The sequence below is a fragment of a genome, unplaced genomic scaffold, assembly GCF_019419815.1.
Source record: "Pyrus x bretschneideri cultivar Hongxiangsu unplaced genomic scaffold, Pyrus_bretschneideri_v1 Contig17, whole genome shotgun sequence".
In the NCBI taxonomy this organism is placed as follows: domain Eukaryota; kingdom Viridiplantae; phylum Streptophyta; class Magnoliopsida; order Rosales; family Rosaceae; genus Pyrus; species Pyrus x bretschneideri.
This window is the reverse complement of record NW_025999468.1, coordinates 3,834,587-3,904,199: the sequence shown is the minus strand read 5'-3', so window position 1 is coordinate 3,904,199 and position 69,613 is coordinate 3,834,587. Positions and strand designations below refer to the sequence as shown.

General features: G+C 36.7%; 8 protein-coding genes across 18 annotated transcripts in view; 3 read left to right on the top strand and 5 right to left on the bottom strand.

Annotated features, from left to right (window-relative positions):
• The first annotated feature begins 4,571 nt into the window (after positions 1-4,571).
• LOC103964936 (NADPH--cytochrome P450 reductase) lies at positions 4,572-10,795 on the top strand. 2 transcript variants are annotated; one of them, XR_007257317.1, is made up of 19 exons: positions 4,572-4,868; positions 5,687-5,746; positions 5,846-5,922; positions 6,015-6,072; positions 6,154-6,237; positions 6,314-6,350; positions 6,884-6,953; positions 7,083-7,280; positions 7,421-7,513; positions 8,133-8,358; positions 8,471-8,554; positions 8,652-8,803; positions 8,897-8,993; positions 9,140-9,289; positions 9,376-9,453; positions 9,554-9,676; positions 9,809-9,922; positions 10,282-10,436; positions 10,471-10,795. XR_007257317.1 is itself a non-coding variant. In XM_009377933.3 (18 exons), the coding sequence occupies exons 1-18, from the start codon at positions 4,572-4,574 to the stop codon at positions 10,360-10,362; spliced, it is 2,079 nt and encodes a 692-aa protein (XP_009376208.1). In that variant the 3' UTR covers positions 10,363-10,795. The 2 variants fall into 2 exon arrangements, 1 of the variants encoding a protein (XP_009376208.1); XM_009377933.3 differs by having other exon boundaries at positions 10,282-10,795.
• Positions 10,796-21,239: 10,444 nt separating this feature from the next.
• LOC103964937 lies at positions 21,240-28,170 on the top strand. Its single transcript, XM_009377936.3, has 6 exons — positions 21,240-21,380; positions 21,629-21,821; positions 22,625-22,711; positions 24,212-24,595; positions 26,287-26,431; positions 26,998-28,170. Exons 1-6 carry the CDS (start codon positions 21,310-21,312, stop codon positions 27,972-27,974), a joined length of 1,857 nt encoding a protein of 618 aa, XP_009376211.2. The 5' UTR covers positions 21,240-21,309; the 3' UTR covers positions 27,975-28,170.
• A 484-nt stretch (positions 28,171-28,654) lies between these two features.
• LOC103964938 (pentatricopeptide repeat-containing protein At2g37230) lies at positions 28,655-32,378 on the bottom strand. The gene is made up of 2 exons (XM_009377937.3): positions 29,482-32,378; positions 28,655-29,168 (listed from the first exon to the last, which is right to left on the bottom strand). The coding sequence occupies exon 1, from the start codon at positions 32,012-32,014 to the stop codon at positions 29,732-29,734; it is 2,283 nt and encodes a 760-aa protein (XP_009376212.2). The 5' UTR covers positions 32,015-32,378; the 3' UTR covers positions 28,655-29,168; positions 29,482-29,731.
• Positions 32,379-33,659: 1,281 nt separating this feature from the next.
• LOC125476035 (protein NETWORKED 2A-like) lies at positions 33,660-39,816 on the bottom strand. Its single transcript, XM_048581748.1, has 3 exons — positions 39,434-39,816; positions 37,085-39,341; positions 33,660-36,625 (listed from the first exon to the last, which is right to left on the bottom strand). The coding sequence occupies exons 2-3, from the start codon at positions 37,176-37,178 to the stop codon at positions 33,816-33,818; spliced, it is 2,904 nt and encodes a 967-aa protein (XP_048437705.1). The 5' UTR covers positions 37,179-39,341; positions 39,434-39,816; the 3' UTR covers positions 33,660-33,815.
• Positions 39,817-41,079: 1,263 nt separating this feature from the next.
• LOC103964940 lies at positions 41,080-44,734 on the bottom strand. 3 transcript variants are annotated; one of them, XM_048581472.1, is made up of 3 exons: positions 44,619-44,734; positions 43,169-43,707; positions 41,080-41,705 (listed from the first exon to the last, which is right to left on the bottom strand). In XM_048581472.1, the coding sequence occupies exons 2-3, from the start codon at positions 43,632-43,634 to the stop codon at positions 41,656-41,658; spliced, it is 516 nt and encodes a 171-aa protein (XP_048437429.1). In that variant the 5' UTR covers positions 43,635-43,707; positions 44,619-44,734; the 3' UTR covers positions 41,080-41,655. The 3 variants fall into 3 exon arrangements, with proteins under 3 accessions (XP_048437429.1, XP_048437428.1, XP_009376216.2); XM_048581471.1 differs by having other exon boundaries at positions 44,432-44,704; XM_009377941.3 differs by lacking the exon at positions 44,619-44,734 and adding an exon at positions 43,792-44,424.
• Positions 44,735-50,243: 5,509 nt separating this feature from the next.
• LOC103964942 (kinesin-like protein KIN-4C) lies at positions 50,244-55,357 on the bottom strand. The gene is given in 14 exon segments (XM_048581468.1): positions 50,244-50,593; positions 50,721-50,735; positions 50,849-51,298; positions 51,509-51,534; positions 51,537-51,643; positions 51,746-51,808; positions 52,901-52,974; positions 53,281-53,312; positions 53,409-53,499; positions 53,620-53,691; positions 53,872-53,952; positions 54,040-54,156; positions 54,237-54,353; positions 54,701-55,357. Coding segments are annotated over 14 exon segments (1,473 nt in total). The 5' UTR covers positions 54,806-55,357; the 3' UTR covers positions 50,244-50,470.
• Positions 55,358-55,573: 216 nt separating this feature from the next.
• LOC125475959 (kinesin-like protein KIN-4C) lies at positions 55,574-65,130 on the bottom strand. 4 transcript variants are annotated; one of them, XM_048581465.1, is made up of 28 exons: positions 64,974-65,130; positions 64,640-64,833; positions 64,296-64,442; positions 64,047-64,199; positions 63,711-63,961; positions 63,256-63,434; positions 62,938-63,062; positions 62,493-62,529; positions 62,295-62,386; positions 62,089-62,205; positions 61,879-61,992; positions 61,721-61,804; positions 61,372-61,579; positions 60,542-60,654; positions 60,072-60,170; positions 59,882-59,995; positions 59,692-59,808; positions 59,532-59,612; positions 58,955-59,026; positions 58,790-58,883; positions 58,682-58,713; positions 58,256-58,341; positions 57,931-58,002; positions 57,602-57,829; positions 57,304-57,436; positions 57,090-57,176; positions 56,372-56,938; positions 55,574-56,214 (listed from the first exon to the last, which is right to left on the bottom strand). In XM_048581465.1, the coding sequence occupies exons 2-28, from the start codon at positions 64,748-64,750 to the stop codon at positions 55,888-55,890; spliced, it is 3,840 nt and encodes a 1,279-aa protein (XP_048437422.1). In that variant the 5' UTR covers positions 64,751-64,833; positions 64,974-65,130; the 3' UTR covers positions 55,574-55,887. The 4 variants fall into 4 exon arrangements, with proteins under 4 accessions (XP_048437422.1, XP_048437421.1, XP_048437424.1 ...); XM_048581464.1 differs by having other exon boundaries at positions 64,640-65,104; XM_048581467.1 differs by having other exon boundaries at positions 58,802-58,883; positions 64,640-65,104.
• Positions 65,131-69,133: 4,003 nt separating this feature from the next.
• LOC103964945 (mechanosensitive ion channel protein 3, chloroplastic) overlaps positions 69,134-69,613 on the top strand; it is a 6,039-nt gene continuing 5,559 nt past the window's right edge. For 2 of the 5 annotated variants that reach the window (XM_009377947.3, XM_048581461.1), the window contains exon 1: positions 69,134-69,364. The gene's annotated coding sequence lies outside the window, so the exon portion shown is untranslated. The remainder of the gene's footprint in view (positions 69,365-69,613) is intronic. The other 3 variants (XM_009377949.3, XM_048581463.1, XM_009377950.3) reach the window with 3 other exon arrangements.

Sequence of the window (69,613 nt, the reverse complement as noted above, 5' to 3'; positions counted from 1 at the left end):
GTTACTTTTGTTTGTATTACTTGCAAAGCAAGGAAGCCTACTAAGTTACTATAAATAAAGGTAAAAGTGATGAAAGCATCACAGAAATTACCCAACTCTCTCATTTTTTTCTCTGCCACCGCACCCTTGATCTCCCCTTTCAGTAAAATAGTCCACAACAAATACTACAATTTTAAAAGTGTTGTAAGCCTATTTGATTGAAAGATCTAAGAGTTTAGAGAGAGAGGGGCTGACGGTATTAAGGGAGAAGAGAGAGTGATTTAATTGTGAGGTGTGTTTGTATCACCCCATTATGCATTTATTTATAGTAGTAGATAGGTAAAAACCTTTCCCTTTAGGATTACAACATTTAATAGGTAATCAACTCCTAATAGGAATATAAGATACATTCTTATATCTATTAGGATTTACACAATCACATTCCTATTCTAAATATGACTGTAACAAAAAGTTGTTTTTAACCTACTTTTCCAAATGAAATTAAAACGCCTTAATCACAATTATGCCATGGCAATACTGTCTGCCATGGGCGAAGCTACATAAGTGCGAGGAGGGGCAGCTGCCCCTCCCCTCGCCGGAAACCAAGCTCAGGAATGGTGGTTCTGCCCCTCTGATCCCGTCGAAAGTGATGAAATTTCGTCTGGTGCTCTGGCTTTCTGGGTTTCCCTTCTGCTACGTAACACAGGCTGCACGCGAGCTGTCTATTTTTTTTCAAAGACCTAGGCCAAAGAAAGGAGGAAGGGAGATCTGTAATTTGTAGTTTATAAAATGGAGTTCAAGTTCCAATGAAGAAAACGAGGGAGGAAGAAGAGACTTTCTCTCACTCCCATCCCACCCCACGTGTCCTTGTAAAATTCACCCAATTTTAACTATAGTCCAACCAATTTGCACCGCCTAACTTGCTATTTACATGTACTTTTTTATATTTGTTTTTTAGTTATTGTTTCGTTTGCCCACATAGTTTTCAAACTATGTATTTGCCAATCTTATTTACGTTAAAATTAACTATAAATTCTTACTAGCTTCAAAAATATTTTGTTGTATTATGAACTCGTAATGCTTTGAATTTTTATCTCTTATATCAAATTCAACAAATAACAAATAAAATTGTCAGTATTTTTATATATTATGTGTTTTTTAATCAATATTTTTAGATATTATCACTATATAATAAATAAACACTTATTTATACGTACAACCTAGTTCATCTAGATCCTCGCCTAAGCGTTGGGTCATGCTTGCCGCTCATCCAGCACTTACGTCTTTTAGAACTTTACTCGTTATATAGTTATGTAATGACATGATACAACAAGAAAGGATGCTTAAATTCTCCTCCACATAATCATGTAGTTCAATTACTCTTTAGAATATTTCGAGTAGTCTAAATGCTATTTCGAATATTTTGGTTAGTGGAAATTCTCCTACGAATATTCTGGGTAGTTCACATAATCTTCTTGCCAACCCAATACTTGGACCTCGAACGGATGTCCACATTTTTTAGGACCTTAAACCTGTTAAATGTCACCCCTCCCCCCTCCCCCCAACAATTCCTGGTTTCGCCACTGCTGTCTGCTGTAGTCTGCACCTACAAGGTTCCTACCCTTCATAGAAGGTAACGACCACAAGTAGAGTTCAGGGGATCCACTACTAGGCGAACCTCCACCTCCAACTGTAATCCTGTAGATTTCGTGCCCAAATTTAGCATCCCAGCACTAGTCCCTGAGTATATAACATATTAGCATCAGGATTCCATGTCACACTCAAAAGACGGCCACTGACCCTAGCTGGGCAACAATTTAGTGAAAACAAAATCATCATCTGTGTCGTTAAGCCATTTGCCAGATTGAGACCCCAATAGAATCCAACACAATCCGCAAAATAGCAAACAAAATTAACACCATTGTCTAATAATTCAATGCGCAACAGAAAGGTTGGTCCCTTGTGATCAAAAGGTTACAGGTTCGAGTCGTGAAAACAATCTCTTTACAAAGTAAGAGTAAAGCTATGTACAATAGACGTTCCCCTCGACCCTTGCAAAGCAAGGAACGTTGTTGACTTGAGATTGCCAATTTTTGCCTAATAATTCACTGCAGATAAAGAGTTTGCCTTTCCATTAAGGAATCTCTCAAATGAGTTTATTAAGGAACGTTGTTGACTTAAGATTGCCAATTTTTGCCTAATAATTCATTGCAGATAAAGACTTTGCCTTTCCATTAAGGAATCTCTCAAATGAGTTTATTTAAGAGATCATTTGAAGGACTCACTTACCATTGCCTTTCAACGATTCAACTGTCCGTTAAAAAAAAGTAAAGAGACCCCTCAATTACAAACCTCAATGAAGTCAAAACAAATAGCATAAAGTAAAATAAATTCAATACCAGCAAACGGTCAAATTCATTGAAGTTCTACGCCAAGTAAATAATTTGGGATATTGGGCTTCACTTACTGTTTGGATTTTGGGCCTAAAGCCAAAACCTTGGGCTTATGCTGGACTTTGAAACTGAATCGATCCGAACCAACAAATTTTGAACCAAATTTGATTGGAACAATGTCAAACTTTTCCAAACCGGTCTGAACTGGTCCGACCTATTCCGGTTCACGATTTTACACGTCTCACATCCCAATACCGGTTGTAAGGGCATGCAAATAGAGGTTGGATCTCAAACACGTGGCATCCCCTTAGCTTCTAGTTTATTTTCATTAATTTCACAATTATTTCAAAAAAAAAAATTTAATTTCACAAAGATGCATGCAAAATCTAAGTTTAGAAACAACTTATATATTGGTAGAGCGGTAACTTTACAAGTTAAATAATTAGTTGTTAGAAAGTGGAGAGTAACCAAGAATCATGCTTATACTAGTTCGGGTTTTTTAAAATAAAATGAATAGTATTATTCACACACTTATTTTTCCTTCTCACACATTTTTGTCAATTTGGCTATTGATTTTTTTTTACTTCAGTCTATTCGACCTTAGAAAATTAAAAAAAATGTATGAAGACTAAAAAGAATGCATAGATAGCATTGTCTTATTTTTAATTGTGCTTACGTTGTTTTCGTTATTAATTTTATCTTCTTTTTCCTTTCAATATATAAAAAATGTGACCACATCAGAAAAATTGTCCTAAAGCAAATGAGGGGTACAATAAAAGCCGAAAAACTAGAGGCACCTGAGTCATAAGATGTTTTCGACACTTCCAAAGCAGTAGTGTCAAAAGCAGCAAAATCACATTTATAATTTAATCCCACTCTAACTTTTGTTGTAGAGTACTTAATTATTACGTTTAAAACAAACGCGTAGTATTCCGTTTATATTACATGGGTTAATTGACGAGTATTTATCTTAAACGTTTGTAGTATTCCGTTTATATTACACGGGTTAATTGACGAGTATTTATCTTTACGTTAATAATAGGTATTTATCTTTACATTAATAATAAAAATTTAACTCCCGTTACTTTTAAGTTACACTCCATTTTATTCACCAGACACATTACAAATTATGCTCGTAAAAGTTACCAAGTATATTAAAATGCTTTGTATTTAAAATGGTTCATGAGATTGGTATAACTTCTCAATTTGGTCACTGAAATTTAAAATCGATAAAAGTGATCTCTGAGTTTGTTTAACATCAATCATTTTGGTCACTATGTAAAAAAAATCTCTGTCAAATAAAAAGAGAAAATGACAAAAGTACTCTCAATTTTTGACAAATTATTTTAGCTCATTTTCGTTCTTTATAACAAATATTTTTATGGAATAATCAAAATGATTAACTGTAGGCAAATTTAAGATCACTTTTATCGATTTCAAATCTTATGATTTAAAGTGAGAATTTATGTTAATGTCAAGAACCATTTTAACTAAAAAAAATTTATATTAAAATGAAGCATATATTATTGTCAAATCATGAATCAAAACTCTGGTTTTAAGCCGTATAAAATCAAAAGGTATTAAACAATAAATAAAAAAAAGGAAAAAACTAGAAACTAGTAGAAGGTAACCAACAGAAGCAAGTGACATTTTATTATAGTAGTAGAAAAGAGTTGAGCTATTGCATAATGATATAGATTCAAATTTCGTCGATAATTAATTTAACATCTAATTTAAAAAAATTTATCATTTAACAAAAAAAATTAGTAGAAACTAGAAAGTATATAAAGGATCCAAAAGTAGAAAATATAAAGTTTTAAAGAGGTTTCCGATTTTGTCAACTCCAAAAAGTCCGATCGCTCAAAAAAAAAAAAAAAAAAAAAAAAGTACAAAAGAGGCGTAAAAATCAACGCCCATGAAAGTTTCCTGCTATAATTGAAGTTTCAAAAAGCCCTCTTTTTCCTCGTTTTTATATTTTCTTTTATATTTAATATTTAAAATAAATATAAAACCGGCTGAATAATTTGTGGTCAAATCTCTCTCTCAATCTCGTTTACCAACCTCGCTGCGCTGCCATAGAAGTGATCGAACCCGAGAGGACTCCGTAGCTCCTTCACCATTACCAGCGATTCAGTTCACGGATAACTGAGTGAGAGCAAGGGATTCGGGTTCCGAGCTTTGACTGACAGAGATTTCAGGATGAGTTCGAATTCGGATTTGGTACGCGCGTTGGAGTCGGTGCTAGGGGTTTCGTTCGGTGGTTCGGTGACGGACACGGTGGTGGTGATTGCGACGACTTCAATTGCGCTGATAATTGGGGTTTTGGTGCTGGTGTGGAGGAGATCGTCTGATCGGAGCCGGGAGGTGAAGCAGCTGGTGGTGCCCAAGCCGCTTGAGGTGAAGGAGGAGGAAGACGAGTTTGATGTTGCAGCGGGGAAGTCTAGGGTCACGATCTTCTATGGAACTCAGACTGGTACAGCTGAGGGTTTCGCTAAGGTAAACTATTTTGGTTGAATTTATGTGCTTTGTGTTAAACACCAAGATTTTCGTGTCAAATGATTTGCAAATAGTTTGTGGTTGTGATCAAAGGGGGTGAGCTTTGTTGGGATTTTAGATTTTGGGTTGGTTTGTTTTTCATAGGAGTTTGATTGTAAGATTGGATTTCAGGGAAATGTTGTTGAATTGGGACAGCTGAGTAGTGGACATAATAGTGGTTTGTCATAAAGTAACGATTCGGATTAAGATTTTTATTTAGGATCTGGTTAGAACTCTATATGTTTGCGTGCTTCTGCGAGCCTACGACGAAGAGTCAGCTTTGGATTTTTGCTCTAGAGGCAAGATCGCCAGTTTCTGTAGATGATTTCAAAAGTACCATGGTAATTCGAACTTTTGGCTTTTCATGGCAAGAAATGGAAATGAAATGGTGCACTTGTTAATGTGTTGACCTTTAGGTCCCTAGAGATTGAACCATAGGAGAAAAAGGCAGGTTGAAATGTTCATGGCTATAGTGCACGTCAGTTTTACACTTCAGGTGTTCTTGATTTAAGCAACTTAGTGAATTGTACAGTTGATGAATTCATGACAGCTTCATTGTACTAAGAAAGTGAGTGGTTTCTGACGCCATTTGGGAGTCAAACCATGGATCATGAATGTGGTAATATGTTAATATAGATTTCTCAATTGTACAGAAGTGCACATAACCAAAAGTTATCTGTACGGATTCTGAATTTACAACATAGATAACAGAATAGTTTATAGTGTTCTTGTAGGAATTTTTTTAGTTTCTAACTGTTATGTTTTTTATGTGAACATAGGCTTTGGCTGAGGAGATCAAGGCTAGATATGAGAAAGCTGCTGTGAAGGTTGTCGACCTGGTATGTAAGATGGGAACTGATTTTTTGTATTGCATCGTTGCTAGACGAACTGCATAATATGGAGTATACGATAAGTTATATTTGCTTATGGTTGAATAGGATGACTATGCTGAGGATGATGATACATATGAAGAAAAACTGAAGAAAGAGACTTTGGCATTTTTTATGTTGGCCACGTAAGAAACACATTTACCCATACTTATGTTATTTCTAGATTCTTAATGGTCTTGCTAATAGTGCGTTCAATATACTTGACCTTACTTTGTAGTTATGGAGATGGGGAGCCAACTGATAATGCAGCAAGATTTTACAAATGGTTTACGGAGGTTGGTGGCTTTATTGTTTATACACAACCATGACATTTTCATTGTCATTTAATAAATTGAGATCTCATGGTTTTATTTCAGGGAAAAGATAGGGGTAGCTGGCTTCAACATCTAAAATATGGTGTTTTTGGTCTGGGTAACCGACAATATGAACATTTCAATAAGGTAAAATCAATACTATGTCTTTTTCCATTAATTCTTTGTAGTATTGCGTCTTCTGATGACATCCTTATTGAAGCAGATAGGAAAAGTGGTTGATGATCAACTTAGTGAAGAAGGTATAACTAAATTTGCTTTCTCTCTTTCATTGCTATTGAATGAAAACTTGTGTACCTTGTCGCTTGCGTTTCAGTATGATTAATCACATACATGGTGTAAGATCGCAGTGGGAATTTTCAATTTAGCATTCTGTGTAAAGACTGGCACTTTTCGTTTTGTATTATTCAGTTATGTGTTTGTGTATGGTATTTGGTTGTGATTAAGGGCCTGTTTGGGATTGCATGTGGAAAAGCATAGGTAGCACTTCCAAGTGATTTTCTAGGAAGCACTTGGATGTTTGTTAAAACTTTCTACATGTTCATATCTTCCCATTGGCAGTCCCAAACAAGTCCGAAGTATTATATTACTAGCTGTGAACCAAGTTGGTATGTTTGCACTTCTCCTTATTTTGTTAAAGAACAGGTTAGGAATTAAGATTGAGGTTTTCTGATTTACATTTTAGTTTTTGTTTATCATTGTTTTCTGTGTAGCTTATTTCAATCGCCAAATCTGATAACTTTTTATTGAATTTGCAACTTTGTGGTTAATGCAGGTGCAAAGCGTCTTGTTCCCGTTGGCTTAGGTGATGATGATCAATGCATTGAGGACGATTTTTCTGCTTGGTATGCTGTAGTCCTGTTGTCATTCTTTTCTCGATTGCTCCTTTTAAGATAGCATCTAATTTTTGGGAAGTATTAGTATGACTACATTTTTTTGCTTGCGTTAACTGTAATGTTTGGGTTCTTCTTTAGGAGGGAATCATTGTGGCCTGAGTTGGATCTATTCCTCCGAGATGAAGATGATACAAATTCTGCGGCTACTCCATATACAGCTGTAATTCCAGAATATAGAGTTGTTATTCATGACCCTAGTGTTGTTACCTCTTATGAGGACAGTCAGTCGAATATGGCTAATGGGAATGCGTCTCTCGATATTCACCATCCTTGCAGGTACTTGTAGATTGTGCATTCCTTGTTTCTGTAGCAATTATTACATTTTAGTAAAATTGGCTTATTCTTTTATTTTCCCCTTTTTTCTATCCAGTTTTATTTTCTTTCACTAATTTTTTTGCTGTATTTCTTTCCGAAAGAGTTAATGTTGCTGTTCAAAGAGAGCTTCACAAACCTGAGTCTGACCGCTCTTGCATCCATCTGGAGTTTGATATCTCTGGAACTGGTATTACGTAAGTTCATATATGTACCCACTTCTTTTTAATTTTATTTTAAATCTTTTATAGACTGGTGATAGGTGGATATTGATGCTTTCATCTCTGTCAAATGTAAAATAGAAATGGTTTGTGTAGATAGGCTGATATTTTTTTCACATATAAATGGAATTTTTGTGCATCTTTCGTATAGTTTGTGAGTTTGCGTTTAGTAAAGTATTCTTTTCAAATATTCATAAGAATAATAACATTCGTCAATTGTAGGTGTATCATTACATTAACTAATTATATTCATGAGTATTATCCACCATGCCAAACGAAAAGCAGAGACTTAGTGCGGGTAACTCTTTGTAAAATGATTTTCCAATGCATACTGTGTACCTTATTTAGCTGTTGTTCATGTTAGTATGTCGTTGATAACGGATTTTACATTTGTTTTTTCCTGCATTACAGTAAAGAAAGAAATCTGCCATTTGTGTAGTTAATTTGTGGTGACCGAAATGATTTGGTGTCTGAGCCCAAAAGCAAGGGGTTCCTGCTTGAGTTCCCTTTTATTATAGATCGAAATGATGTTTTTTTCTCTTTTAATGCTGGCATTATCAACCTCATGGTTAAAACTGTTTACTTTGTTTTTCAGATATGAAACTGGAGACCATGTAGGTGTTTATGCAGATAATTGTGATGAAACAGTTGAAGAAGCTGCAAGGTTGTTGGGCCAACCTTTAGATTTGCTATTCTCCATACATACTGATAATGATGATGGCACGTCTCTTGGAAGCTCATTACCGCCTCCGTTTCCTGGTCCGTGCACAGTCCGCACTGCATTGGCACGTTATGCTGATCTATTGAACCCACCTCGGAAGGTGATCTTCATGTTTTTTGTTGTGATCGCCTTTCTCTTAACTTTTTTTCTTATGTTGGTTTTATTCTTGTTTATATTACTATTGATTTCTTTTAAATGATTTATACTTTCAGGCTGCTCTACTTGCTTTGGCTGCACATGCCGTTGAACCGAGTGAAGCAGAAAGACTTAAATTTTTATCATCACCTCAGGGGAAGGTTGACAATAATGCAAACCGTCTTAGAATGTTTGGTTCTGTTTTCATATTGTTTTTATATTTCATCTATACTCATATCACATGCTTCCACCATTCAGGATGAGTACTCAAAATGGATTGTTGGAAGTCAGAGAAGTCTTGTTGAGGTAATGGCTGAGTTCCCATCAGCGAAGCCTCCACTTGGTGTGTTTTTTGCTGCAGTAGCCCCTCGCTTACAGCCTCGTTACTATTCCATATCATCTTCACCAAGGTGATTTCCCGTCACCATCTTTGCTAAGGTCATATTATTTCTATAAATTAATTAGATATTTAGAAACTTGACTAGTATTGTTGCTTCCAACAGATTTGCACTCCATCGTGTTCATGTAACCTGTGCTTTAGTTTATGGTCCCACGCCAACTGGCAGAATTCACAAAGGAGTGTGTTCGTTCTGGATGAAGGTAGTTCCGATTGTGACTATGCAGCCCCTTGTCTGCTTCTTATCACTAATTGTTTTGGTTTTTGAAATCCCAAAACCTTCCATACTCTTACAGCACAACTTAGGCTTTGCTTGTATCTAACAACGAACTGTTTTGAATAAAATCAGAATGCAGTTCCTCTAGAGAAAAGCCATAACAGTAGCTGGGCTCCTATTTTTATTAGGCAATCCAATTTCAAGCTACCTGCTGATCCTTCAGTCCCTATTATCATGGTGGGGCCTGGTACAGGCTTCGCACCTTTCCGAGGATTTCTACAGGTTTAAAATTGCATTACAAGTCTGAGTTTTCATAATTTATTTGTTGAAAAAAACAGGGAGATAAAGTATAATTTCTCTTTTTTTAGGAAAGGATGGCCCTGAAAAGGGAGGGTGCTCAATTAGGGCCTGCACTTCTCTTCTTTGGTTGCAGAAACCGCAGAATGGTAAATATTATTACGTTGCCTTTTTGGACTTGTTGATATTTTGGAATACTTTGTGCTTGTGGTGGATGGATAAATATATACTGGATCTTTGTTTTTGTAGGATTTCATTTATCAAGATGAGTTAAATAACTTTGTGGAAGAAGGTGTGTTGTCTGAACTAATTGTTGCATTCTCACGTGAGGGACCAACAAAGGAGTATGTTCAACATAAACTGATGGAGAAGGTAAGTATTTGTGGGAAGCACAAAGTGGTCTCTCTTAATTTTTTATTATCATTTTCTAAATAAAGCGATAGATAGCGGTCTCTCTTAATTAGAGAGAAAACCTAACGGTTGCACCGATTTATCCATATTCAGGCAGCATACACGTGGGACTTGGTATCTCAAGGGGGATACTTTTATGTATGTGGTGACGCCAAAGGAATGGCTAGAGACGTTCATCGGACTTTGCATACCATTGTCCAGGAGCAGGTGTCAATCTCTCTCTCTCTCTCTCTCTCTCTCTCTCTCTCTCTCTCTCAGGCGCACGCACGCACACTCACACATAAATCCCGTTAACGGATAAAATAGCTACAGAATGTACACGCATGAATCCCGTAAACAGATAAATTAGCTACAGAATGTGCACACGGCTATAGAATTCTAGGAGGGAGCAAAGCTTTCACCAACTGTTAGTCATCCAATTTCTTCCAAGTTTGTATTTTCCAAAACAAAAGAAAGAATAAAAACAATATTTAAGATGGTGCTAGAGCTCGTTGATCGCTTGTCTTATTTGCTGTCGAGTTAGATCGTGTTTGTTTACTAGTTATCGCTGGCAAAAAAAATTTCAGGAAAGGGTGGACTCAACGAAGGCAGAAGCTAGAGTGAAACAACTTCAGATGGATGGAAGATACCTTAGAGATGTTTGGTGATATTGCCTTCCTTCTTTGCCTTTTTTGTATCATCTTTCAGAACATTCGTATTATATATATATATATATATATATATATATATATATATGTATATGTATATGTATGTATATATATATATATCTTCAACGTTGGGCATCGGAAGGTCTCTGCCCTTCAAAGTTTATAGCAGCAGATTTGGACAACAGTGTTGGGAACTGAAACCTGGTTTACCCAAAAGGTTTTAGTTAATTAGATCGACGCTGGTCTACCCTTATTGTTACTATGATTAGTTCTCTCTTTCGATGGAAGGGGCCATTTAATTTTTAGGGAACTACATGTTAGCTAGTTGCAAAGATGTCAAAACACATACACGAATGCTGTAGTTTGTTTTGGTGGTTGTATGAAATTTTTTAGTGAATTATGGTAATTAAAATAAAACTGAAGTTTGCTGCTAGTATTTGATGAAAAGTGAAACTATAGTTTGGTTTATTGTGGCAGGCGCTCATACAACCATTCACTTTAATGCAATTTTATTTAGTTACAAGTTCACGTTATTAGGCTTGTCAGAGTTTAATTTCCGAGTCCCCTCATATTTTTTTCAAACGTTTCAAGAATCTTTTTAAGAATCCCAAGTTATGTGAGAAGCCAAAGTCATGGTTGTTTGGCATGCCTCTTGTGCAAGTTCCTTTTTTTGGTCCTGGGGTTAGTTACAATCTTTTAATATACGCAAATAAAATATATTTGTACATCGAATTTAGTTTTTGTGTTATGAACTAATAATTTTATGTATTTGTTTAACAAAATAAAATTTGTAAATTTACTTAATTTTTTCAAAAGTAGATCACATTTCAATATGTTATATTATTCCATTTTATGAACATTTAATCAAGCAAAACTTATTTAAATAGACAAAAGTTGTTGTAACACAACACATCATACGAACAACAATGGTTTCTCATCTTAAAGGAGTAAATAAATTATGAAATTATTAATTTATATATCACGTGGGATGTATATGATTAATTTTTATAATGTATTATCTTATAAATTTACCAAAGTATCAATTTAGCTTGTTATTCCTAAGTTGGGATCGGCCAAAAGTATTAACTATCGAAGTTATTAATTTATCGGGTATTTAATTATATTGGACCCAAGACTAGGTGTGGGGACTCTATATTCTAACATATTTTATTTCAAACATTTTGGTAAGAAAATTAGTGATGGGAATTGTTATTGGCACGTCAAATTTCTCATTCTACACTTCAAACTTTCTATATTTAGAAAGAAAAATACATTTGTGAGGAGTGTAGAATGAGATTTTTAGAGTGCCAATAACACTTCCCATTAGTGATTTCTAAAACATATAAATGAAATATACCTCCACTTGTAAGTACATGTATATGAAGAGGCCTTAGGTTTAAATTTAGTATTTTGCAAGTTTGATACTAATCTATTATAACGAATGTGACATCCCACATCGCCCAGGGGACTGATCCTTAAATGTATATTCCCATCCTACCTAGCACGAGGCCTTTTGGGAGCTCACTGGCTTCGGGTTCCGTAGGAACTCCGAAGTTAAGCGAGAAGAGGGCTAGAGCACTCCCAGGATGGGTGACCCTCTGGGAAGTTGCTCGTGAGTTCCCAAAAACAAAACCGTGAGGGAATGGTAAGCCCAAAGCGGACAATATCGTGCTACGGTGGTGGAAGCGGGCCCGGGAAGTAATCCGCCCCGGGCCGGGATGTGACATTGGTATCAGAGCCCATCCCTGGCCGGAAATGTGCCGACGAGGACGTCGGGCCCCTAAGGGGGGTGGATTGTGACATCCCACATCGCCCAGGGGACTGATCCTTAAATGTATATTCCCATCCTACCTAGCACGAGGCCTTTTGGGAGCTCACTGGCTTCGGGTTCTGTAGGAACTCCGAAGTTAAGCGAGAAGAGGGCTAGAGCACTCCCAGGATGGGTGACCCTCTGGGAAGTTGCTCGTGAGTTCCCAAAAACAAAACCGTGAGGGAATGGTAAGCCCAAAGCGGACAATATCGTGCTACGGTAGTGGAAGCGGGCCCGGGAAGTGGTCTCGCCCGGGTCGGGATGTGACAATGAACTTTTGTGTCGCTTAGCCAAAAATCTCACTTCTTGGTGAAAATATATATTGTACTAAAGAAAAACATATATATATATTTACAAGTTAAGATTTGGTGGCGAACGCATTTAATACGCGATTTTATAGGGTCTAGTCTTTATATATTTCACTGATTCGCCCGATTATCTTTTATATCTTACCTCAAGTATCTTGTCTACCAAAAATCACTCAACTTCGAAACCATATGACCGTTGAATTAAATTAGTGTGTCTTTGTAGTACATTCCTCTATATTCTTCACTACAAATGAATGTCTTAATAATTTAAAATTTATATAAAGTTTTGCAAAACTATCTTTGGGTGAGTCAAACCTAAAATATCCTACAAAACTGTAATTCTAGTAAAAATGTGGCGTGGAATTAAGAAAAGATGGGATATAAATCTGGTCCCAGAACATTCTTCTAAGGTCTTTTAGCCAAAATGGTCCCTGAGATTTGAAATCAATAGAAGTAGTCCTTGAGTTTGTCCACCATCAACCATTTTGGTCCTTCCATGAAAAATTTCCATTAAATAAGGCTAAAATAACAAAAATACCCTTCATTTTTGTCAAATCATTTGGCCCATTGTTTATTAAAGTGAGGGCATTTTTGTCATTTTGGTCCTTATTTAATATAATTTGTCATGGAATGACCAAAATTATTGATGGTGGACAAATTTAGAGATCACTTCTATTGATTTTAAATCTCAAGGACCAAAGTGAGAAATTATGAAAATCTCATGGACCATTTTGGCTATAAAGCCTTCTTTTAAATATTTGGAAAAGGAAGTGAATGCACGGCAGCAGGGAAAATGTGTTTCAAGTGTTTGGATTTAGCGATAATTGCTAGTTTCTATCAAATCACACCCACGACTTATTGTACTTTACAGCAATAATACCATGATACCAAAACACCTAATTTGTTTGGATCTTTCGATAACTTTCTTTTTTCATTGAATTTTCTTTTCTTCCTATGTTACTTTATGTAGATTCAAATACCTTTAGATTTAGATTTATATCTTCGTTTTCAATGCGCCAGCCCGCGTGTGCCTCGTTTTTCATGCCTTGAGCAACCTCAGTTTGCACAAGAATCATGCCTCGTTTTGCATGTGTAGAACCAAACTCCATTCGCATGCCAGAAGCTTGCCTCGCTTTCTGTGCCCCCAAGTTTGCCTTGTTCCACGTGCGTAGAGTCCGTCTCGTTTTGTGTGCGTCAAGCCTGCCTAACACACACGTTTTTTTGTTAAAATTTCAAATATTTTATTTTGGAGAAATATTTCTATGAATATTGAAGAAAACTTTATAAGGCATTTGGAAGCAATTTTACGGTTTACTGAGCAATAAATGTATATTTAGTAGAATATTTAATATGAAAACTAAGCAATTAAGTGAAAAATATAGTAGTGAAGCTCAAAACATTGCTAACTGGGGTTCTACCCTCAAGAATCTCACGGAATGTTTTACCTTAATTTTCAAAACTTCATGGATAGATTGAACGATGATTAAAGCACAACTGGGTTTGCCTCGTTCTACGTGCGCGGAGTCCACTTCGTTTTGCGTTCGTCAAGCCCGCCTAACACCCACGTCTTTTTTGTGAAAAATGCAATTTTTTTATTTTCACGAATTATTTTCCGTGAGTATTAAGGAAAACTTTATAAGACATTTGGAAGCAAATTTACGTTTTATTGAGCAATGAATATATATTTAGTAGAGTATTTAAGCCGAAAAGTAAAAAAAATAAGTGAAAAATATAGTTGTGAGGCCCTAAACATGGTTAAAATAGGGTTCCACCCCCAAGAATATTCACAGAATGTCTTACCTTAATTTTCAAAACTTCACGGTGAAGCGAAGGTGCAAATAAATAGATTGAATGATGATTTATGTCCAAATTTGCAAAATTGGCTAAAAACCATGAGTGTTTATTTTTATTTTTTTTTATTTTTAACAAACGATAGTATCTACACTAAATGGGGGAGTGGGCTAAGCCTTACAATGGGCTTGCCATAACAATGTGGTTCAACTTTACCTTTGGCGAGGATCGAACTTAAGACCTCTTACTTGAAAAGGAATATCACTAGACCGTAGCACTACATGGCAAAAACGTGAGTGTTAACCCAAGTTTTTTTGTCAAAAATGATTTTTTTTTTTTCAGGAAATATTTTTCATGAGCATTAAGGAGAACTTTTACAAGGTATTTGAAAGTAGATTTACTGACACACTCCGACCCGGAATGCCCACTTGGACTCTGAATCGAGCTATGTTGGCTGACACCTGGAAGGTGATGAAGCCATAAAGTGTAGGGTAGTGTAGTGGAAAATGTGAATAAATTTAAACCTAGAAGTGCCTAAATATAAGAGTGCGATGTGAGTGGGAATGCACCCATTTCACACATGATGTTAGAGCATAAGTACAATACAGTAAGATAAGGTGAGAATTATACCATCGAAGGTAATCGTCTACACCAAGATTTGCCAAAAATCATCGTCGATACGAAAGCTTAGCTACTAAAACCTGGAGCGGCGAAAAACAAGGGTGAGTGGGCCTTAAAATAAAGCTTTATAAAAACCTTTTTGAAAACGTTATAACCCCTCGTTGTAAAACTAGTATAGTTTTCAAAATATACATACTATGTATAGTAAGAAAATACTTATTGTAGCCTGCAAAATCTCAAGAATTCATTACGGCACAATATCTCGTAAATAAGGGCATGACATCCATACTCACAAAATCTCACATAAGCAACATATCATATCGGGTGCTCATCAACATATGCTGACACACGAGTTCATGCAGAGGTATTCTGACATGAATAGGACTATGTGTAATAATAATATACGCTCTAGTACTACAATCACGTGAAAACTGGAGCTATACGCAGCACATACGAGTCGAAGTTACCAATGGCAACTTGTACGACAAGACTGGCACCTACAATGGATCCAAAGTGAGCATACAGTGCGATGTGCATATACACGTGAAAGACTGGCCCTGACCCGGGCGAGTACCAACACCAGTGCAGCAAACGATGAGCAGATAACATCAATATAGTCATGCCATAGCCATTCAACAATTCTTCATGACCATAAATATAATCAAGGCATCTCCTTATAGTAAGCTTACTTGTGCATCCCATAGGATTATTTCATCATTTCCCAACTATAAGGTATTTCTTATAAACATTAATTTAATCATGGCAATCGCATAAAGAATTTATTAATGCTTCTATATATGGAAACTAACCAATATATATATATATAAAGAAAAGACCCACTCACAGATCATGTCGCCGAGTCGAACCCGCCTCGTAGCATCGAGAGTCCTTGCGATCCATTTTGCATAAAAACGAAACCATTTAGATAAATATAACGTGCTAATGAAATTATGCGTTTTCATACAAAGTACGGCTAATAAAGGAACTATCCTAAAATGGCCGAATTTTGAAAAACAAATGGCGGATTCGGAATCAGCGCATCGAATTACGCTAAGGAGGGTCCGTGTCAAATTTTACAAAAGTCAAGTCTCTATCAAAGGTGAGGTCCACAGCCCTACGCAAGTCAATCTGGAACATCTGCCCATGGATTTCCAATATGCAACTTCCCAAAGTCCACACTATGCTTCTAGAACAACATACTAAAACTTCTTTACGATCCAACGGTTGGATCTCCGCCAATGGCAAATTCAAGTGGCGGTCAACATTGGATTTTACAAACTTTAGAAATTCAATTTGGAAAGATCCGTACATCGGATTCCCAATCCGTAAGTTCCTAATGTCCAAAATATTACATACTATCACGTATTAAAGTTTGGTGCCAATCCAACGGTCGGATCGTCCATTTATATAATAACCAAGTAGCAGCCAACTAGGTGGTCCACTACGAAACTATATTAAAACATCAGGATTTCACTAAATGGATGTCAATTATGGAATCGGAGCATCAAATTAGCCTAGAATAGTCATGTGGGGTCTTGGCCCACGCACCGTCGGAAAAATCAACTATTTCCAAAAATTACCAAATAATGAGTAGAGCAAATTTTATACCTGTGGCCAAGTCCAATTTGGCCAGGAAAAGCTCCAATTTCCCTTGAACTCGCCGAAAACCCTAGAATGGGTGAGCTTCGATTCTTCTTCCTTGGTGTTTCGATACCCCTACAACTGGTTAGGTTTTGTTCTTGGTTCCAAATGGAGTTGATTAAGGGTCGTGATGGATGGTGCAACTCACTGGATCGATGGATCGCCGCCAAGAAACCGTCGATGTCACCGTCACTAAACGCCACGAAATTGGCCTAATTTCCGTCGAATCTTAGGTGAAAAATGAAGGAGAAGAAGTATGGTGGTGATTGCAAGTGATGGTTGGGTGAATTTCGCCTGAAAAATGGTGGAAATTGGCTGAAATCAAACCGGGTCACAGTTGGAAATGGGTTGGGTCCGGTTTGGGTGTTCCTCACCTCTCTCCTTTATCTCCTTTCTTTTCCTTCTGATTGTCTTACCACTCCCTCCTTTATTTCTGATTGGGCAGCCCCCAATCCCTCATTTCTCTTTTTTTTTCTTTTTTCTTTTTTCCTTTCAATTCCAGCCATCTATCCTTTTCTTTTCTCCATCACAGCCATGCATGTGTCACTTCCAAATTTTATGAAGCATTACAGATTATGGTCAAATGACCATTTCGCCCATAACTTCGTTCATTAATAGCTCCTTCATTATAGCTCCAAATTACGTTATGTTTATGCATACGTGTTCGTATCGTCGAGTACTTCAAGAATACGATACAATAGTAGCTTGTACACATCACGGAGAGACGGTCAATAAAAGTCAACAATCTCACCTCGAGGCATTTTCGTCAATTCACTCATTTAAAATTAATAAAATCGTAAAGTTAGGGACGGATTGTCACATTTATGGTTTACCGAGCAACAAATGTATATTTACTATAATATTTAAGCCGAAAACTAAAAAAATTAATGAAAAATATAGTAATGAGGCCCAAAACATTGTTAAAATGGGTTCCACCCTCAAGAATATCCATGGAAAGTCTTATATTAATTTTCAAAACTTTCGTGAAGCGAAGATGAAAATAAATAGTTTGAATGACGATTTATGTACGAATTTGCAATATCAACTAAAAATCGTGAGTAACACCCACGTTTTTTTATCATAAATGCAAATTTTTTATTTTTACAAAATATTTTCCGTGAGCATTAAAGAAAACTTTATAACACATTTGGAAGCAGTTTTATGATTTATTGAACAATAAAAGTCTATTTAGTAGAATATTTAAGCCGAAAACTAAAAAAAATAAGTGAAAAATATAGTAATGAGCCCCAAAATATTGTCAAACAGGGTTCTACCCTCAAGAATCCCAAGGGAAAGTGTTACCTTAAATTCCAAAACTTCACGAAGAGGCAAAAGTGAAATAAACAGATTAAATGATAATTTAAGTATGACTCGACGATGATCGGTAGCGTGGTACCGACCTTTTCCTATTCCAATTTATGTATTTATTTCTGCTTTTTTTTTCCTTTGAGCTTTTTCTTCATATGTTACTTTATTTGAGTAACCACTATTAAATTCAAATATCTTTAAAATTAGGTTTTAAATTGCTAATTATAAGTGTTTAAATATGAATTATAATAGATTTTGCATGGAGAAATATATTTTGAAGAACATGAGTATGATAGTTTATTGTTATGGTAAGAGAAATAAAAGAAACATTAGCATAAAAAAAAAAATTGAAAAGGAACGATCGGTATGAAGCTAGCAAATGGCACTGAAAGAAGTCGTTACCTCACTAGCAACAGTTCTTGTAGAAAATCGGTAGATAAATACCGATCGTATCTTTTTCTATTTTATTATTTATTTTATTCTTTTTTCTTTTTTCATTGAATTTTCTTTTCTTCCCTTATGTAGATTTGAATGCCTTTACATTTAGATTTATATTCTCATTTTTCGTGCGCCAAACTGCCTTGTTTTGTGTGTCTCGTTTTTGTGCCCCGAGCGACGTCAGTTTACACAATGGATCCTAACCCGTTTTGGGTTCCAAAAGATTGTCGCGTTTTCGATGAGTGGAGCCCACCTTGCTTTCTGTGCGTTATGGTAGCCTAAACACCCACGTTTTTTTGGAAAAAATGCAAATTTTATATTTTCATGAAGTATTTTCCGTGAGCATTAAGGAAAACTTTATAAGACAGTTGGAAGAGATTTTACGGTTTACCGAGTAATATATTTATATTTTAGTATAATATTTAAACCAAAAACTAAGATGTTAAGTAAAAAATATAGTAATGAGGCCCAAAACATTGTTAAAATGAGGTTCCAACCTCAAGACTATCAACGGAAAGTCTTATTTTAATTTTCAAAACTTCACGGTGAGGCAATGGTGAAAATAAATTGTTTGAATGACAATATATGTACAAATTTGCAAAACCGAATAAAAATCATGAGTGTTAACCCACATTTTTTTGGCAAAAATGCAAAATTGTTATTTTTTGCAAAATATTTCTGTGAGCATTAAGGAAAACTTTTATAACACATTTGAAAGGAGTTTAATGATCATTGAGCAATAATTGTTTATTTAGTAGGATATTTAAGTCAAAAACTAAAAAAAATAAGTGAAAAATATGTTAGTGTGGTCCAAAATATTGTCAAATGGGGTTCTACCCTTAAGAATCCTAACAAAAAGCCTTACCTTAATTTCCAAAACATCACGGTGAGGCGAAAGTGAAAATAAATAGATTAAACGATGATTTAAGTATGACTGAGCAAGGATCGGTAGCGTGGGACCGATATTTCCCTATTCTGATTTATTTATTTATTTTCTGTTTTTTTGTTTTTCCTTTGAGCTTTTTCTTCATACGTTACTTTATTTGAATAACCACTATTAAATTCAAATATATTTAAATTTAGATTTTAAATTGTTGATTATAAGTGTTTAAATATTAATTATAATAAATTTTGCATGGAAAAATATATTTTGAAAAATATAAGTATGATAATTTGTTGTTATGGTAAGAGAAATAGAAGAAACATTAGCAAAATGGTTTTAAAAAAACCTAAATAAACAAAAATTGAAAAAAATGGATCGGTAGGAAGCTAGTGATTGAAAGGAGAATAAGTCGCTATCTTACTAGGGATAGTTCTTGTGGAAAATCGGTATGTCACTACCGATCGTATCCTTTTCTATTTATTTTCTAATTTTTTTTTCCATTGAATTTTCTTGTCTTCCTATGTTACTTTACAAATGATATTTTTTTACACTAAAGGGCTGGAGAAGTGAGTTAAGCATCATAATGAGCTAGCAATAATGTGATGAGAGGTCTTAGGTTTGATTCTCGCTAAAGGCAAATTTAAACCATATTATTGCTAACTCATTGTGACTCTTAGCTCACTTCCTCACCCCTTAACGTAAAAAGTATATGTTCAAAAAAAAAAAAAAAAAAAAAAACTAACCACGAGCTGATGGCTCAGTGGTAAAGAACGAACTGCGAGGCTTCCTTTAACTAGTACAAAAAATATGTGGAGGTCTTAGGTTTGAAATCCGCTGCTAGTGTAAAAGCTAAACTTGTGCCAAATGGACGTTGAAATGCCTATGTGAATCTTTCCGACCCCTGAAAGGGATGGATAACCGTGACTTACAACTTGTTGTCTCCCTTTAAAAAAAAAAAGAAAAAGAAAAAAAAAACTTTTTTTCATGAAATGGTTAAATTTCTATACTTAGATACTCAAATTAAAAATTTGCATAGAGAGGCAGAATTAAAATTTTAATTAATATTAAAAAAAAAAACAACAACAAAAAATAAAGGGTTACATATTTAAAAAACAAACGGAGAGTAATTTTCGGTCCAAAGCATGAGTATTCATCAAATATAGTCAAAAATTAATTCTTAATTTCAAAAATGTCACTTTTTGTAAAAACTTTCAAATATATACAAAATTTTACTTAAATAGACACAAATACCCTCAAATTTAACAATTAAATAACTTAAAGGCTTTTTAGCTACTGTCGCCTTAAGCTCTGGTCCAACTTCACCTTCGCTTCTACACTCCACCATGACAACCCTATCCCCTTCAACCCCCTCATCACCGACATCGAGCGCCGTCGCGGTTACCGTAAGTGGGAGCAGCAAAATTTCAATCATGCATTCAACGCCTTTTTTCTTACTAATATCATTTTTAGTTTTAAATATAAAATAGTTTTTAAAGTTAATTCACATGTCGTCACACTAACAGAGCAATTGACAGATTTTTCACAAAAAAACTAAAATGATCACGATGGACAAATTCAAAGAAAGACTAAAATGATTCACGATAGACAAATTCAAGAACACTACTATTGATTAACATTAATTGTTAACGATCAGATTAAGGAGTTATGTCAATGTCACGAATCATTTTGGCTAAAAAGTCTTTAATTTATTTGATTGTTAAATTTAAGAGTATTTGTGTCTATTTAGATAAAATTCTGGATATATTTGAAAGATTTTATAAAACATGATATTTTTGAAATTAAGAATTAATTTTTTGCTATATTTGATAAATACAGCTCTCGAGTTCTGAGCAGAGTAGATAGATACTCTAAGAAGTCAGTGCAGAGCCCGTTTCTCCTTAAACCTCGTCTAAAACTAAAAGTCCTCCCCCTCCGCCCTTCCTCCCTTCCGCTCTTCAACGCTCCGCCGCTTCCTCCGCCTTCCCTCCTTCTCTCATTCTCTCTTTCTCCTCCGCGTCTAAAACCCCTTCTCAGGGTTTAGGGTTTTGCCCAAAACCACTGAGGTTTTTTGCTTCTGAGGTTTCCTTGGCTGATTAGGCTTTTCGTATTTCATATTATGCGAATTGAAATTCACCATAACGAAAGCAATGGTTGAGAAGACCAAGGAACCTAAGAAGGGCTCTATCACCGAAGAAGATACCGCCACTCTCTTGCAAAGGTACCTGTTTCCCCTCCCTCATCGATTTCAATATTTTGTATATTTGTGTGTGTATGTGTGTATTTGTGTATCTGGGTTTTTCGTATTTGCAATTTCTGCGTAATGGGTTTAATATGAGTTGGTTCTATTGGGAATTTCTGAGTATTGGGTTGATGTGTTTTTTCTTTTGGATGTTGGGGTTTTTGTGTTATTTGGTGATTTGGGTTCATTAATGTGGGGGTTTTTATTTTTGTATTGCTGATGGGCAGGTACGCGCCGACGACTGTACTGGCCCTGCTGCAAGAAGTGGCGAACTCGCCAGAGGGGAAGATTGATTGGAATCGGTTGGTGGCCAAGACTTCAACTGGAATTTCCAATGCCAGAGAGTATCAGATGCTTTGGCGCCATTTAGCGTATCGAGAAGCACTGCTTGACAAATTAGACAATGGGGCTCAACCTTTGGTTTGTTTCCCACCCTTTCCTCTTCATCCATAGAATATGGTGTTTGTTCTACTCTTTTACACAAATGTTGTATGTTGATAACAATGTAATGTATTAGGTTTTCATTTTTTGGTAAATGATGTGGTTTCTGGGATGGTGAGTATAATGGTATTCTAATGGTTGGATGTGTGTGAGAAGGAAAGAAAGTTAAAAAATTGACCCCATCTCTATAGTTACCATAACCAAATTGCTGTTAGCTTAGATGTACATTCTGCTTTCCAGAGCTGTTATTTGTGGACATGGTACGAAATGAAGAGGTAAGTTAGTCTCTAGCTCGCTCAATCTAAAGGTGGTTACAAGTAAATGGACTGATAATTTATTAAGAATATTTATTGTGACATCACTAATTTTTCCAGCCTGTTTGTTTGAAATTTGAATATGAATTATGTACATCATAGAAATCTTGCCATTAGTCCACTGGAATGAATTATAAAGAGTTCATTCGACCAAATAAAATAGAAAAAAAGGAACAAAGAAATCTAAAGTGCTGTTTTAAGTCACCAGTTTCCTGCATGGTAATTGTTTATATTTCCAAAGTGAATTTGAAAATTTATAATGAGCGTAGATGGGTAACTTTCATGGAAATGTATTCAAATTGTGTGAGCTAATTAACAAATTTCTTGCTGAGGTTAGATTGTGCTGCATTTTCTTGCAAGCTACTTGAGCCACGGTGAAGAATATTATCTGTTCCCCACTCATTATAACTGGCAGAAACAAGTGCATTTTCTTTTTCCATATTCTGAGTGATGTAATTTCTCTGGCAGGATGATGATAGTGATTTAGAATATGAAGTGGAAGCTCATCCTGCTGTTAGTGCTGAAGCTTCAACAGAAGCTGCGGCATGTGTGAAGGTATATAAATGATTGCGTACTTAATCAATGATTTGCTTCAAGGTTTATTACTTCTGACCATCCAGGTCAATCCTTGAATGGAGTGTAACTATTTCAAATACAGGCAACCTTTTCCTTTTTAGTTTTCATAGCAAATTAGCCCTGTTCTCAAATCCAAATTCTTTCTTTCACATTGTCCACCCAAATAGAGCCTTCTATTTCCCTGCTGAAGCCACTTTTCTGATTGCATGAACTTCCAAAATGCTGTTCTGGTTCTTTATAAATTCTCCTTGTATTGTTTCTAGTTCCAGTATTGTATAGGTATATTTCACCTGAGCTCTTAATATATAGATGAGAAAGCATGTTATCAACATCTAAAGGTTGTCCTGGAACATGGATACTACGTTAAGGTGGTTTTACACTTGTTTACCTTTTCCTTTTCCTAGTAGGAGTAGGAATATGCCTTAGATTCCTAAGTTCCATACAAATTAAATCAAAGGTCCACTTAAGCCTTAGATTCCTAAGTTCCAAACAAATTAAATCAAAGGTCCACTTAAAATGCCCAGCACTGCAATGAATATTAGGAACTTCGAAACAGGCTTCTTATTATGGCTCATGTCAAGCAATGAACTTGTTTAAAATATATAATACTGATATTGCGACCATTTACTATGGAATTATTTTTGGACCGACAAGGTTTTTTTTGAGATTGTAAAACTTTCTTTCATGTCTGGCTATATTGATGAATTTTGTCCGACCAAGCAACTGCTTTTGCATCATTGGGTCAAGGAATGTGCGCTCCGCCAATGGGCAAGTAGAATGGTAGAATGAGCACATAGTAACTCCAATGTCAGTTGACCATGCTGTGACCTGGGTATGTCCAGTTTCACACAAGTATATTGCTTTTGCAGTTTCTATGTGAAGCTGGCCTTATATCAGCTGTAAGTAGTTTAGAGTCTGCATAGATTTCAACAGAAATCCGGTGTGTCCCAACTTCTGGTCCATGCCAAGGAGCCAAGGAGAGAGAACGTGAAATATTATGTGGACTTTTCGATTGTCTAGGTATCTTATCATGGTTTACAAGTTGTTCTTGGTGTGCCTTTATAAGTGTAGGCTTTATTTTGTAAGAATCTGGTGATTGCTATTTTTTGTAGAATTTTGGTGGAGATGAAGTTTCATTTTTGGGCATCTCTAGGGGCTTTTATTGTTTCAGAGTTTAGGGTTAATTCTTCATTTGCAATTTTCTGGCATAATAAATTCTATCATCTGTTTATTATGAGTTTTGTTTCTTTGCGAGAACTCTGATGTTTTGAAGGTGGTTGGTGCTGTCTTAATCTCCACAGTTTTTGTACTACTTTTTTTCCCCTCTTTAATGAATTTGTCTCCTATAAAAAAATATGACAGTTTACATGTTGTGGGGCACATGTTTATAAATTTGAACAATTTCTCGATTATTTCTACCTTACTGATTTAAAGATCCATCTAGCTTATCTTGTTGAAATGGTTTATTTTCTTGGACAGGTTCTAATTTCATCAGGTTTATCAAGTGACTCAAGTCATCAAAATGGCTTAACTGTTGAGGGTTTGTTGTCCATGAATTTACCCAATCAGTCATCTAGATCTCAACAAAATTTACAACCAACATGTTCAATGCAAGGGAAGAACATTACAGTTCCGGTTTCTGTTTTGAAAAATTCCCTTCCTGTGACAACAACTACAGTGGAAACTGCTGAAGGAGATGATGCATTAGTAAATGGCATGGCTCCTCGAAAGAGAAGAAAGAAGTGGTCTGAGGCTGAGGATTTGGAGCTGATTGCTGCTGTGCAGAAATATGGTGAAGGAAATTGGGCAAATATCTTACGAGGAGATTTCAAAGGGGACAGAACACCTAGTCAGCTAGCTCAGGTTTTTTTTTCTCCTGTCACCACAAATGGTTCTCAATACTTACGTTTTGTTTTTGCATTTATTGTATGTCTTTTGACTCTTTTCATGTTTTGGTTCGTTAGTCTTTCCCATGTCTATTTGTAATTTGATGCATCTAAAGAGGCAACAAGAATTCCTCTCCAAAAAAAATACAAATGCACCATGTCATACAGGACAACATGAGCATGATGCTTATGATTATGGTTTGTTGATGGTTGAAATCACATAAATTTATTAGTAAACCTCCTGAAGTTTAGAGAAATGAACAACATAAACATGATGCTTATGTTATGGTTTACTGGGCACCAAATGACTTCCAAAAGTACTTGAAACTAACTGAGAAACGACTTTTTAAAATAGACTGAAGCATAAATGAAATCTAAGAAAGAAATGAGCTAACATAAAGAGATGTAGAGTTTAATGCCAATTACTCTAAATGACTTAAATTTATATTAAAAAAAAAAAAATTTAGAGTCTCTAAAACTGTTGACTTTTACCCGTTTATATTATTTTCCCAACTTGCCTTGTAGTCAAAGTGGGAGTGTTATCTGGTTTATGGGCTATTAATCACTCTGTCAATGCCCTTCGTATCCAAGGGGAATTAATTAATTGGCATTCTTATTTATTTGAGGTTCCTTTTCCGTACTTTTTTTTTTATGAAAAAAAAAAAATAAATCTCCAGAAGATGACCTAGAGTTCGAATTATCCCTTGGCTCTGGTCCTTTTATTTATTTTTTTAACTTTGGAAAAGAAAATCCCTTGGCTTTTGTCATTTAAAGTGATGTAAATGGACTTGAGTATTTGTAATTGGAAAGTTTTGTTAATATTGTGGAGTTCATAGTCTAGTTGTCATATTGTAGTGGAGTTGGAGACTGAAATAAGAACTGGATAAACATATCATCCTTTACTCGCACTTAATAGTCTGATTATGTTTTCTACATAAATGCATCATCCTTTATGTGATCATTAAAGTTTTGACATTGTGCCACTTCTTTGCTATACTTTGTACTTCATTTGTAGCTCGTGTCGATGTGCTATTGAAAACTCAGGTTGAAGCCATACATTATTTGACGATTTTTTGAATTAATTGAGTTAATTCATAAATTATTATCAGTAATTGATTTATGTATATTTTCAAGGTTAAGCTGAAGTGATCAAAACATAGACTAAAGATTCTTCTAAGGTGGAGTTACGTAGGTACCATATAGATGTAATTGCACATCTAGCAACTATGTGTAAATAATACTGATCAGGTTTCTGTTGTCATCTAGTTCGGTTAGATGTCTGGGTTTTACCCAGGTTTCCCGGGTTCAAATCCCGGCAACAGATTTTTAGTTTTACATATATGAATATATTATGTTAAATCTTGTGAATTATGCTTAGGTTGTGGGCAGTTCATTTCAAGTTATGCATGTGGTCCAACTATTTATGTTGGTTTTGATTGGAAGCATGAATGTGCACCAATGTTTTGTGGAGTTTTCGTAGTTTCTAAGTTTCAGGGCTATGTTGCTATATATCCTGTTTTTGCTTGTGATTTTGCGGACTTCTTGTCTGCTCTTGTATATGTATTCTTTCTTTGCAATAAAATTTTGTTTCTTCTTTAAATCTTAAAAAAAAAAAACATGTGCACTAATGCTTTTTTTTTCTACTAATTATTTGGGTTTATATTACAGAGGTGGAAAAATATTAGGAAGAACAATGTAGACTTGAATGTTGGAGGCAGCTCAAGTAAACTTTCAGAAGCACAGTTGGCAGCTCGTCATTCATTGTCCATAGCCCTGAATATGCCTAACATAACAGCTAATACAATTGGCACTGGTGATTTTCTCTCCCATCTTTACTGTTCTTAGATTACAGGAAAGTACATATAAATCTTATGTTGCTTCCAGAAATCCTGCATACTTTCAAGGGACCCTCGAATTCCATCTGAACTTCTTTTGTTCCCACTAGCAAGTCCTGTTAGAGTCAAGGGAAAAATGTATACATTTTATTTTTACCGCATGGTATACTACAGGCCTTTAGAAAGTCATATAATATTATAATACTTCATCGTCTTTCTTAATGCCAACAAAGACTATCTTTTTACTTTGGATTATGGATGTGCATAATCTGTTGAGCAGTTTCAATATTTTAGCTGCTGCATTATCTATTGATCACTGTTCTATTGTTGGGATTGTCTTCAACCCCCTTTTTCGAAGTCTTGGCTTTTCCGTGGATGCGTCATGCATTGCCTCTTTCATTAAGGGGTGATTTTTGGCATCTTATTTACTGAAACAATTGTGAACGTTTTGATTGGTTTCTTATCTCTATGATTTTAATTGACATTTTTGTGTAATTTATTCAGTAGGATGTCAATATATAACTAACAGTATTCATGTAAACAGCTGGGACAAGTACACACAGCAAGCTTGCTGGAACAAATGCAACTAGTAACTCTCTGCATTTTACTACTGCTGAAGCTAAACTGCAGTCCCAAAAAGGCCTTAACCCAGTGAAAGCTGAAGCAAAACCGCAGTCCCAGGAAGGCCTTAACCCAGCGAAAACATATCAAATGGGATTGTCAGGTTCCACGACAAAAGCTCCAGTGATCGCCAAAAAAACTATACCGAAGCTTACTGATAGTATGGTAAGAGCCGCTGCGGTTGCTGCTGGGGCACGCATTGCTTTTCCTTCGGATGCTGCATCACTTCTCAAGGCTGCTCAGGCAAAGAATGCTGTCCATATCATGCCTACAGTTGGTTCTTCTACCCAATCGGTTAAACCTGGTGGCATGTCTACCCACTCAGAACTTCCTCCTAATGTACATATACTGCGTAGCAGCTCGGTTGCTACGCCACTTTCGACCCCTTCATCCACTGCTGCCACACCTAGCACCACACGCCCTCGGTCTTCAAAAGTTCTTCCTCAGGCAAGTCAGCACACTCCAACTAAAGACGCAATGTTATCCAGACAGACCAATGGCGTTAGCTGTAACCTGGATGCTGAGCAGGTACAAGATGGAGCAGTTATCTCTAGGGATGGACCGAATGACCAAGGTCAAAAGGATAAAAGGGATTCACCTGACCAGAAAGCTGAGTCAAAAAATTTATCAACTAATGCTGAAAAACCTGTTGATACTCTGAAGATTGAAAGTGATGAGACCGATAGTGCTGTCACAGGTGTACAAGCTGAAGAGAGAAAAAGTGCAAAAGATAATGAGCTTCCGCATTCATCTGTTAATGTAGGAGCCAGTGACCCATCTGTAGTTGATGGTTGTGAAAACCGAAGCGCAAGTGAGAAGCAGACGGATCTTGCCATTGAAACAGATGGATGCAAGGGAAAACAGGTCGTAAGCAAAGAGGAGGGTGACATTAGGGTCTAGGGGGAGAAGAAGATTAGAGTATCTTGTAAAGCTTGTGATGTAAATTTAGACCTAATGAATGCTTTGGAACTATGGATGGATGGATGGTTTTTGTCAATGATGTAAGTTCGTGTCAATTTTGGATGGTGATGGTGTGTTCCTGTGTTGCATTACACTATTCAAGTTGAGCTCCATGTTGAATTGTGGAGTCACTCAATGTCGTTTTGGTTTTCGGGTAGTTTTAATGCAATCTGTTTTTCTCTCAACAGGTTTACATGAAACGACCTATTAAGCTAGCATGTGGGAAAATCGAAACTGGAACACAACCGCCCAATACCATGATACTGACACAAATCGCCACGATGCCTCCCGGTCAAACTTTGGGTAATGTTTCCTTTAGCCAGTACAACACTCCGATGGAACCCATTCCTGGCGTGAAGGTATTTTTCAAGAAGCCTAGAAGGCAAAAACAAAAGAGGAAACCTTGAAGAGAGAGGAATGTTGTCCACAAAAAGAGAAATTATACACATTTGTAATAATTTAAAACTAATTTAATCGGGAAACCTACAGATTACAGGCAACAAGAACCAAGAAAGATTAGGAAAGATTAGCGTCTCGGCAAGATATATATATATATATATATGAATTTAGAGAATTGAAGGCGCTACTTCGATCAATTTTAGTGAGACAGCTGCGAGTAATATCTGTTGAAAAAAGATATTAGCTTTGTTCTTCAAGTGATCCAACAGTTTGCTTGTCTTCTGTTTACATGTCAAGTAAATCACTTAGATGGTAATTTAGTTGAAGAAATTGAGTTATCTCCTAGACACAAACTTCCTAAGTCCAACGAGTTCGTCGCTACTCCTAATTCCGAAAAGCAAAGAAATCTCTTGACCGTTATGATGAAGACGATGAAGAATGTTGAGTTACTCTCCATATTTCCGCTTGGTTTTAAGGTGGAACCTTAACTTTCTCCGAGGAAGACAAAGAAGTCGAGCTTCCAACAATCTTCAAGCCCTCGTCCTGCCCATCCTCCCAAAAACGATGTAAGAACTGACGAAATATTCTTCACGTTTCAAACGAATTATTCGATCATGACGACCATCTCGCTGCCGAGTCTTTTGCTTTCGACCGTGACATAGACGTTAATCAAGGTCTCAAATTCTCTGTTTCAAATCAGCGGTAGCCAGAAATTAATTCCGAATCCCGACTCAACTGCGAGAAGAAGATGGATCGAAATTTAAATATATGCATTCACAATGGAAGAGATGAAACAAGTAAACAATAAAGGATAGCGGAATATGATTATTTAGGTCTTTAGAACCGATCATTCTTTGCCCTCCAAAAAAAGCAAAAGGGATAAATAACTTCCCAATACAATGTCAGAGCAGATTTGAGCGTAGAGACAGAACCTGTGTTATTTGAATTTGGTAACAAAACTTTCAACTTCCAAGGCGCAAAACATTGTTGCAACCAACAATGTGACAACGAAACGGGTGGAAAAAAAGAGAGGAAAATATCGACTAACCAAAATCTTTAGGAGAAACGACCAAACAAGTAGATCGCTGTAATATGAATTCAAGGAAGTATGAGGAAGCTCCCAAATTACTCTACATGCTAAATATCTAATCCGGCTTAGTACAACTTCGACTAAGCACTGTCACTCCTGTCGTTCCTGAATGCAGAGCACCTGTCACAGGAGCCAACGTGGAAATTAACAAGTTCAATGGGCATCTCCTTCTAGTTCCTGCACGACTTGCTTATGGAGACATGCCAAATCACGACGCAAGAACAGCTTCTTTATTTCCTTTTTTGCTCTGACCACTTTTATCCCCTCCCTTTATCATTCTGGAGAGGATATCTGCTTGTTTCGTGTTACCATCTTGATTTAGGCTCTTAATCAAATCCTTGGTGCTACTCCAGTCGGAGACCCCTCCTTTCTCCATTATTTTACACAATATTGAGTATGCATTAAGAGTTTTCCCTGCTTCTAAGAGAGCATCCAACACCTTGTCATAGCTTGAGAAATCCACATTGCAATCTCTCTCGAGGCAAAAATCTAACAGCTTGAGGGCTGCAATTGTTTTCCCTTTCTCAGCAAGAACAGATAATAGGCTATCAAACTGAGGCGTACACCCACTTTGCATAAGTAGATCGATTCGTCCCAGTGCTTCCTCAACATGACCTCTCATAAAGAGGGTTTCCAAAATCTTGGCAACCAAATCCATGTTCTCCTTCACCCCCTTCTCTACCATACTTTTCATTACTCGGCTTGCAGTTTGAACCCTCCCGTCTTGAAATAGACTCTCCATCACTGACCTGAACAGTGATGCCTCTGGAATATGCCCGCCTTCAAGCATACTGTCCAAAGCTGTTTTAGCATCAGCTGGTTCACCTTTACTCAAGTAGCTGTTAATGAGTAACCTGTAAGAATCTGCTTCTCCAGGGACCCCTCTCCTACCCATTATCCTTAAAATCTCAAAAGCAGAATCAGAATTTCCTTCTTTCGCATGTCCGCACATCAAATTATTGAAGGCAACTGAATCCTGAACACCCTTTTTCATCAACTGCCGGAAAAAAACTTCAGCTTTCTCAGTCTGCCCATGGTTACACAAATACTCAATCATTGGGTTATAAGCACTAGCCTCCAACTCGATAGAACTCTGGGGCCTCATAATAATTTCTTTCTCAATAAGCTTATCCAGCAGCTTGATTGCTCGATCATAAACCCCGGCCTTGCAAAAGTTCTCAATCAGGATACCATAATGACCAGGCTCGGTGGGAATGCTCAGCCGAATCATTGCCTTAAGGACATCAGCAGCTGCATCCAAATCCCCAGACTTGCACATCAATGATAGCAATTTCTCAAAGATTGAATTATCCTTGGGAGCAATATACCTCTGAACCATCTCCTTCAACATGTTCACAGCTTCATCCTTTTTCTCTGCCTCACAAAGCCCCGGCAATAGAGTCGAAAATGTGACAGCATTCGGTTTAATACCAAAAGACTTCATCTCTTGAAACAACCTCAATGCATCATCAACTTTCCCAACATCAACATACCCTTTAATCATGGTAGTATAGCATATCACATTAGGTTCTAAATTCCTCCCCTTCAACTCTACAAACAACTGCTCTGCCTCATCCATCATCTTAAACCGATTGTACCCATGAATCATAGTGTTATACGTAACAAGGTCTGGCAAAATTCCTCTATTTTTCATATCCTCGTAAAACCGCTTGGCGGTCTCTAACCTCTTGCTCAAAAAGAAACCCCAAATCATAACATTATAAGTATGCCTATTGGGCTCTATTCCCTCACTCAGCATTGCATTAAAATACCTCTTGGCCATCGTATACCGGCCACGGCGCATAATGGCCTTAAAGAGAGCCTCGTAGGACTTGAGACTTCTCTGCACACCCAATTCCTTCATACTATCAAACAATTTGACAGATTCTTGAATAATGCCAGCCTTACCGTATCCGGCCTTGCCGTAGCCATCAATGAGCGCAAGGAAGAGGTCCTCGTCGAGCTGCTCACCTTTTTTCGGCATGTCCAGAAGGATGCACCGGGCATGATTGAGCTTCAAATTCCGGCCCAGAACATCAATAATCTTCAAATGGGTCTCCCGGTCGTGCTTGAACAACCCGGACCGCTCGACCCACCTGAAGAATTGGAGGGCGTGCTCCCAGTTCCGAGTGCCGTGCAAGACGTTCCACACTAGGTTGTGGTCGAATTCGGGTACCAAGTTCCGGATCGAGTTCTGTAACCGGGTCGTCCAGGCCCGATTCGCCATCATTCTGCAGATTATGTCCTCTGTCTTCTCTGGGTTTCGAGGACGGTGCTGCTTAGGTTTTGGGACATGGGTTTGAGTTGGGGATGCGGCTTCGGTTGGTGCTGCGGCTTCAGTGGCGGCTACGCCTCTGGTTGCGGCAGCAGAGGCACCGGTGGCGGATTCCCCTGAGCTGAAGAGGCGGAGGTGCGCGAAGGCCTGAGAATTGGAGGGTCGAGGCCGCCATCGATGGGGTTTAGAGAGAGAAATGTACGCCATGGATTGCATAGCAGAGGGTAAGCGTGTGTGAAATGAGAGTTGGGGGGTCTGTGAGCGAGTGAGAGTTAGAGGCAATCACCGAGAAAGCGAGCACTCCGTAGTGCGTACTGGCTTGTTAGGGTTTAAGCATCACTCAAACAAATGTGGGCTTTACGTTTGGGATCTTGTCCAATTAGTCATGGATTTTTTTTTTTTCTTTTTATTGTTTGAATAAACTACATTTTATCTCCTCAAGTTTTGTCCAATTTCAAATCATACGTCTTTTAATCTTATCAATTTCTTACAAATGTCAACTGTTAAAAAACCTGTTAATTTAACCGTTAAATGATGATGAAACAAATATAAACATATTTTTGTTAGCGTGGCAGTTAGTTGTACCATGTAAATAAAAAATAAATATTTAATTATTTTAAAATGCCTGCTTATTTCCTTCATCTACCATCGCGTAGATTCCAGCTAGGTCTATGCTGAAGTTAGGCTAACCAGTCTCAGTCAAGACCACCATAGTGTTCTCGTATCATGCAACGACCATGGCGCTGATGACGGCGTCAACCATCATGTCGAAGAGGTTTTGGTATCGGACGCCCGTGGTGAGGTAATCTCAAAATCCAAATGGGTGCTTCTGAAACAGGGGAAACCCGATGGGGATCTCACTGCACATCGTGTAAAGGTTGTAAGGAAAGTCTCTAAGAAGTAGCCACATCGAGACGAGTGAGACCAGACACAGGGATTTGTGAGAGATAGTGAGGCCAAAAAAGGGGCCCACTTCCCCGTCTCATATGCTAGTCCGATTCATAAAGTTTTGAAAATGAAGTGTAGAAAGACGTAAGGAATTAAATCCACCAATACATTCATTAAGTTTAGAGTAATGCTACAATTACCATATTTTTCATCCTACATTGACAACAACCACCACAACCCTCTTTTTTCCAATTAATAACTCAAAAAATATTATTCGGAGAGATTGTTTGAGGCTTGTATGGAATCTTCTGGGGAGGTTTGAGAGATGCTTGTCACATATGCATGGCATGAACGAATAGGAAGCCAATCAGCTTGCGAAGTTGGCAGTGTTCGACAGTGAGAAGCTGACTATTCGTAGAAGTGAGCTAGTCGTTTGGCCATTAGGTTTTTCAGACAACCTTCGTAGCTTCATCAGGGAAAAATATATGTAGAGGTTGACACATAGAGTAGCACAAGCAGCCACATAGTTTAGTTTTCGCAGCCATCGTTAGGGAAGATGGCCTAGGCAAATGGAATAGCTATCGTCCGTAATTTACTATTCATAAATTGTAAGTATAATTTTGTTTTTTTTTTAAAAAAAAAAAAGTGTATGTACACTACCACGTTGTCAGTTATTTTGTTTTTTCCTTTTAGATGTCAACGTTTGTTATTCATTTTTTGTATCATTCAATGCATGTGGTATTCTCACAGAACCATGTAACACATAGACGAATTTCTAGGGTCCCTCAATGTGGGATACTAGGCAGCCACCTCATCTGGCACTCCTCAGGGCTAGCCCTGTATTATGTTGAAAAACGAACTGTTAACCCACTTTTACCATTTTTGTTACAAGTTTGGGGCTTTATAGTCTGAATTATCACGTGTACGTATGTATACAAACTGTTTGAGTAAATATTTCAATTTTTATGGAAGATTATGCAAATAAGAGAAGATTCTAAATAAGTATCATACAACAATATAAAAAATACAAATACAAAACTAACACAATGAACTTAATGGGTTCCTGTGTGCAACAATGTTTAAAGACATTAAAACTAAAAACATAAAAGTAGATCATAAAACATATCATCTACATAGGTTGTTCTGGAGGCGGCACAGCTGCTCCTAAATCACTGTGCTGTTTCTGTAATGACGGGCTGGCGCAGGAAAAGATTGATGGCCTTTGCCTTCTCAACTTAACCCCAAACAAGAAAGACCGCAAGGGAATTCGAGACTTACTCATTGAGCGTTTGGGGTTGTTAATGCTCTTTGATACCGAAATCCCAAGTTCCCCATCGAGTCTTGCTAGTGTCTTTTCGACCTCAACCTTGAGTCCATCAACACGGTTAAGGCCTGCCTGTAGCTCATCTGCAACCTTATTATTCTCCTGCTTCATGTTGAGAACCTCGCCTTGAAACTTTGCCGCCTGATATTTGCTTATAAGCTCCATATTTTCTCCTTCGGAGCTTAAACTGGAGAGTCTCGATATCTCATCTTGAATATGGCACAAGGATAATAATCTACCCTGTAAGTCATCTTTTAGTACTGCATTGTGTTCCAACCATAATGACAGTTCCGTTTGTATCTCTCTTAGGTGTCGGTATATTGGCCTAGCATCCGATTGTAAAGCATGTCCATCATGCTTCTTTTTGTTCTTGAGTTTCAACAACTCAGACTGTAAATCCTGTATCGAAGTGTGGAATTTTTGTATCTGATGAACCGAGGTACTAAACCTCAGCCAAAATTCTAAATTTTCCTCCAACAGCTCATCAATGTCTGAACGGAACCTTCCTTCTATTGCTGAAACAGAATGGGGTCTAACAGTATGTCTTCTCCTCATTATTCTCTCTTCCTCCTTTCTCAGTAAGACCTTTGAGTTTCCTGATGAGTCCTCAAATTTCTCTGTTCCTTGTTCATCAAGGTAGCTAGAAATCATCTCTTTATCCAAATTTGGTGATGCAACAGTTGAGTATGGGGATGCAACGACTTGAGTTGGACTCTCAAGGGGGCCTTCCTGAGTTGGAAATTTATATACTGTCGCAGGACTGTCCTCCGGATTTGTTTCTGGGGAGCCGAGTTTTTGCTTCAAAAGTTTAATCTCATTGTCTTTGGAGGCAACATCACCCCTTAATTCCCTAATCTCCATTGCTAAATCGAAGATGTTATCCCGGTTTTTCTTTTCCACTTCGCCGAGCTTCCTCCTTGCGTCCTTGTAATCGCGGAGAATTGAAGTATACTCCTCCAGCAAAACCTTTTCTCTATCCTCTAACCCTTTTAGGAACAGCTGTCTCCAGTTTGGCTGTTCTTCCTTCTCCAGTTCCAATTCCTGTGGATGAACATCCTCGGACAAATCTTGTGCCTTTCCCTGTTCCTGCTGCATCGGTTGATCTGATTGCTTTTCTTCTCCGTCTTCCTCCTTGATAGAAGTTTCGAGAATTGTAACATTCTTTCTCTTAATTTCACTTTCTGACATTTTATCTTCCAAGACCGCCGAATCGTCATCAAGAACTACCTTATTTGAATCTTCTTTAATCTCTTTTTCAGGTTTGGCATCAACTGCTTTCACATCTTGGAATAGTCTGGCATTCTCATCCTCCTCTTCGTGCTTCACACTTTTCAGTTTTCCTGACAAATGGTCAAGATTACAGCTAGCTTCTGTAAAATGTGTTTGAAGGTTGTTATTTTGGTCTTCCACTTTTCTGTTTAAATTTCTAATTCGACGCAGCTCTTCCTCCAACTCCTTTAGCCGTTTGCTCATCTTGTCCGCATTTTCCATTAGAGTCTCTTTTTCCTCTTCCAAGCTCCGAGCGTGCGCCTGAAGCTCATCGTTTTCTAATTTTAATCTATTTACTAAAGCATTCTGAGAAGTGACTGCAGCTTCCAGACTCACTATCTTGTTCACAAGTCTATCAATTTTCTCTGCTAGTTCTGTCATAGAAATTGAGGTGTTTGAATTCGTATCGAGCTGTTCCAAAACCCTAGAACGCAACGTGTCCTGATCATCATGTATTTCTTGATCCAGACTTATTGATTCTACATCAATATTCTCATAATCATACTCATCAGTATCGCACCAGTCTATGTGTTTCGAACGAAATTCATTTCTGAGGCTCTCAAACTTTTTGCAGGCTTCTCTAACCCTTTGGCGCTCAACTCTCGCGTCTTCTTCTGATCTCTCTTTCTTATCCTGCAGATTTGTTAAGCTATCTTTGCATGACTTTAAAGCCGTGGCAGCCATCAAAGTTCGAGCTTCGTTGTCTTCGATAACAGTGCCAATGCCATACTCATCTTGCAACTTGCAAACTCTTTTTTGCATATCAGTGATCTGATTTTCAAACTCCCAATACCTATCATATCCGCGTTCAAAAAAAATCTTCACAAACTCCTTTTCCGTCTGCAGCGCCAAAATATCCTTTTGAAGCTTATCGATTTCTCCCAATGCCTCCTCTTTGGTCAGCCCCGACCTCAGAGTAGCAGCTAGGGCAGCTTTAGCGGAACTTGCATTTCTCTTAAGCGTGCCCTTCCTCGATAATAACGTGGATTTGCTCCTCAAATATTTGGGGGCCTTGGGGACTTTTGGAATGTTTTTGTATGCATCCGGTGACACTTTGTTAGGACCGTCAGAAGAAGTTGATGTTTGAGAAGCAATCTCATCATCCTCGTCCTCCATAGCATACTGAACTCGCTCAGGAAAAACTGTGGCAATGGTGCGGTTGGCACTCTGAAGGTCTCTTGACAAGTGATCATATCGCTCTGCTAAAGCTCGATAGGCGCGAAAAGATTCTTCGACATAGGCAACTAGCTCCGGCCTCTTCCTGTAATACATTTCTGCCCTCTTTGCAAAGGAGTCCCCATCTTCATCAATGATTTTCAATGTATCATGAACCTTCTCCTCCATATCTGTAATTCAAATCACAGATTACTATAGCAAGCATTTGACCTTATGAGATTATAAACCTCTTAAACAAAAATCATCATCTGTAATCCAATGTACTAAACTAGAAATATCATTGTGACAATTCATCCAACATTTTCCAGCTACAACCTATATAACCTACATAAGCATTAGGCCATTTTCTTAGGGCGGTGAGCTTTTGCCCTCTTTTACCCAAGTTTGATTCTTCTTTCGCATGGATTATAGTAATTTAAGATATCGTCTAGTAAAATCGTAAATATATATATATAACATATATTAATCCCAGTAAAAGGAAAATTAATGGGGAAAATGCACCATTTGTACCAAATCAATTGAAAAATTGGGGAAACTAGAAATATCAAAACTGAAAGGAAGAACAAATGGATCAAAATCTCATACATATACATATATATTTACACAAAAACACACACACAAATACATACCTTGGAGGTTCTGTTCGAGCCATTTGGACTGCTTTGTCCTGATGTGGCTAGCCCACCACCATGAATATGCATTGCTTGCTGCTCTATGCAACATTCCTCCTCCTCCTCCTCCTCCTCCTCCTTCTCTCTCTCTCTCTCTCTCTCTCTCTCTCTAAACAAAACCAAAGATTACATGAAGAAACCCATTAAACACAAAATCTAAACGCATCGAATGACAGAAAATAATTAATCAATCATGATCCCAAGATTAGTGAAGGAATTAATCAAAGATTAGGAGACCTGATCACACACAGCTCTAACAAATGGTGGCTTGGTCAAGACCACACATTGGAGGAGATGATACTTCGCCTGAGTTATAGGTGTTGGAAAAGCTCAAAAAATGCAAGAGCCCTCTGTGAGGCTGTCCACGTGGCATTCCCTGAGCGTGCCAGGTTGGAAGTGTCCCCGGGAAAAAAAGTGAGAGCCCATGAATTAATATTTAGTTTTGGATATTTCTCTTGTTTTGTTGGAAAATACAAGCTGGAATCCGTGTCTTGTTCCCTTTTTTTGGTAATAACTTACCTATTTTTGGAAGAGTTCCATCTTCTTCTATGTTCAATGTTTATCAGTTTTTAGTGACTGGTTAATATATGATTATGTTCTGTGGAATGTTCTAGGACAAATATTTCGCATTTTAATTACTAGTATAATATGTTTCTTGTTTCCCAACTAGTTCGTGAAAATTAATGACAAGGAACGAGGTAATGTGATGCCAAAAGCCACGTTCTGGACACACATGGGCGCTAGTTAACGACCGGTTGGCTAACGTAGTGTGCCCCCAACTAAGCTCTAGGTGATCTAGTGGTACTTTTCTTCACAATATTGGAAGAAATTCAAGGTTCTAAACTCCTCTCTCTCTCTTTCTCTCTCTCTCTCTCTCTCTCTGTTGATTAAAAATGATATAAAATTGGGCTTGTACATCTAAATTTTGTCTCTAGCATTTCTATTACAAATTGTGACACACCCAAACCCGAAATGTGGCCAACACTTGGAAGGTGACGAAGCCATAAAATGTAGTGATGTGGAAAATGTCAATAAATTTAAACCTAAAAGTGATTAATTTAGAGTGTGCATGTGAACGGGATTGAACCTATATCACACAAGTGATGTCAAAGCATAGATAAATCGTAGTAAAAGAAGCGTAAGGACATTTATACTGAAAGGAGAAGTCTCCTACATGACAACCTTTACCAACAATCTTCGTCGTCATGAAACCTCTACCACTAAAGAGGCGAAAAATAAGGATGAATGGGCCTGAAAATAAAGTTTTGTAAAACCTTTTTGAAAAGTGTAACCCCTCGCTGTAAAACAAGAATATAGTTTTCCAAAAAATATTATAATAATAGTATGTAGTAGGTACCCTACAAAAAAAAGTGAGTCAAAGATGCATGGTACAACAACAAGGTATCTCAACATTAAATCTCAAACCGTTATTATCAGAATATAATGCTTCATTAATTTATGTAGGCACACAAGTCCACTTTAGAGGAAATCAAACAATGGAATAGGCTCGGTGTAGGTTTTACATTCTAGTACTACATCACGTGAGCATGATACATGAAGCTAGTCTTTAGCCTAGGACAGTACAAATAAATAAGAGACACCATGCAAACATATAATAACTAGGAGGGTTTCCAAGAAAATTTCGAAAAGTCAACTAATAGTCAACAGTTAACTTTAACGGAATATTTCATTCTCAAATGGAATATTCTGTAAAAATTAACAGGGAGGTTAACAGAATATTCCCTCCAAAATCTGAAGTGGACCTGGGCTGGAACAAAGGCCTAAAGGTTTGGGCTTTAGGTTTGGCCCGGGTTTGGGTTTTGGCCCCTTTCTTTCTTTTTCTTTCTTGTACCGGGTCGGTCTTGAGGATCTGGGTAGGGTTAACGGGTCATGGGCTTGGGCCGGTTTTTGGATCCGGTTTGGGCTTTTTTCAATCGGGTCGGGTCGGACCTAATTGGGCTAGCGAGTCGCACCCGCCGACCCAAATGAAGAAGAACACCGGAATCGGGAAATTTAGCAGGGAAACTTCCCCGGCTTCGTTTAGCTTCAAATCTCAACTAAAACTAGCAACCGAACATATCAAATTGAAGCCCAAGGAACAAGGAATCGAAATATACCATTGGGGTTCTCGTCCGTGGTCGCATTTGGCCGTAAAATGGCCTGCAAGGGCCCGGTTTCTCGCCGGAAACTGGAGAATCCTTTTTCTCCGAGGTCTCTGCTTTAAAAAGTCACCAAAATTCTTAAAACTACTCCAAAAGTACACCAAAACGTGATCTATTATGTTTTAAAAGGATTATCGAACGTTACCTTCAGCGGCATTGACGAGATCATCATCGGAAAAACTACAGCTCCCCGCCGGAGCTTCTGGCTCGACGGCAGTAGCTGGGTTCTCGGGGTGACTGCCCAGACATGATGTTTGCAGTGCTTTTGCACTCGTGTGGTTTGAAAATGAGGAGGGATGGTGATCTAGGTGGTTCGCCGGAGTGGAGGTTATGGTGGCTCGGTGTTCCGGTGATAGTACATGGAGGACGAGAGGGATGAGAGCTCGGGATAGGGTTGGTTGGTGCAGTTCGCCAGTGTCGCAGCGGCGAGGTGGTGGTGGTGCTTTCGGTGAGTGAAGGTGAGTGAGAGACAGCTTATAGACGGAGAGAAGGAATTAGAGAGAGTGAAGGTTGCAGAGTTAGAAAGAGAGAGAGAGAGAGAGAGAGAAAACGGGGGAAAGAAAATACATTTTAAAAACAAAATGGAAAAGAATGATGTACGGAAAGTAGGATTTTTTTTCCTTCCTATGATCCTCTTCCATCGTCTTCTCTCTCACTTTTTTTCTTTTACTTTATTCTTTATACAAAAAATTTAAAATAAGATGTTGACGTAACGTAATCACAACTATTTAAATAGAAGGGAACGAAGAGGGAGAGAATCTTGAGCTGTGTGACAGAGAGAGAAAGATCTCAGAAATCTGTGAGGGAGATGAGGGGAAAGAGAGAGGGAGAGTTTGATAGGTTAGATGAATTGGTGGGGTTTTTAAATTCAAAATAAATCATTATTTGAATTTCTACTTGCATCTCACTTCAATTTCCACCAAAAACAAAAGCACGTCTTCCCCCACTGCATGAAGACCCACTCAGACACGATAAAATCCCAGTATTGGTGCGCGTTGCACGAGGGAAGGTTTCAAGTTTTGGAGTTGCTAGGTATTTTTACATTGTTTTGAACATAACTTATTCGTTATAACTTTGAATTGAATTTTGTCTGCGCCTACGTGTTCGTTAAACGAGTACTATTCGAAAATAGTAAAATAAGAGTGAAAAGTTAAAGGAACATTGAGGTCCACGTGGAAAGTTTACGTGGCATCTCAGGGACATTTTAGAAAATTCATTGCTGTTGAGAATAAAATACAATAAATCTTAGGACAGGATGTCACAAATTGATCTAGCTGTTCAAACCAGCCAAACCAAACTAATAAAGCAGTTCGATTCGGTTTTGACACAAAAGCATAACTTTAGTTTGGTTCAATGCAAATTAACCTATTTAAAACCTACATAAAACCAAACCGAAACGACTATTTTAGTATTGGTTACAACCATTTGCATTCATCCCCCAAATAATTACTATTTTAACACAAGAACAAAGGTGCCATATCCCACAAGCTTAAGTCATTACATCTTAGTTTATTCCACAGCTAAACTAAGTCATCGTAATTTTATTCTTTTACTTTTATCAACAGAATGGAGAATTCGAACTTGAAATTGTCTTCCCATGTTGAAACGAAGCAGTACCGCTAAACCAAAAGTTAGTATTTCGTATTGAGTATTGAACTTTGATACCCCTTCTTTTGGATGAGATTATGTCACTCATCACTTAACACATAGAACTTATCCAATACATTGGAAAGTGATCTTAGATCCTTCAAGGATTTGGAGGGAGGGAGGGAGAGAGAGCGAGCTATCACATTATTTACAATTTTTTTTCTTTTAATTATTCACAAATTGTTTACAACATGAATTATTTACACAGTACACATATGTACAATAACATTAGGAAGAAGCTCTTCTATTTCACCTAATATTTACAATTTCTAAATTATTCACAAACAAATATTAGGGGTGAAGTATTAAGCCGCCTAGCTCTCATGCTTTCACATATTTACATCCAACAATCACAATTAAGGCAAATAATTCACATATCATCATCTCTTTTCCTTCACTTTTCTCAATTTTCTTCATTTTCTTCAGAGTTTCTCAAGCCAAAACTCTTTTTTTTTTCTTTTTTTTTTTCGTTTTCGAGATTTTAGCTATACACATAGTGGTGCGGTACTTAATTTTGAACTGCGAGAAAGACGGCAGCAGCAGCCTCCTTCCCAGCCAATCCCAAGGCAAAGGCAGCAGGAACGCAAACCACCTTCCAGCAATACTGGGACTAGAATCCTCCATAGCACGCCAAGTCCGCTACTCAAAGTTATATTGGCAATTCCCCTACTACTAATAGGTAATTACATCAAACTAGGCCGGCATCCATTTCATCCGGTATCAACCGTTTCTCAGAGAAGAGAGCCACTCTTTCATATATTTCATGCTCTCTGCACAACCAAGCAAAATGCAGAGAACAAGTCAGCACTGGATGTTCATTTTACTCATGAAAAGCATTTTTCTAGTGAGAATCAGATACATTTTTCTTTTGCATATGACTAGAACGCAATTGCATCTCAACAAGAAAGCTGAATAACAATTACCACAAACAATGGTCCAATCCATATATACCACCACTTCACGACACACACTATCGCAAACAAACATGAAATAGACAGACATGATCAGATAAACAAAGTATGGGATTCTGGTGGAATAACGAGGAAATAGCCACCAAACAAAGCCCGTAAGACACCACAAATAGGAGCAATGATAATACCAATAAATCCATCATGCCCCCCATTCTATCTACCAAGTACATTTGTCTCTGAGATGTGAAGATGCGAATGCAAGGAATAAGGACTTCTTAAACAAACTTATGATAAAAGCAAAGTATCGTCTTCGTTAGCTTAGTGGATATGACAATCAATTGAACTTAACCTCCCTTCCCAACAACTCCAATCCCAATAAGCCTCCATTGAAATATAGAGCTTCATTACTACTATAATAAGTGCCAAATGTTGAAATATATAAATTCAGCAGCTAAAAACATTTACTAAGCATATGCAAGGTGCCAAATCACATAAAACTGAATCTGGACAATCTCTTATATTAAAAATTCAAGAAATATTTGAGACCATGCATCCATTTCTTTTAAAGTCCCTGAGTGCTTACTTCCACTTCTATTACCATTGAAGTTTCACTTAATGTCGTAGTTTTAGTTGAACTGCAGCATCAATATAACGACTGGTAAAATTTAGTGAGCATAAAATATGCATGAAAATCTGGACAAAATGACAGGACAGAAATAGAGGAAGCCAATATTCACCAAATTAAGCTAAATTTCAACCATTAACTTTTATCACATGTAGACATAAGATCTAATTGTATGTGATATGTGTCTACCACCCGGCACTCAAGTTGTGCCAATATCTATTGATTATCAAGTCAAGAAAAACGCCATTTCCTAAAACTTGTGTTTCTTCGGTGGATTCTACTATTACATAGAATATTCCTAAACTTAGCCAGTTCAAAACCTAACTTGTAAATGCTCTTTTATATCCCTTAAACAAAAAAGTTGCAACATTAACTCGACGTTGTTTATAACAAAAAAATGTGATCCTCACTTAAAATTCATATATCCGATGCAATAACACTAACGTTAAACCAGCCTATAGTCATTGGGAATCACTTCCTTTTTCCCCAAAATAACAACAGAAGCTAGAGCTCCATTTCTAAAGAGGGCCTAAAATCAACAGGTATTAAACATTTAAAATTAATAAGGTTTTCAAAATTTTCATATCAACTATGATATGGTATTTCATCAAGCAGGATACATGAAAGCATTGCTAAAAAAACGTTTGTTTTTGTTTGTAATAAGAGATCAATAGTCATGTAAGGCATAAGCTGTTACCATCTGAATAACCATCTGGGATGTTCCCAACAGTGCTCAAGAAATTGTTCATTGAATCCTTCACCATATCATGAATAACATGGCCATAGCATGGAACCAGCACGGCAAAACTATCGTCTGCATCGTCATCACTAGTGAACCCAGGTCCAAGAGGCTCCAACCATCCAACCGACCAATCGGAGTCCTCAGACTCAGAACCAGAAACACATACACCCTCAGATGGCACAAGAACAACGTCAAATTCCCTATCAATTTTCCGTTCTTCCCGACTACGCCATTTGCGCCTCACCCTTCTCGACGATGATGAGGCCATATTTGACCCCTTCACCGAAGAAAACTTTAACGTATCAGTTTCCCGCATGCCCGATTCAGGGGAAGAATTTAAAGAGGACCCCTTTGGGACTATAGGCTCTTTTTGCTTTCCACTCCATAACGACCATGAAAGCTGGGTAAAAGCCACAGCCATTTCCACTCAAAGATCTCTTTCCAGTTGCGCAAAGTATCCCGGGCTTAACGAGTGGAAGTGGAAACGGTTCAACCTGTCCATGAAATGTTCATAACAACAGAATCAATCAATGTATCAATACAATCAATTCTATACAACAGAAAAGGAAATTGCTCACATTCATAACATATATTAAGAAAAAGCTGAAAAAGCTTAAACAGGAAATGGCATCAGCAAAGTATGATTCTTTTGGCTGAGTCAGTAAAAGTTTCCGATTTCTGAGAAAGTCAAATGTTCCCTCTAATGAATTTTCTCGGCAACCAAACAAAAGATAAGGTAAAACAACTGCTGTAAATTCAATGAATATAGACGCGCAATACCAACAAACCGAATCCGACCCAGAAAATCTTCCTTGTCAAAAAACCAACTTTCCCAAAGAAGAAAACACGATTTTGCCAAATTTAGCCAGGAATGCAATTAAGGAATGGACAGATTTTGGAAATTACAGAACCAGAAATAAAAACAGCTCAATCCCCTTTACAAGTTCAAACGCACAACTCAATCCCACAAACAAATCCTACAGAAATTCACGGAAAAAGAAAAACACACTATCAAATCGAAAACTTGACCAAAACCCATGTTCTAATTTTCGATTTCGTAAACGAAAAACCAGAGAACTGGGCAAAAAATCGACACAAAAGTTAGAGCATTTCGATCTGTCTTGCTTCCAGAAACAACTTCTCCGCAAGGAAAATTTATCTGACCCGTCCTAATCTAAGTAGCCCAGAAAATTGGGGAAATCAAATTAAAATGCTTGCCTTGTGGTTCAAAATTGGAATATCAAATGGAGATTCAAAGCCGGAAACAAAAGTATCAGAAATGTCTTTTTGTTCGAGACGAAAAGATCGAAGGAACTTTTAATTTTTATATATAAATAAATATATATACACACACTTCGGAGCGTGAACTAGATTTAATTTTTCAGGGGTTCTGCAAGAAAGTAACCCTAATTTTTCAGCTGTGAGTCTTCTTCAGTCAGAACTGAGAAAGGGGTCAAGGAGATTGGGCCTTCTTCTGCTTTCAAGACAAGGGCTATTATGTTGTGCAACCGAGTGATTACATTAAGGGAAGGATGATCGTACACGCAAGTACCTTCGGAAATATTGCATTTTTTCTCACCACGTTATTTATTACGGTTGAATTAAATTTTGAAATTGTGTTTATTCACTAGAAAGATATTTAATTTAAACTCATTCAACAACGATAAATAAATTGACAAACAACATCGTCATTTGTAGGTGGTGAGCAAATATTCTCCTTTTCAGGTCAATTTCTTTATTTTGGTGAAAAAAGCCGGGTCAAATTTGTGATGTTGGAAAATAAAAGAAATAATTGATGGTAGATTTTTTTTTTTTTTTGGTATCCTATTTTAATATCACACGAAACAGCATGGTATTTTAGAAAATAAAAAATTTGTTACGACAAAAATAGTAAAATAAAACTTGCTTAGGATTGGATGATTATTATTATTTTTTAATTATTACAAGCTTACTTGAGCTATACTAAAAGGTGGGTTTGAATTCAAAATGCAGTTCGTTGAAGTAAAAGTTGATATTCACCCATGACAATCTACTACTTCCAATTGAAAAACTGTTGAGTAAGGACTTCCATGTCATTTTACTGGTTAGTCAATAACTCATAGAGGGGATCCATGCATTCGTACCCTTCTTCCGTCTCACGGGAGAAGGGCTTCTATGACTGATGGCACGTATGCACCATCAATGTTGCGTTTTGTGATATGATATATTGTCATGTGTAAGTATATTGTCACATGACATTTTATTAACAACAAAGGAGTTTATAATAATAGTATACTCTTTTTTTTTTTTTTTTAAACGGTAGATTTTGTTATATTAAATTTTAAATTAGTCATCAAGAGGTTCGAATCCACACCTTCGTACAAATGTTCAACTCTTGGTAAAGGGCCACTTGTTACAATAACAATATATTCATTTTATGAAAATTGTAATGTGTAAACAATAGAATCAATTAAGTTTTAAGAAGAACCTCAACTTTTTTAATAAATCAAACATATTCCTAAGGGTGGAAAATTAGCTAGACCAATTCGAGCATTTTTATTTGATATTATGAATTTGTTTGGAAGTACTTTTAAAAGAGTTAAAAAGCGCTTTGATGAAAGTATTTTTGGCTTCCTAAAAACATTTTTTTTTTCAGAATTTACTTTTATTTTTATTAAAGATTGATTTCAAAATCACTATCATCAAAAACGGTTTCAGTCATTGTAAAAACATTTTCAAACGAGCTATGGAATACTAAGGTAATGTTAATTTATTATTTATGTTTGACATCAAATTCCCAAATGAGTGAACATATATCATTAGTCATCTCATAATCAACCGGTCATTTTTTATGATTGTCATTTTTTATGATTAATATTCACCTGATTCACGTTTTGATGGATTCCTAGGACACGAGGTGTGTGGTTATTTGAGAGACGGCTGGTAAATTTTGGTGGCTTGGACTTTGGATTTGACCTGAATTTTAAAGGCCATTTGCCGTGTGCTTGTGTTTCAAGTAACCTTATAACCCACTTGTTGGGTAATTCCGCCCTTTTGTTTAAGATTTCTGAGGCCTACCGCCTACCCCAAGAGAAGAATTTACCAAACCAATAAACAAATAAATAAAAATAAAAAGAATAGAAATTGCCATGTTATGGGAATTGATAAACGTGTTTCACGAATCTATCATTTTTGATACATGCTATGTTAGGTGAGGAAGAATTGAACACAAAATCACAAGTGAAACAATAAACAATTTCCTTGCGTATTTATCTTTTAAAGACAGGTGAATTATCATCGTGAGAGAAACAGATGTATCTTATATAATATTAAATTTATATTCTTCTCACAAATGTTGAAACTTAGTCACCAAATTAGCTCATCGTACTACAATGTGTTAAATCCACGTCTCAATACCTAAGCTGATTGAAATGTATGAGATTAGAATGGGATCAAATTTGAATAAGTAAAACAAAGAATGTCATTTGATGAAGAATTAAAATATGCTAAAAGAATTTGGTATTTATAAACTTGTAGTAGTATTATTTGTTTCTTGGAGTGCAAGAAACTTTGGTAATTCCCATCCCTTTGAATGAGTACAGATAACGCGGCCACAATGTTATTTGCACTCCTCTCCTTCCCCTATTCTCATGAATATATAGTGATGCTAATCTTTTGTTTATTGTTTAACCTTCGAGGTCCACGACTTGTTAGACAACATTTAAAAAGCCGATTCCCCAGGAAAGAACTTTCGTTTTTTGTTATTATTACAGATATATATATATATATATATATATATATTGTTTTAGATTTTTTATTACAATTTGAACTGCGAGAATAAGATTCGAATTTTGACCTCAAATGCGAGGCACAAACTATAAACCCTTATAATTTAGTTAGAAAAATTAAAAATATGATATGATTGAACACACTAAATTTTTTTTATTCTACACCCTGTATGCGAAATTACGATATCGCGAAATCATGTTTGATTCTAATTAGTATTAAGGTCTAATGTTACTCACATGAATCACAAGTACATATTATATTTAAGTTGAGTTTGATATTTTATTATCGGTTGGGTTATTGTGTCGCCTTACCGTTAGAGTAGAATATCTCCCTCTCATATCAATGGTGATGACATATTATATTTGCGTTATTAGTCGGCTCATTGTGTGGCCCAACTCAATCCCTCGTACCCTTAGTAGAATATCTCATTTCCTTTAGTTTAAAATATCATCATATCAAATAAAAATATCACTTATATGATCTTACAAAGGATATTAGTTGATCTAACAAAGGATATTGGGTGACTAGTTTATCGACTTAAACAGTAAAATTAGGAATAAGTCTTCAATAGTTTGGACTCTGCCTTTATATCATTAGCTTGACAAGTAAACAAAATAATGTTTTTTTAATTCGACCATGACCGTTCATTTCTCATACTATTGAGTAGGCTGGTCTATTGAAGAAAAATTGATAAAAGTACCCTTCCAACCAAAACAGCAAAAGAGGGCCATCGAGTGCTGCTACCATACGATAATTGTATGGCCTGTGCATGCATGCGTACACAATTATATGTACCTTATAATAATTTCAATACTGGAGGAGTTGTCCATTTCATTGGTTTTTAATAACAACGGACAAAAATTAAAATGTTAAACAGCCCATGATTTATGTATAATATATTCCCGACAATATATAACGTATATGGCTAAGATCTTTGATCTTTCATGTGCTAACTTATCTCATGCATGTATATTCTATGTGTCCATACAAAAATAAGTAAGGGTATAATTTTGCTTTCATCGTCCACTTCCAAAGAAGAAAGATAAGGATAAATGGATGAGTTTGTACTTCGGCCACAAAGCGTCGAAGGCCTAGAACCTTCTCTCTTCCAAAACAATCTGAAAGTACGTGTCACCAAGAACATAAGGAAAATGATCGATCTGTAGCTTAGGATATGACGCGGGCCTCTTGTCAGATTCTTTGCATTCAATCATCCAATGATCCATTGAGATTGATGGTTTGTTGGTGCTCTTCTGCCTAATTAATTAATTAAATTAGCCAACACCAACGATGCACTTGGCATGCCGATGATTCTGTTCCATATATGCCATGACGATCGGAGTACATATTAAGGTTTAACGTTAGCACAACGGGCATTTCACGCCATTGAGGTTTATAATCGATTCTAAATTGTTTCATAAGGTTTCAATTTTTTTTATTTTTTTTATTTTTTGTTCGAATCAAGCTCTACAATGTTTCGCCAATCTACTAATTTATACTTTTTTGTTTAAGTTATTTGTTATTAAATAACGGTGTGACAATGTGGGATTCATCCCTATATTGATCTTAGTGTGTTCTTTTTGAAATGATTAGTGGGTTTGGAGGGTAAACGTTCCTCCTTTGTCACGTCAATAATTAATAATTGATTAGACGATCAACTTATAACACAAAGTATAAATTTATTCAATTTTAAAATGTTTAGTAAGAGAAAAATAAAACCTCGTAATCCATTTTAAAATCGACCGAAGCTTAATAGTCCATTCTCAACAAATTTGATTACGTAACACGTTATATATTTTAACTTAATATTACGTGCATGCATTTCACGCATTTTCTTACCCACACTCGGACGACAGCCCCATCGCAGCAGAATTATATATGTGAATATTCTTTGCCCATGAAATTAATTCAATAGCTTAGCTTGGCTTTTGAAAGTCATTGATTGCAATTTGCCTTTCTTTGCATGCTTTACTTAATTTGCAGCAAATTAAAACTGCTTTTTTTTTTTTTTTTCTTCCTTCATTGGTATAGAAATATGACTCCTTAATTTAACAATTTACAATAAGTACAATATATATAAGGTTTTTTGTTCGAAATAAAAAAGAAAAAAATATATATATATAGCCACATAGGGCTTGACATAACCTATATATGGAAAGAATTCTAAAATAAATACAAATGTAAATTACATTATTTTAGTTACAAAGAGAATTACAGTTTAATTAATTCTACTCTAACATCCCAACACACCCTGGCAAACTTGACTAGCCTGATCGGACTAATTTGGAGCAGAGAACACCATTCCGTAGTTGATGAAGAGTCTTGGTAAGCAGGTCAGTGGACTGATCATTTGATATATAACAAACTAAATGATTACCAAGAGCCACGTTTTAACGAACTAAGTGATAATCAAGTTCAATATGATGTGTGCGAGCATGATGAACTGAATTAGAAGCGAGGTAAATGGCACTAAGATTGTCACAATGCAAAAAGACAGGAAAAGATAAGCGAACCCCAAGCTCATGAAGTAGAAGCAAATCTAAATGGTTGCGACACATGCATGAGAGAGAGTGCGGTATTCCGATTCAAGACTCAAATGAAACACAATCGGCTGTTTTTTAGAGCACCAAGAGATGAGATTAGAGTCAAGATAAACAAGGTAGCCAATAATGGAACGACGAGCATTTGGACAACCAGCCCAATTAGCACCAAAATATGTAGACAAAGTAGCGGAAGCAAGTTGAGGAATCAACGTAACACTAAAATCCAAAGTACCTTTGACATAACGGAAAATCCGTTTGGAGGCAATCATATGAGCAGTGCAAGGTGAACTCTAGAAATGGGCAACAATATTGACTGCAAAGGAAATATCAGGGTGCGTGGTAGTGAAATACTAGAGGGAGCCAACTAACTCACGGTATGGAGTGGAAGAAGCCAAGACGGACCCATGAGAAGCGGTGAGAGAAATCCTGGTCGCCAAACGACCAGATCATACCCTCGAACAGCCAGCTTCTCACTCTCGAACACTGCCATCTTTTTTGGGTTATAAATGGGGAAAAAATGGTTGTGGCGCGAATAAGAAGGAAAGAGCTGCCGACCCTAATCCAAATAGGAATAGTCGAATAGGGAAGCAATAGGAAAGCAAAATATTTCTACCGTCGTTACTCGTTTTTTTCGACGTGTTCGTGTAGATTGAAAGGAATTTTAATTTTACTCTATTATTTGTTTGACACAAAAAAAATTCTGGATTAGTTGGTCATGGTAACTAGATTTCAATTCGAGACCAAAATGGCATTCAAAGCGAAAGAAGAAAAAACTGAATGGTATTTCATCCAAATCAAAGACATCTCTATCGTAAATCCGACTTTCTATCAATTATATCTGAGAGTTCAACACGGTGATTCTCTCAACCAATGCCTCACTACAGTGACTCTCCTTCTCCATCACTGTCTCGCTACAGCGGTTCTCTTTCGTGACGAAAATTTTATCTTAACCTTCTGCTTGCATTGCACCCTCTGCTCCTTTTTTGCCTTCAGCATTTACATTAACAAGTCGAATTGCTGGCTGTCGTCCCTTTTTATTTGGGGCAGGTTTTGAAGCGTCTGCATTCACCTATAGGGTTTAAAATTTTCAGTCAGAGAGCAAGGAAAAGCGTAATGAAATGCTGCTCCAAGGGGGGAACCCCAGCAAGCAATAAAGTATTTTTCAATGCCAAATGGCAATTAGGAGTCAGAGGTACCGTAAAAACACAATTCTGAAACGCAAGGGTAAGAAAATTATTAGAGAGGAGAACAATGTACTCGCTATAAAACATTTTAGTTCTTTAAGAAAAATAAAGCGGGATTCAAAAAGGATAATGAAGCATACCAGTAGGTTCCCAATATCAGGTAATAGTTTCTTTCTTGGCCCAAGATTGTCATTCGGCTATGCAGGCTTCTGAACTAAAGCATTCTGAAGTAGCATTGCACCTTGATAAGCCACTGAGCTATCCTTCTCCACTTCAGTTGTATCTGAACAGTTCAAAATGCCATCAACCGTCTCTGATTGTGACGACTCATTCAACTTAATTTGAACTGTCAATCCCCTATTGCTGCACTTAGAGGCAACACAGCCACATGATGCCCCAGAGCTGCCACCCGTGGATCGACATCTGCATTTCATCGTCTTGCACAAGGAACTCTTACTGCATGACCAGCACACTGTTGATGCAGTTTTAACTTTTACAACGTTCGAGTTTTCTGAGGCAGATGGGGTGATGTCCTCCACTAACTTGTAACTATTACTCCCAACAGAAATAGAATGTTGGCTCATAGTTCCCTGACCATCAGATATCATAATTGAAGGTGTGAGAATCAAGGAAATCACATTTTGTATTTCTAATCGGGGAATGTAGTTGTATTTGATTAAGAACCCTGAAACTCATTCATTCCCTCAAACCATTATATGATTCAAGCTCCAGAAAGAAGATGAATTGAAGTTCAAAAAAATTAAGACACGAAACATGGATTCGCATTTAAGTGCACTAACCTGTGACTTATTCCCAACATCAAGCGCAGCCTTAGTTGTCCAACCATACTACTTAGACTAACGAATTGTTCCTTCAGATCTTTTATACCTAAATCCTTCTCCAAGCAGTCATCCTCTTGCTCCTGGCATGTGCACCTTAAGATGGCAGGGGAAAAAGGGCAAGGTGCAGAAGCAAAATACATGGGGATAGTTTACGACAACCTTGCAGGAACAAAGTTCAGAAGCAAAACTTCTCACCTCGGCATTTCTTGCTGCTGCGCCTCAGCTTCATCCTTCAGGTTTTCAGCTTCCTCAGCCATCCTACAAATCCAAAATGAGAAAGATGACTTTCTAATCTGATTCTGTCTTGTACGTAAAAACTGGGGTTTAGGAAATTTTATCCCACAAGAACTCTTAAGCAGAATCATTCAAAAAAATTCCAACATGTATGAGAACAAAACACAACAAATAGATAAGTCAGTCATGCATACCATATCATGTAACACAAGTACCCTTAAGAGGCTTGGAAAAAAAAAAAATTAATAAGGAAATGCACATTTTAGTTTTCAAAAACTTTGTTTGAGTGACATTATTGAACTACAAAATCAAAACTTGCAAACCTTAGTGTCAATGCAATATCTCATACTAGTTATTCTCAACTCTCAATTGAGAAAGTAAGTTTGCTCCCCTATATTAACTTGGGATTACTTTCATTGAAGATGTATCACGGATATATATACATCTCATCCAATTTATTATAATTTCTGAACTTCTCATCTATTCATTTCTTTTTGCATAATGAAAATAGTATTGACCATTGATAAGGTATCAGTCATTCAAGAATGTAGGAGCACACAGTAAGTTTTATCTTTCATTGCAATGGAAAAATTCAATCATGTAGTATGCCAAATGGATTTACGATTGGTGTTTGACACTTGATTAGATGTAGCAGAGTCTAAAAGGATCCGCCAATCTAATCCACCTACACCTGATAAAAGAAAATTTGGATAAACAATTTCAGTGGAAAGATTTATTGCCCTATGCGCCTGGAATGAAATGCCAATCAATTTCTTTTAGTTAGATACCTGAAAACCATAGAAATTCATCTGCTAGTGGATGTAGAAGGATCCAGTAGGACGAGTAGCCAAAGCAGAAGTAGCTCTGCTAGCTAATGATTTTTTCCTAACTACTACGAATATTGTTAAATATTTTGCGCATAAGCTCCCTAAGCACAAAGTTTTAACTTGAAAGTATAAGTGACGAAAATCCTGTATGCATACATAAGTACATAGTTTCTAGCAGCAGTGTTGACAATGCATTGGTTTTTCTTCATATTTAAAAAGATCATAGAATAATGGACGAATCATTGCAGTCTCTTAGACATAGAGGTTTCAAGAAATCTTTGGGACTCACTCTTCTATATGACGTTCATATTGAGCACATAGTTCGTGTAACTCTGCTGTTTCGTTAAACTCATATTCAGTACCCTGCACCAATTATTTAAAATGTGTCAAAAGTACTTGTCTGATTGTGTTACAATGAAGTCCTAAGATGCTATTAAAAAGACCCATTTCCAATTGCATCTTTGAAGATGAAATGAAGGGAATGTCATTTCCAGTTCAACTAGAAACACAATCAGAGTACATGTGATACAAGTATACTACAAATAAACTAATGAATCAGTTTACAAGTATACATGTATGAGCAAACGCACCAAAAACACACACATGCATACATACACAGACAAACACACATTCAACAGTTCATCACTTCATTGTTTGGTTCTGAAGTACCTGAATTGCTTCAATCTACCCATTTTTAGCACCTACATGAGTTTAAGAAAAAATGAGGGAGTACATTTAGTTATTATACAAATTCAAAAGAAATTAAAGACAACTCTACAGGTTTCTGTTCTGACCACCTTTTTTGTGCAACAAAGCCTTGCGAGATTCTAACAGCTGCCTGAGCCGTTTAGTGGCCATGAAAGCTTCCATATTCTTTCGATGCAAAACCAGAAGCAGAAAGAAAAACACTAAGAGAACTGATTCTCTACAAGTTGCAACTACTGGAAATAAAAGTTCCATCAAGTGGTTTATCCATAGCATCTTATTATAAAAGAAATACAAATTTACCTTCTTCAGTCTTTGATTGGAGTCCAATAGCTTATGCATCTCATGTTCATTCTTCCTACCCTCTTTTTTGAGCTGTTGATGCATAATGATATCCAAAAAGATTTCATATACCTCTATATAATATAAGTTCCGCATAAACTATTGAACACTTTTCCAGACATACTAAACAGACTAAGCTAGTAGCTGGTATATATAGTTCCATAAAGGTTATCGAAAATATGCTAACTTAGTACATTAGGGAGACGCATATACCTGAAGAACTTCTTTTTCCAGGGAAACCCTTTGCAATCTGAACTGCACAGACTCAAGCTTCATCTTACATTGCACTTGAACCTAAACAGCACACAATTTGTCAATGGTGAAAGAACAAAATTTAACAAAATTTCATACAGGAAAGCCTCATAACTAACAAAATGTCACCTTCTGAGCCTGCAACCTCTGAATCTCGAACTGTAACTGCTTTGTAGGCTCATCGCCCCTTCTTCTAAGAACCGAGAGTTGAGACTGAGCATCTAGCTTCTTCGTCAACACTGCAACCTGCACAAATGAATTATAGATATAGAACCTGCAAAACCATTTTTGAACACCTCGTCACAACTTCGAGCATAAAAATCCACCTGATCCTCAAGGAAAGTCAACTTTTGAATGTAATCCTCTCTCAGCTTTTGAGCACTGCTGTCACAAGAAGTGGATGAACCATTTGCTAGCTTGAATCTCAGCTCCTCAAGCTCCTTCTGCCAATTGTTACCAAAAGCAAAATTTAAGAGCTTTTCGCACGTAAGTAACTCGCAAATCAGAACCTAAAAGAACAATGGCTGCCAGAACAATTCAATTAGATTCAAATCAGCCAATCAGACTCAACTCAAGTTAACTTTCCCAATTTCACTCCTTTACCACATTTCTCGCCACCCAAATATAATTCGGACGCACAACTCCAGAGAAAACTCAATCAAATCAAGCATGAAATCAAGGGTTGCCAATTTTCTTTTCTTTTCTCCATCAATTTCTCGGCAACCAAACAGACTCCCAAATTTAGGGGAAAAAAAATGAAACCGAAACAAAAGTAGAGTGAAAGAGCGACCTGATATGCTTTATTTTCAAGCTCCAATTGGTGAAATTTCTTCTCGTAATCATCGCCGGTGGATGCGTCGGCGGTTCGCTGTGCGCGGCGGTTGCCTTTCTTCATCGTCTGACTTCCAAATCGGCGAGTTCTCGAGTGGGTACGGATCGGACCCGAATTCTGCAGTGGAGTGAGTGAAGCGAAGCGTTAAAGTACGCTGAAGAAGAAGAGGGAGGGAGGAAGGAGGACCCAACAATATACCCTGTAATTAAATAAAATAAAATAAAAGGAGGGAAATTTCTGATTCAATTTTGCCAGGTATGAGTTAAATGAACGTTGACTAACTCACCTACATTTAGGTTTTTTTTTTTTTTAAGAAAATGTTATTAATATTCTAAAATTTTTATTACACACTTTAAATATTTATTTAAAATAAAAAATACAATTGCAAAGTGTGCATTATAAAATTTTTAAAGTCTCAATAACAATCTCCTTTTCTAAAACTCAAAAATTTGAATTCAAACAAAAGAGAAAAAAAAATAATAATAAGGTACATACTAATAAATACCCAAAATTAGGAGTGGAAATTCGTGTGAGCCGGTCACAATGTTTCTATTTAAAGAGACGTGTCATTTTGTGTTTTGTGTATAGACTTGATTAACTTGGGGAATATTTTTGCTTACCACCCTCAAGTGATAGTAACACTCACCGTTCTATTTCACTACTGGATGAATTTAAATTCGAAATCTATGTAATAAATTGACACCCATCTCAAAATTTAAACTCATTTAATAATGAGTTGAAGAAGTAAAGCAACCAAAACGCAAAGACGCGGGAAGTTAGGCATGTTATGTGGGTCATTTACACACATCCTTTCCGAAGAAAATCACGTAATTCAAGGAAAACCATGTCTAATCTCATTGATGTGGTGGATTAGATGTTCGCTAAATGGAACAGCGTGTCTACAAAATGCCAGTGAAAACGGTCCCGAGTCCTGAGCAACATCGTCTTAGCAACAAAGCCAACAAAGGCCTAATCACCTACATCTCGATCTTCATCAATCAAACACAAATCAAGGCTCCGGATCGATAAATCCTCATAGCCACAGTAATTTTGCAATCACTAGCAACCTCAAATCCTACGTGGCTATGACCCACCTGCTTCACGCTGCTGGTATAAGATAATGCCAACGAAGGAGGCAGTGGAATTTACAGGTGGTTTTCCTTCTCATCTTTTGTTCTCTTCTGCCGGAGAGGGCTTCTTGGTGCAGGAATTCCAGCTTCCTTGTTGGCATCCGATTGCTGTGGTTTATCAGCATTCCTGTCTCTAAATGGGTTGCCGCTGTTTGATGTAGCAGCTGATCGCATGGCTCTTGGTAGCTTCATAGGGATGCTTGCCTCTTCTCCTTTGTTATCTGGCCTTCGAGGTGCTTCAGCAACTTCTGGCTGCGAGGGAGGCGGAGCATTTGTAACAAGTTGAATGGTGGATTTTCGCCACTTCTTTCTCTGGTTAGGCTTTGGTGCGTTGGATTTGACCTTCAGTTGATAAAACCATCAAAACGTAAGCCAAAGTGAGTGTAAGACTTGTGAAATAATTAAATTCTGAAGCATCAACCAAGAACAAATTGACTGCACAGATGATAAGGGGCAAGTGAAAAGCAATTCGATTCTATCAGGCGAGACTAAAGTATACCAACGTATTTCCAATTTCGGAAAGTGCCTTCCTTCTTGGTTCACCATCATCAGTTGGCTCACTAGAGTTATCAGCTAATGCATTCTGAAGCAACCTTGCACCATGAGTAACAAGAAGCTGATTCTTCTCTGCTTCATCAGTCCCGATCTCATCTTTAATCCCTTCAGACACCTCCACTTGTGCAGATTCTTGCGCCACAAGTGAAGCTGATTCTCTATTTGAACACTTTGTAGCAGCACAGCCACATGATAACCCACAAGTGCCTGCGGAAGATCGGCATTCACATTTGCTAGTTTTGCATGATGAGCTTTTGCTGCAAGAGCAGCATACGCCCGATTCACTTTTCTTCAGAGACACGATCCCATCACCTGAAGCATCTAATTTGAAGCATCCAAAATTCTTAACTTCTGACTCATTATATCCTCCCCCACTTGAACTTCCACTTTTGGATTTTCTCTTTTTAGATGGTCGTTTTCTTGACATTACCCAGTCGCCATCCTCCTCTGCATCAGATTTTTCTGAATCAGACGTATCCATATCCTCCCAGATAAATGACGCCCGGTTTTCCTAGATTCACAAAACACGTCATATAAAGATTAACACTTATGTCAGTTGTAATCAGGAAATGGCAACAAGTATTTTAAAACAAAAACAATAAAGAAAACGTAGTATTAAGCAGCATGAGGAACTTGCAAAAGATAATGTCACCCGCACGTACCAACTTGCGCAAATCATACTTGTGCCCACCATTGTTTAGGTCCGCGTCCTTAGAACAGTTCATGGCGAATTTCTTCAACGCCTGATTCTGCTAGGAATCGCAAACGATTCAGAAAATTAAAAGAAAAATGAAAGGAAATAGTCAAATAACTACAGGAAGATAGAATAATCATGGTTTCACATTGGCAACCACATAAGCTAATCTAAGACTTTACCTGATGAACAAGTTCAGCCCTCTGCATCTCTGATTTTCTAAGCAAACTACTCAGGCTTACAACTTTTTCCTTCAAATCTCTTATTTCCAAATCCCTCTCTCTGTATGCAACTTCTTTATCTCGTAACAAACACCTTGAAAATCGAGAAAACATTTATTTTCAGTGGCATTCCAAAGTAAATACTCAAGGTAAAAACAATTACGCTGACAAGCACACTGAAGTTTTTTCCCTCAGACAAAATTATTAGGAGGAATATTTCTATTCTGGTAAAATCTTTGACCTAAATATAATGTATTACCTGGAGGAAGAAGCTAAATTGAACAAATGATTCATCAAATTTTTTGCATCAGCAAGAGACCTAACATGGTTCCAGCGTCCCCTCCCAGTAAATCCCCGCTCGCGCTCTTCTGCTTCTGACAATTGTGATGCCATAGAAACCAGGGTGCTAGATGAAGTAGCAAGCATGTTTTCAAGTGCATAAATCCTTGAATTTCTCGCCCCAGGAGACATTGATTCGGGGTAATCACTACAATAGGCACCATTCAAAAGAGAGAGATGTATGTCAAGTTAGCACCAAATAATAAAGTCAATTTGTTCAAATAGAATATTCATCTACAAAACACTCACCTGAAATTAGTTCGTTTTAACATTTCTGCTTCTTCTTTTAGCTTTGCGACCTCCTTGGCCATCCTAGCCCGCCTGAAATACCAAGAGTTAATTAAACTGATTCTGCAAAATTGTGACTGAGATAGAATCTCTTACTCTAACAAACAGATATAACAGAATTCAAGGATTAAAACAGCCAGCATTCAATATGATTCTTGGCACAACTAAATACAACATTTCAACATAATATTACGGATGGCATCCTTTTCAAAGTAGTCAACTCTAAGAATCTCATAGACCATTTAAGTAAATATATAAAGTAGTCTTCTAGAATGGAAAGACTTACTCTTCCATTTGACGCTCATACTCAGATCGTACTTCATGCACCCGAACTGTGACTTCAAGCTCATGTTCAATTGCCTGCATCAAAGCCTGGATGCAGAAATATTACATACAGGATAAACACAAACCGGTCGTAAACAAATCAACCAAGAAGTTACTAGCCGTGAATTGGACAATTCTAACCCTATCTCAAGGCTTGCAGTTTCCACATTGTAAGAACACATATCTTAGAAAAAAATTCAAAGCAAGATGCTGAAGGTTCATTATCAAGCGATGTGATGCTTCATCCAATATGGCGTAGATTATTTGATGCTATCATTTTGTGTACAGCTACAGATCTACAACATTAATCCATCATGCAAACAAAAAAAATCCTTCTGATAAATGACTCTTTTATTCCTCATCAGATACTTTAGAGAGTGACAAGTACCTGAACTCCAGGACCATGTCCACTGCCAGCTCCTGCATAGAGTAGTAACAAATTGTTAATACCATATAATGACAAGAAAATAGAAACAAATGAGGTATATCACATGACCAGAAATTTCACGTGAAGAAGTCTTTCGCGATTCTAAAAGCTCTTTTAGCCTTTTTGTGGCCATAGAAGCTTCTTCTGTCTTCCGTTGCAAAACCTGACATAACGTGGAGAAAAATGTGAATATCTTTGAATAGATGAAGTACAACCTAGCAATTTATTTCTTACCATTTTTTGCCTCTGATTCAAAGCTAACAGTTTATGCATTTCATACTCATTCCTCCTCCCCTCTTTCTTAAGCTGATAATTGACAAAAATAAAAAGGAAGATTTCATTAACTCTCAAATTTCAAAAATAGATAACGTAGATAAAAGAGAAGGCATTGCAGTCATACGGTAAACTACACTATGCATAGCATCATATAATTGTAACTTGTTAACACAAAAGAACAAATGTTTTATTTGGGGGGTAGCTGTGGGGGCGGAAAAGGTAGATTTCTGCCAACCCAACAGATATAAAAAGAATAAATAACAATTCAAAAGTTAGAATTAACTTTAAAATGATTTTCCAAAATGATGTAAAATTCATTTTCTAGATCATGGTTGCTAATTGCTGTTGACAATCTAACAGTAATAAAATGTGTTTGTATATCATGATTTGTAAACAGTATGCTAGGGAGCACCATCACTGATCCACTTGCACATTCCAAGATCATTTACATGATAAGCAGATGACCAGTGGATGTGGCTATACTCCATCATAAATCAGTAATCAAAGATGCATGCAATTCAAAATTTTCAGATACCTGAAGAACTTCTTTTTCTCGTGATGCTTTCCATAGTCTGAACTGCTCAGACTCTTGTTTAATCTTGTGTTGCAGTTGAACCTAAGAAAAAAAAGATTGCACTTAATAATGAGGACAAAACGTGACTAATATCTTTTTGCATTATTCTTTCATATCGCACCTTCTGAGTCTTTATTCTCTGTATCTCATCCTGAAGTCGCTTTGCAGCCTCATCACTTTTTTGTTTTTGTCTCAAGAGTTGAGCTTGAGCATCTTGCTTCTTTTTGAGCTCAGAAACCTGCAAAGAAAAATTCAGCCCAGTTGTCCAACATATGCAGTTTCCATCAAAAGGTTAGGGCATTTGCATTCACCTGCCCTTCAAGGACATTCAACTTGTGTAGATAATCTTCCTTCAACTTTTGAGCACCATCATCAGAAGTAGATGATATGTTGGAAAGATTGTGTTTCAACGCCTCAATCTCTTTCTGCAGAACCAGAATAGGCAGATTTATAAGCCAGACCTTTGCATCACAGCACAAGTATTGCAGGAAGAAAACAAACCTGCAATGTTTTCTTTTCAAGTTCTAACTCCTGAACTTTCTTCTCATAATGTAGTTTAAGAACCGAGGTATCAGAAGTAGTAAACCGCTTCATCTCAGCCTTGAACAAGTCAAAGTAACCAATTTAGAATAAAATAAAAACAAATGATAGAACCCCACACCAACAGCAAAAACAAACAAGCATACTTAGACAATAGCAGGATGTAAAGAAAAACTCTTGAAAGTTAAACAGACATCTTTAAGAAAAAAACGAGATGCCAACAGTTAAGCATGCCATTCAAAATAATATTTAGTGAAAGGTTTCTTCTAATTTATGGATCCCCAAAACTCCATTTCAAAGAAGTAATCCAATGAGGAAAGGTTCGCTCAACAAGAAATCGCTTTAACAAATCCAATGATTTGAAGTTGTCCAATTGAAACTGCGCAACCAAGATAATTCAACCACTTTAATCAAAACTTAAGAAACCTTACCTCCTTCTGTTCAAGAGCTTTGTCCAATTCTTTGAGCTCCCTATCAAATTTTTCTTGAAGAGAAGAAAATTCTTGCTCCTTTTGCTCCTTTTCATGATCTTCAATCTCATCTACTAGTAAATCATACAGAAGCATAAAGATTTTATTAGGATAATAACAATGGTAAAGGTATAGAGAACACTAAAACAACCTCCAACCTACCAGCTGCTAAAACATAATAAAAGGCCAAACGTAATAAAAATATAACAATACAACACAGCTATATAACATAAGAGTTAAAAGAAGCTTACAATAGGCATGAATTCGAAACAAAGGTATATCAAGAAAATCGAAGCACACAGTCATGCATGTAAGAAACTCTATCCCACAAGCCCTTTGCTTCCTCCCCCATAGAATCCTCAATAATCCTCTTATTTTATAAAGAGTAAGTCTCATATTTACATGGACATTACAAGTTGTAATTACAGGAAACATGCCCAAAATTATTTATCAATCCAACCAACTAGCAATCCACAGCTTGAAATACATGCCAGCAAAAAACACAGATTTGTTCTTTCTGCACTAAGAACAAAAAATACATCAAATAAAAATGAAAAACTGACAAATAGTTCTTCATTATAGTGTACAACCAAATCAAACGAGTATAGAAGCAAATAATCAAAAATAAAACAAGTACACATGAAAGCAATTTGGTGTTAAATAAAAAAGGAAACAGTACACATGAAAGAAGCTTGGTGTTAGATGAAAAAATAATGTACAACCAAATCAAACAAGTATAGAAGCAAATAATAAAAACCAAAAAGACATAAGACAAAGAATTTCTTTTCTACCTGAAATATCCCCAGCTTTAGTATCATAATCAGATGAATAGTCATTGATAGAGGGGAATAAAATATTCTTAGAGCGAAAGCTGTCATCATCTGACTCAGCACAGTCAACAAATCTCTTGTGTTTTGAGTTGTTTGAGTTTTTCAAGCACAATAACTCCCCTTCTAACTCCTGAATTTTTGACACGTAACCTTTTAGCAAGTCATAATCCTGCAAAGAGTTTGAAAGCCATGTCCGAGTTCAGATTCTTGATTATCAGAGAGAGAGAAAATTGTGCAACATGAAAAACAAATGCATACTACCAAATAATAAAATATAAACAAATAAATAAAAAAATCACTATACACCAACCTGAACTGAATTCGAGTCAATCTCATCCCAAGATTTACCACTTCGCGCTGATTCAATCATCATGGCCAGTTTATCTTTTTCAACCTAAAATATTGAATATTAGTGAAAGCCCACACGAGATTGATCAATGACATGAGTTTATAATTATTTACAGAAACCTGAGCATCAAGAGCACGTTGCTTTAGATGTTCGCATGAAACTCGACGTTCTTGAAGCTCGTGCCGCAACTCCAAGTTGCTTGCTTCGAGTAATGATACTTTGTGCTTCAGAATCTAAAAAAGTTGAAGGTCAATGAAAAGTCTGAAAGCAATAAACACATAACCTTACTGATAAAGAGCGGTTGTTATTACTACTTGTCATTCATATACCTGAAGTTCCTCAAACGGTGCACTGGCATCGCCACGATAAAATAAAAGTTCAGTCTGTAACTGTTCAATCTGGCTTCTCATTGTTTGCAACTGAGCTGCCATGGGATCACGATTGACCTATATAATCAATAACAAACGAAAAGATCAGCAGAAGAAAAAAAGAACCAAACCTTAACAAAAAATCATTATATTGCACCAAAACTTACAATTGCCTTATTGTGGATGTTGCGAGCACGGTTAGCATATTTCAAAGTATTTAACGTCTCTTCAGCATTTGTGTCAGCTGGACTAACACAAGCTAGGAAAACAGACAACGAATTTTGGAACAATAAGTATTGGATCATTAGAAATGCATATCTTAAAGAGCCAATGAAGCTTTACTCTAACAAACAAAATCAGCATACCAATCATCACAGTCTTACTGTTTCCTCCGAGCGAATCCTATAAATTCACATTGCAAAGATTAGTCAAAAACAGTACCAAGGCATCTTTCATTTTATTTATTTACAGTGAGTGAAGGACTTCGATTTGGAAAATAACCAATTATATTTTTTTAAAGTCAAGTTAAATTTTATTATTATCTACCTTAACACTTCAAGCCATCGGGAGTCAAATGCTAAGTAAATTATGATATACATATCATTCCGCCTAAGACAAACCAAAACCTCAGTTTAAGTTGTCTAAGGAAACTAAAATTCTGCACATTCTTCATTGTGTTGCTACTTTTTTCTCCTTGTCTAAAATAACCACAATGATAAATGCATCTGAACACGGCCTGAAAATATGTCTATAAATTTCAAGCTGTCATAACATGTATCACAAGAATTCAAAAGAAATTGATTTGCATGCCTGTAATAAACGTGTTAATTTGCTATCACGATACGGAACATGGCCGCCTTCTTTCCGCTTCTTTTCATCTCCCAAGGCACTTATCACATTACCAAGAGCAAGTAAACCCTTGTTTATATGAATGCCTAATACAAGATAAAATAAATGAATAATTAGTAGCCAATTCAAACCAAACAGAAAAAAAAAAAAAAAAAAAAAAAAAAAAAAAAAAAACAATTAAAGGATAACTTATCTCATTTATTGAAGAACAGTGAAGTAAGGATTTTATTTTCATACAACCCTATAAGAAAGATTCAATATAAAGTACATCGTAATTACCTTCTTTCAACCTCATTCCGTCAGCACCTGTCCGTTTTGCCCGCTCAGACCCCGCTAAATCCACTAAATGGAGCTTGGCGCATAGGATATCATCACCAATATCGTCATTATTTGCTCCATTCACAGAGTGAGAAATCCTCTTTTGCTCCATTGTTATTGTAAATATTGCATGTGAACGGCTGCAATGTGAGGGGAGGAAAACATAAAGGATAATATGTTAGTTCAATTGTGACATGTTCATAAGAAAAAAATAGATTTAAAGAAAACAATATGATGCACATAATAAATGTTGGTACTACAAAATCTAATCATAACTTAAACAGATATAGATTTCAACACACCCTGAAAAGAAAATTCCGTTATTCAGAAAACAAATTACACATATTACTATAATTCTAACTAATTATCTACTTTTATACTATAAAACCATCTAATAGAAAGCGCAGGCATTGCACCTTGACTGGCTATTCATATTGGTGCTTCCAGTAGCACGAGATAATGATCCACGAGTGAGATATGACGCCATCTCTTCTTTTGTTCTAACCTCTGCCTCAGTGACACCAGCAAGAGTTATCCCTCCATTCACTGTTTCTCTAATTTGGATGGGCACTCTTGCCGGCGCAGGCTTTGCAGGTGCTGCCCCTTCATTTTTGGGCAGTGATGATGAATTTGGGTCAAGCAAATCAAACACTTCCTCCTTAAATATCTGCCGTAATACACATTCAATATCAACATTTAACATAATAATTTAAGGAGAAATGCTATTAACGAACTAATGGAAATCTTCATACCTCAATAAATGATACCCTGATCAAAAACTCTGTGTTATCTTTCGTTGTCTCAACTTTCTTAAATATATTTTCCATCACTTTGGGTATTATTCCACCATTACTTCCTTCTCCAGTATAGTTAGTCCCCATTGTATATGTCTTCCCAGAACCCGTCTGCAATATTAAATGAATTCAATTTTGTTACTTAGTATTAGCCCAAACATAAAGTTAAAAGAAACCCAACAACAAGAGTTTTCATAAACATTATACCTGTCCATAAGCAAGTACAGTCGCATTGTATCCATGGAAAAGGGCATCAACGAGCGGAGCAACACAATCGTCATACACCGCATTAGAAGGAAGTCCGGTGCTACCATACACATAATCGTATGTGAATGAATGTGTCCCAATTTGCACCTGCTCACATATTCCAATCATAAATCATTAGTTACCAACACATTCATATTTTGATTATCACAAAAAAATTGAACGTGCATTACACATTATGAATTCAAAAATCAAATAAAAATAACAAAGCAGCTGAATCTGGCACATCTGACATTCGAAAAACCAAGAACCAAAAGTTTAACCTAAAAACTTGAGAAAAAAATTACCTGGGGTTCACCGGGAATGACGGAAATGCAATCTGTGCAGCCTACCAGAAGCTCTGAGGTAATCAAGGGCCTTACATTGACAGCCACTCGAACACATTCCGAACTATCCATCTCGACCTAATGCGAAAAACGCTCTATCCCAAATCTAAAAATCCTAAATCCTCCGCCACGCCTCCAGATTGAAAAACGAATCCCTAATCAGAATCAAACACCACCGCATCAAAAATCACCAAACAAACTTCAACGGAACATTAAAAACCCGATACGAATCGGGATTGATAGCAATCGAAAAGAGGAGGAGGAGATGAAAAACGGATCTGGGAGGGAGCTGCACCTGAAGGAGGCCGACGAAAAATGGGATTTGCTTCCTTCCTTCCTTCCAATTTCGTTCGTTTGGTTTTGAAATGTGCGTTTGCGTTGTGCGGTGGGAGCAGAGAGAGAGAGAGAGGGGAATTTTTGAAAGCGGGCGTTTGGCGTTGAATTAAAGCGGAATTTAGAGAAGGCGGACAAGTCCGGATTCAAATTTTAGGGTGCCACGTGAACTGCGCGTGATTGGGCGAACGGTACTCTAATAATTAGCGGGGTTTAATTTTGGAAATGGCAGGGATTCGGGACAGGCTGGCCCACTGAAATGGTTGGTGGCGATTCGGGGGAGGGTGTGTATGTGGGGGTTTGAGTTGGGCCAAGGGCAAGAGTGGTGCTATAAGGTATCGTTCGGTGCACAGACGGGACGGAACAGAATGGGATAAGACGGGACAGAACGGAAAAGAACGAGACGGAAAGAAACGCAGTGGAGGTTCCGTGTTATGTTTGGTACGTGCAGAACGAAACGAGGCGGTTGTTCCGTTCTGCGTTTGGTAAGCGTACAACGAAACGAGACGGTTGTTCCGTTCTGTGTTTGGTAAGCGTGAAACGAAATCAAAATATTAAATGACTAACTTACCTATGTTCCGTCTATTGTTTGGTCAAAATTTTTATATGGAGATTAATTATTAATTTCGGATTAATTAATAGTTAATTTAAATTTAAATTTCAGATTAAATCCAACAGTAGTATTTTGTTTGAATTTGAAATTGAATTTGAATCTACCAAGTGTCTGTGGTGAAAAGGCATCTGATTGCCTATATATCTGAAACCTACTACTGCATTATTTTAACTGCAACATTCATATAAATTTTCTGGGACAAACACTAGGAATTCGCCAAAATCAAAGTTAACTTTGATGATAGATGGTTGAACTTTGTTCATGCATTGCTCTCAATTCTGTTTTATTTTTGTTAGTTACTCTAGAAAATTGTTATTAGCACTTCAAAAATCTCATTCTACACTCCAAACTTTCTTTATTTGGAAATAAAAATACACTTGTAAGGAGTGTAGAATGAGATTTTTGAAGTGTCAATAACACTTTATTGTAATTTGTATAATTTCATTGTTGTTTGATTTTAATTTTTAATAAAATAATATTCACTGATTGTTGTTTTACCAACAATAACAAATATGCTGCGATTCATGACCACCAACACTCGGTGAAAATGATAATTGACCAAGAATTAGTTACATATATAGATATGAAAATTTTCTAAATTACAAATGTAACTACTGTTTTACTCTTTATATTTTTTTCAATCTAATTCTTTTCTAACAAAATTAACATTTGTTGGTATATTTTTTTTTTAACGAACGATATTATCTACACTAATTAGCTAGGGAGTGAGGTAAGCCTCATAATGAGTTATCACATTTGTTGGGATCTTAATTATAGCACATGTGTGATTGTGTAAATCATTAGTATAGGTATTTAGGATTCCGATCTTATTCCTTTTAGATTTGTATTAGTTCCAAGGTAAGCAAGTTTATTATGTTTGTTATATATAAATGCACAAGCGATGGGAAACATCATCACATAAATTACTCAACTCTCCATTTTCTCTCTGTCGTCGTTCCTTCTCTCTCCCTTCAGTAAAATAGGCCACAAAACATTATCAAGCACACTTATGATGTTGCGCTAAGGAATTGAAGGTTATTCTGCTACAAACTCGTTCACAAGATTCATCATTGGAATCCAAGTAACTTCAAAAAATATGGTCTACATGTTGATATTCTTTTAGCATTGATTGCGTGAAACATTCAGCATTGAGCTTGAACTCTAATTTTCGTTTATAGAATTATATATTCTACTTAAATTATTGCTCATAGATTATACTGTTGTCCAAGTAATTCTCTACCTTAACTAGTATAAATAAAGGCACAAGGCGTGAGGAATAATACACAGGTTTCCTCAAGCCCCTTATCTTTCTAGCTTCCCTCTCAACTTTCTAGTACAATAATTTATAACATTTTTAGTTTGATTTGTTTTTCTATTTATTAGCACAGTTTTTCTCATTTTTTAAATTAATTATAAGGGAAAATTCTTCCTTTAAGAGTGATGTGAAAGTGGATTAAAACAGGAAAAGCTGTTAGTGTAATTGTTCAAATTCAAGAATTTTTTAAAATATGATGAATCTCATAAAATATTAGAAAAATTAATTATCATTTAACACGTTTAGTTAAAATCCCGAGTTTTCCAAATGAGACAAAGAAAAGAAAAATCAAATTACTTGACTAATCATGCTACACGGTGCAATCTGACCTTGACAAAATGACATAGAAGAAGAGGATGAGATTGAACATCTCCTTTAGAATGAATTCCAAAATAATAAGCAAACAAACATCAACACACCATCAACGTGTCTCGTATCCATCATCCATCACCCATGAAAAATGATAGCAACTTAGGAAATGGACAACTAAAATTCACCCTCAAAATGTATGGTCGTAAACATAAAGTAATCAACTAAAAAATGCAGCCCAATGGATCCAGTTGTCAAAATCATGCAATTCTTGAACTTCGTGGTTTTGACAACTGGGGCTTGATTTGAGCTCCACCTAACAATCTCGGTTCAAGTTTAACGAGATTTGAAACTTCAAACTTATTAAAGAAAAATCGAGGAGATATTGAAACTTCAAACTTCTTTCAATAATTGAGAAGTTTTTTAATTATTACATTCTTTATAACTTTTTTTTTTTTTTTTTGTGGTTTGTTTACAAAAGAGCGAGTTTAGGCAAGCCTAAACACTTTGGTACTCTCGTTTTGATTCGACTTAATTACACCTTTCAAACTTTTAAAACCTGATATTTATTTAATAACAAATTATAAAAGAAAACGAAAAAATATGGCATAATTTCAAAATTTATTATCTAAACTATCTATTAACAAATTTTCATTTGTCAACTAAAAGACAACAAAAAGACAGTTTGATCTTATATCACAAAATAAAATCACGAAGAGTATTGTAGTTTCACACAAACCAATTATCTTTTTTTCTTCTTACACTTACATATTATCATAGCATATTTCTAATTTTAAGAAATAAAAAAAAAATCCCTCTCCATTCTCCCGCTTTCTCTCGCTCTCACGCCCTCTCTCTTTTACATTTTTTCCAACTCCTCTCTCATATATTTTTCGAGAAAAAAAAAAATACAGCTTCACACAATGTATGTGGCCTTAGGCTAGTTTCTATTATTATTTGGGTAAATTAGGTAGATTCATAATTTCGATTCACACTACCCGTACAAGTCAAATGATAAAAAAGAAAGAGTATTGATATACCCACCTCATTGTCTTATTTCTCCACTCACGTTATAATTTCACCCACTTTAAAAAGTTAAAAAATTAAAATGCTATTTCTCCACTCCTTATTATTCCTAAAATAACCTTTAATACATCACATCCTTAATTGCAGCACCACATTCACGGCGGCAGCCGAAACCCCAGCCCGCCCGACCACTCACCCCCAGCTCGCAACCAGTCCACCACCAACCTCTCAATAATCAATATCTTTCTCCCCTACCCACCCACCACCACACTCTCTCCTGATCTCTGCCTCTCTGCCACCGAAACCACTAACCCACCCAAACATGTTCCTCTTTTCACACCATAACCAAATCCTTCTCCATCTACATAGCCAACCCATAATCCTTACTCCAGACAACCCCAACGCCCATCCTCATATGGGTTCTCAATAAATCTTGTCCAACCTAAACCCTAGAACCCAACAAATTTTTTGGTGCAAATCTGTGGGTGTCCAAAAGTTTCTTCATTGAAGTGGTTATGGTAGTTGATGGTGGTGCGACATTTACATGTCAGCTGCCCATTTATAAACAAGGGTCTAAATGCATTTTTCTAAGAGGATAACATTTTGATTAAAAAATGAATGAAAAAATAAGACAATAATATGAGTTTAGTATCGTTCTGAAAAAAAGTTATATATCGGACCGGTCCAACCCGACCCGACACATACGCGAGAACAACTCGACGCACATGCATTATTATCATCGAAGCGAGAGACGAAAAGGAGGGAAGAACCGATGTCAAATACGCACGGCGCCCAAGTTAACACTCTATGCGCCACATAAACGATATCTCCTCCCTACAGTAGAAAAGGCGGGTCCACGCAACCACACACAAAATCCAAAACGCTGCACTTTCATTTGACCACGCTGCCACCGCGGACGCGAAGCCGTGTTACCTTGCACCTCCCGGCGCACGTTAGCACTTCCCCAGCCTTTTTTTGGGGCTCTAACCTTCTCCACAGTTCCCACAACTCCCTTTCCCTCTCTCTCTCCCCCTCTCCCCCTCTAAAAACCAGCTTCCACTACAAGAAAGCCTCTGCTTAAATCCAGTAGGTAATTCCACTGAATTATTTCCTTGTGAATTTTATCATTTTTCTTTTACTATAGCTTCCTCAGAAAATTGGAATTTCTAGTAATTTTTATTATTTCTCTCTATTTAGTTCTGAATTTTGGTTTATTATTTCAGGATTTTTTCACTTTTTTTTTATGGATTTTATCTGTGTAATTTGTTGTAGAATTTTAAGCAATCTAAAAAATTTAACAGTAAAATTCATTTGCCTAGTTTAATTGCAAGTTCTTAGC

Coding starts and splice junctions, on each gene's coding strand:
- LOC103964936 (XM_009377933.3), top strand. CDS start 4,572: ATGAGTTCGAATTCGGATTTGGTACGCGCGTTGGAGTCGGTGCTAGGG. Junction 5,923..6,014: donor GCATTTTTTATGTTGGCCAC/GTAAGAAACACA, acceptor CTTACTTTGTAG/TTATGGAGATGGGGAGCCAA. Junction 7,514..8,132: donor ATCTCTGGAACTGGTATTAC/GTAAGTTCATAT, acceptor TTTGTTTTTCAG/ATATGAAACTGGAGACCATG.
- LOC103964937 (XM_009377936.3), top strand. CDS start 21,310: ATGGTTGAGAAGACCAAGGAACCTAAGAAGGGCTCTATCACCGAAGAA. Junction 22,712..24,211: donor AAGCTGCGGCATGTGTGAAG/GTATATAAATGA, acceptor TTTCTTGGACAG/GTTCTAATTTCATCAGGTTT. Junction 26,432..26,997: donor AGCTAATACAATTGGCACTG/GTGATTTTCTCT, acceptor TCATGTAAACAG/CTGGGACAAGTACACACAGC.
- LOC103964938 (XM_009377937.3), bottom strand. CDS start 32,014: ATGCAATCCATGGCGTACATTTCTCTCTCTAAACCCCATCGATGGCGG.
- LOC125476035 (XM_048581748.1), bottom strand. CDS start 37,178: ATGTTGCATAGAGCAGCAAGCAATGCATATTCATGGTGGTGGGCTAGC. Junction 36,626..37,084: donor GCTCGAACAGAACCTCCAAG/GTATGTATTTGT, acceptor TTTGAATTACAG/ATATGGAGGAGAAGGTTCAT.
- LOC103964940 (XM_048581472.1), bottom strand. CDS start 43,634: ATGGCTGTGGCTTTTACCCAGCTTTCATGGTCGTTATGGAGTGGAAAG. Junction 41,706..43,168: donor CCCAGATGGTTATTCAGATG/GTAACAGCTTAT, acceptor TTGGTTGTGCAG/AGAGCATGAAATATATGAAA.
- LOC125475959 (XM_048581465.1), bottom strand. CDS start 64,750: ATGGATAGTTCGGAATGTGTTCGAGTGGCTGTCAATGTAAGGCCCTTG. Junction 60,655..61,371: donor TAAAGCTGGGGATATTTCAG/GTAGAAAAGAAA, acceptor ATGATTTACTAG/TAGATGAGATTGAAGATCAT. Junction 59,613..59,691: donor AGAGAATAAAGACTCAGAAG/GTGCGATATGAA, acceptor TTTTTTTCTTAG/GTTCAACTGCAACACAAGAT.